Source organism: Cyrtonyx montezumae, unplaced genomic scaffold (assembly GCF_038088225.1).
Source record: "Cyrtonyx montezumae isolate F1298 unplaced genomic scaffold, pur_monq_1.0 scaffold_3, whole genome shotgun sequence".
In the NCBI taxonomy this organism is placed as follows: Eukaryota; Metazoa; Chordata; class Aves; order Galliformes; family Odontophoridae; genus Cyrtonyx; species Cyrtonyx montezumae.
The window spans coordinates 138,206,864-138,278,952 of record NW_027072034.1 but is presented as its reverse complement, the minus strand read 5'-3'; the positions used below and the strand labels follow the sequence as shown (position 1 = coordinate 138,278,952).

The 72,089-nt window shown below is 40.3% G+C and overlaps 1 protein-coding gene across 1 annotated transcript; it reads left to right on the top strand.

Annotated features, from left to right (window-relative positions):
- The first annotated feature begins 31,683 nt into the window (after positions 1 to 31,683).
- On the top strand, positions 31,684 to 65,281 carry LOC136051485 (ankyrin repeat domain-containing protein 26-like). Its single transcript, XM_065740924.1, is given in 32 exon segments — positions 31,684 to 31,886; positions 33,569 to 33,683; positions 33,924 to 34,097; positions 34,213 to 34,319; positions 34,736 to 34,873; positions 35,630 to 35,784; positions 38,226 to 38,276; positions 40,656 to 40,689; positions 40,770 to 40,842; positions 42,071 to 42,131; positions 42,506 to 42,633; positions 44,121 to 44,884; positions 45,391 to 45,400; positions 45,560 to 45,794; positions 46,509 to 46,644; positions 47,263 to 47,296; positions 47,504 to 47,642; positions 48,545 to 48,758; positions 50,846 to 50,895; positions 51,216 to 51,355; positions 51,955 to 52,911; positions 54,588 to 54,725; positions 54,727 to 54,741; positions 55,559 to 55,734; positions 55,928 to 56,021; positions 56,130 to 56,139; positions 58,259 to 58,356; positions 59,074 to 59,355; positions 59,998 to 60,233; positions 60,630 to 60,876; positions 63,466 to 63,511; positions 65,010 to 65,281. Coding segments are annotated over 32 exon segments (5,409 nt in total). The 3' UTR covers positions 65,159 to 65,281.
- The last annotated feature ends 6,808 nt before the right edge of the window (positions 65,282 to 72,089 follow it).

The window sequence follows — 72,089 nt, the reverse complement described above, 5'->3', positions numbered from 1 at the left end:
AATTGTTAATAAAAGTTGTGGGAGACCTGTGTGTGAAAAAACGTGAAGGTGTATAAGCACTTCCTTTGCATTCTTCTCAAGGAGACATTGGCACAGCTAATCTTACTGCTTTATATTTTTCAATTGCAGGAGTGAGAGTTCTGTAAATGGAAATGTTTCTCTTCAAAATCTATGCTAAAATTGTCTTCTCAGCACCTCCGTTGATACAGAGAGGTATTGCATTGAACCGAATGGAAATTAGCAAAAGTATCACTACAGGAAATAAATGATAGGAAAGGAAGTAGATAGCTACATTTTCTCTCATAGACATGCTGTGGCTATTGTTAACAATACATTTGCATACCACATGCTTTGATAATTTTGGAGGCTAAAATAGCCCATGGCTAGGAGGCCGTTCACTCACTTTGCACTGCTGAAACCATAACTCTACTTACACGGGTTACTCACTTAACACATGTTAAATCATGTCATTACTTCCTCACTGCTCATGAAGTTCAGGAAAGTGCTCCTTATTGTAGAATTGCAAAATCATTTGAGTTGGAAGGGAGCTGAAAGGTAATCTAGTCCAGCTTGCCTGCAATGAACAGGGACAACCACAGCTCGATCACCCAGCCTCACCTTGAATGTGTCCATATGTATACACGTTTTAATTATGCCAGCTATATCAAGCCATAAGGGGAAATTAGAAAGAAAGAAAGGACTGATGTGAAAAGAAAATACACAAAAATCACAAAAAAGCCAAAAGCAAATTAAGAAAAGGAATAAAGTCTTGACAGATCATGAAAAGAGAGAATGCATGTTGAGAAGTAGAAAAGGGAGAAGCAAGAGTGGGTAACATTAAATAAGCAGAAAACTGCAGTTCTGTTTATAAGTTTAAGCCACATATTCCACTAGCAAGGTACTAGCAGAACTTGAGTACACATATCAAGTTAAACTTCAAAAATATCCGTGTCCCACAAACCCCAGAGTTCAGTAGAGCTATTATTCTGCATTGTCCACTACACTCATCAGTGAATATATTGAATCAGTTTATAGAAGCACAGATGATGTGATTCTTTTACGTTCTTATATTAATTTATTTTATAGATTAAAAAGTAATCTTAAACCAGTCCACAGATGAAAAACACTGGACCTTCCTAACCAACTATAGTATGACTGTATCTTATAAGTGAGTACAGTTGGACCTCTATACTATGTAGGTTGTTCTAAAAGCAATTCCTCCTATTTATTTCCATGGAAACTACAACAGATATAAAGAGCACAATAACACTATTTGATTGAGCAAATTCTCAACTACAAAGCACTGTTTTTCAACAGTCACCACCAGAAGCCGTGCATTTTTGCAGGAACCTGCTAGTATAAATCTGCATGAACAGAGGCTGTTGAGGCTGTTGCTGTCTCAGTGTGCTCACATCCACTGTTTGATCTCCATCAACATTCAGTAAGTTTTGATGAAGGTCAATAGGTGATACTTTTTCTGCATGGAGTAATTCAATACTTCAGTGAAGTAGTTCAATTGCTTCATCTACACTACCACGTCAGACCGTCCTTCTGCTGCCATCTGTTGCACAGCAACAAAATGTAATGGCATATTGGTGGCAAGGTTCACTCTCTACTGTCACACCACCATCATGATATTGCAGGTCAACATAATAAAATAGGAGGCATTATTTTTGGAGTAGTCCTTGTATTACTGCCAAGCAACAGGCAAATTTTATTATACACACAATGCTAAAGAACATGGCACATTTCATATGTTTATATTCTTTTTTTTTTTTAATCCTATTTGTATCCATAGACCTTTCCTCATTGAAATTTTTATCTTGGCATTCCTTCAATATCATCTTAGCAAGGTTACATACGATTTAATAGATAATCTTTCACTCTTCCTTGGAAACAAGAAGAGAAGGAGATTCTAAAGGCTAATTTTCAGTGACCTCAAACCATCTATCCTAGTATTAACTCCATACTTTGTTAAAAGTGTATGATTTCCCAAGATAACTGAATTAATGTTAATTCCTCTAAATTACAGTGTATTTTAGCATTTGTATATTTTTTTAAAGGTCTTCCTTGAAACCAGAATATTAAAGGGGCAGTATTTCCATCAGCATGGCACTCTGTGTAGTACAATGGCTGAATATCTATGACAGAGAAGAACTGCCTAATTAGTCTACATTTTTCCAGGAATAATTGCCTGTCAACTAGTTAAACCATCTTTCTAGAAACACGTTTCCCAAGGCAGCAATTGAAATTACAAGTATGTTCATGTAGATACTTGATAATATAAATCTTGTTCAAAAGCTGTCCTATTACCTTTGTTTTACAAAAAAATGCATTTGCAGTGGTATTTTATGTTGGAAGTGTGGGCCATAAAATTAAGGAAAAAATGTATTCAAAGGGCTTTCAAGGCTCCACTGACAATGCTATGCTGCTAATGTACAGTGATTCTTTTCAAATAACAAGGCCAATGGCTTATTTTATGTGACATGGTAAATGTTCCTCATTTAGGATAGTTTAAAACATTGCTTTTAGTTTTTCAGAAGATGTGAAGCCCATACATTAACAATGGCATGAGTAGTGTGAAGAGAAAGGGATTAAATATTAATGCTGTCACTCCAGGTAAGGATGGAAGATATTTTTGGATATTTCTTTTCAACTGTGCTTAGAGAAATAATGTATTCATTATCAGATTCCATGGGGACCTCTGTTTACCAAACTTATTCTGTCTGCAATGGTACAAAGGTAAAAGTACCTTATGAAACACAAAACAGATTTCAATAAATATTTGTATCTTTAACAAAGCTCACAGGAGATATTTTACAATACCTCATTACATATCTTGCCTTCTTGTTCTAGCAGTAACTAGGCGCCAGGGAAGGAACAGATCTGAAACTGGGATAAACAACTGAATTAGAGGTGCCATTTATTTGTTTTGCTCTATTTACATCCCTAAAAATGAATGTGATATGATGTAATCAAGAAATTGCTAAGAACGTATCAGAGAACTCTCTGCTTACTTATTTATTGGATGTTGGTTTTTATAGGAATTAGATTTGCATGACTCAGATCTTCATGATCATAATTTGTTTGCTGTGAATTACAGATCAGTCACTGTGAATTTCTTCTTTTATTAAGGGCAGGGTTTTACAGCCTTCGAGTTTGCAAGCTGAGAAAACCTTCATTTCAAACTTATCACAACTGCAGTGTAGGTCTCTGCTAAATATTTATTCACTAGTTACCACATAGAGCATGATGACTGGCTATTAATGCTTGCTACAAAAAAAGTTTTGTTTTGTTTTACCTTAGCAGAGAAAGGCTAATGACAACATTTGGCTTAAAAAAAAACAAATTCTGCTAATTTTACAATGCTTCTGAAGCAATTAGAAATAACCACCATTCTCACAGTTACACATTAGAAGTAAAAACATTCTTCTTTTTGCCATCTGAAGTGACAGACACCATATGTGGGTTGGTTGCTTTTTATGTATGTGTGTTCACTTGCCATTCATTACAGAAAATCTCTTAATGTCTGCCTCCACAAATGTTTCTATCTTTGAAACAAGAATTCTGATTTTCTTTCAGATTTTCAATATACAAAAGATACTGCAAGTCCTTCCCATATAAGAGAGTACACATGGAAAAAAACTGCAGTGAGTTTAATTAGTGATTTTCATATTATCCAACATCTAGCGTGTCTGTTCATTATTTTTGATTAAATAACTATATGCTGTTGTTCATTACCAAAGTTTAAGCTTAGTTTTGTAAATTAAAAAAATATATATTCCTTTACATACATTGCAAATACACAGTATGTTTTTTTACATCCTTTTATTTGAAAACTATACCTAGCAAAGTTACCTGAGGAAACATTTTTTTTTCTGAAAGAGTGGTCAGGCACTGGAATGGCCTGCCTAGGGAGGTGGTTGAGGCACCGTCCCTAGCGCTGTTCAAGAAGCGTTTAGATGAGGTGCTAAGGGATTTGATTTAGTAGTTGGGTAGGGATAGTGATAGGAGGATGGTTGCACTAGATGATCTTGTAGGTCCTTTCCAACCTTATGAACCCATGAACCTATTAACCTATGAACCTATTATTAGTTGTTATATGTGCTTATCATGTTTAATCATTGCAAATGTAATTTAATAAGTGGTTTCTGAAAATGTGAGTGGACTCAGAAATAAAATGATTCCTAGTTAGCAACAGTCAAAAATACCTTATTTCCATTACCTCTAACATATTCACCACTGACTAATAAAATCGTTAGCTCATAATCTGAATTCTCTTTTCTGGGTTTCCAGAGAATGTTACAGTATTAATGAGTAAACATTAGTCTATTACAGACTTTTTATATCAGTGTTTTACAATTAGTTTAACTTACTTCATGGTAAATGGATGTGACATTCAGAAGCAAGCACTTTGCCCACACTTCTGATTTTCATTTTAGTTTCCAGGGCTGTATTTTGCCTTGCTTTTGCAATAAAAACTTTCAGAACAATGTGTACAGTAAAATGTATTTCATAGTGACCCACAGCAGATGATATTCAACATTAAGATCCTGGCTCTATAAAGACATTTCTCTCCTCTAACATGTGTGTCAGAAAGATGCACAAAGAAGATTCTTCCTCTACTTAGACTTGCTACAGTCATCACTAAAATTGATCCAGACATTAGTATATAATGTTTGGTTAAATTTGAGCGCTCTTCCAATAAAGATGCTTTTTATTCTATGGCAGTAGCACTTTTTACTCCCCAGATATAGGATTTGGTGAGGTTTTTTGATTGTTATGGATTAAACAAGTTTTCTACCATGGAGCAGCAAAAAAAAAAAAAAAAAAAAGAAAAAAAAAGATCAGCTTTGGCAACATTTTCATCTTTAGAAGGCAATTTGCTATGAAGAAGACATAAGCAATCCACGTCAAAGCTAACCAGATTAGACTGCCCAGGGACCCATAAAATGTGGACTTGAACTCCTCCAGGAATACTCTTTCCCTCTTTCCCTGCTGGCCACCCCTCTTTTGAAGCAGTCCTGGATTCAGTTGGCCTTCTGAGCTGCAAACACACATTGCTGGTTTGCATCAAGCTTTTCACTCACCAGAACTCCCAAGCCCTTCTCCGCAGGAATGCTCTCAATGATTTCTTCTCCCAGCCTGTAAATACATCTGGGATTGCCCTGACGTAAGTGCAACATGGCCTTGCTGAATATCACTATGTCCCTGTGAGCCCACTTTTCAAGCTTGTTGGTGTCCCTCCAGATGGCATCCCTTCCTTCTGTTCCATCAACTGCACCACTGACCACCATCATCTGGCTGTGACAATCCAACCAATTCTTATTCCACCAAATAGTCCACCCTTCAAATCTGTATCTTTCCAATTTAGAGATAAGATATTGCAGAACTCATCATCAGCTTTGTTGTACACTTACTGGTTAATCTGTTACTAGAGAGTTTGGCCTAACTTTTTTTTCTGTTTCTGTGCTCATTCTTTCCACCTGATGAAATGCCTTCCAAAACTTACCAGAACTTATCAGGACTATTGCTTTAGAGTCATTACAATTGGTAATTTCAGTGGTCTGTCAACACTGGCATTACAATTTCCAAAATTCATTTATGTCGAGCAATAATTCAGCACCTGTATTTCTACATTATTTGTTGGTTTAAATGCTGAGTTACAGTTTTGTGGATATCCCCTCATCAAGTTGTCAGCAAAAAAAAAGGAGTGAGGATTTTTCTTTTCTATGAAATGTACTATCAAAACAAAGAGTAAAATAGCATAGCTTTTGTTTTAAAATCTGTGCTACTCAATCAGAAGCTTATCAGCAAGATAATTCAGTTTTCTAACTGGAATATTAAAGCCTCTGAAAACTATATTGTTTTTCTCTCCATTGTGCATTTGATTTTTCTCTTTCTAATGTTCAACAGTTCTAGGAAGGAGTCTCTTTTTCTTTTTTCTCTGGTTATTTCTTTTAAGAAAATGACAAACCTAAACTTGATCTTTTCCCAGATGGAATTTTCCATCGGACTCCTCTGTTCTTCCTTGACTGAAATTTCAGGAGCATGTATGTCCCTCCAGTATTAATTTTATCAATACAACTCAGTATAGACCATACACACAGACCACAAGCTATAAGCAGTTTGTAAGTGCTGTGACTGAGAACAGATTTTCAGGATAGTGTGCTTACTCTGAAGTTTTCTTATCACACCAGAGAGATCATGATTAAAGTCCAGCTTTACAGTGCAAGAATGCAAGCCAGGTCAGAGGGGTACCCTACACCTGCTGCTAATCTGCTGCTCTAGTTTTGCAAGCTGACTTCATCTTGTGTGCCCAGCTACCCGCAGGAGATCTCCTGATGTTCTGGACTCCAGAACATGGTCACCGAGGTCTCCTGGCTGACCAACCTGATCACAAGGCAAGTCAGCTGGCAACAGCACTCAGATCAATACAATTCATAGTACTCAGATGATACTGAGCCAGGAATGTAGGCCAAATTTTAAGATATTTGAAACACCTAAAACAAGTCACTGCCTAGGCAGTAAGAACATCAGTGCAGGTATTTGGATGGCTCTATGTCCCTTCCAATCCTCCCCACACCTCCTCTCACAGATTTCTCATCATCATTCTTGGTATCAAGCAACCAGTGAGGTTTTTTACAGACGAGGTAGAAGTCACTAGGCCCTCCCTCAGTAGTGAGAAACTCTCTCCTCTATTTAGGTACCTGACGTAACCGGACTTATAGGAATAAACAGACACAAGAACTGAGTTCTTCTCTGAAACATTAACAATGCCCAAAAGTTTGAAAATTAGCTACAAAGGGAGAAAGGAATCATATAAAAAAAGGCAGCTGTATATACTTTTTTTCTTCAGGAAATCAAGCCATAAATATTTCAGATATTATACATATTTGGTATATTCTACCTGTTTTTAGAAGAAAAAGAGAAAGGAGGACTGGATTTATAAATATGAGTACGATACAATTTTCCACATCAGCTAGACGATTAAATTACTATTGCAAACACAACAGTGACATAAATGACATTTTGCTTTGCTTTCAAGATGATGGTGGACAAGTAGATCAAACAACAAGAATATTTTTGCAGCTTCAAACATGCAGATAGATTGTACTCTGCTTCTGTATAATTCTGAGAATAAGCTCTGGGCATATCTTCTACTCATTAATTCACTGTCTGCAATGCTCAGGATATCTGATAATAGCAAATAACCTCTGTAATGCAAGTGCACTGGAACCTACAAAAGCTGAGATCTACTTTATCAAAGCAAAGCGGTTATTACTAGTTTCAAGTTAAGATTACTGTCTTGTTTCTCAATGGAGACATTATATTCAGATAACACTGAATTTTGAAGGTCATACAGTGTACTTCTGAAGAAAAAATTCATAAGCTTGCAGTCCCCATCAGAGTCCAATTTCTAGCAACAATTGCTCAGGGAGGATGAGACAACAATAAAGTGTGTCATGCCATTCAAGGGATGTGAAAAGGAAAATGAACAGGGAAAAGCATGAGAAACATTGCCATCATCCATTTCATTTGGCAGATGTCATAGTTTAGCATTACATGTTCTATATAATAATAATAATAATGTTAATAAAAACATAAAAACAATGACAGAAGAAAAGTGTAAGTGAATATGAGGATGAGATTGACCATCAGTAAGAAGCAGTAAAAAGCAGTCGCAAAGGAGATACTAAACATGAAATCAAATAGGTGAAGAAATTGCTCTTTAGAGAAGCTTCCATACTCCTTTTATAGAATCACAATCAAGATTGTCCATAATCAACACTGTGTCTAGTTCTGGGCTCCCCAGTATGAAAAAAGACACAGATCTCCTTGAATGAGATCAGTGGAGGGCTTCAAAGATGATACAGGCCATGGAACACCTCCCGAATGAGGAAAGCCTGAGAGACCTGGGTCTGTTCAGCCTTGAAAAAAGAAGATCAGAGGGGATCTGATCCATGTCTACAAATATCTAAGGAGCAGGATGCAAAAGGATGAGGCTGGACTCTTCTCTGCAGTGTGTGGCAATAGGACAAGGGGTAATGGCCAAAACCTGAAGCATAGGAAGTTCCACACAAATTTGTTTGAGAACTCCTTCACAGTGCAGTGCCGGAGCGCTGGCACAGCTGCACAGAGGTGGTGGAGTCTCCTTCTCTGGAGACGTTCCAGACCCGCCTGGACGCCTACCTGTGCAACCTGGGCTAGGGAGCTGCTTTGGCAGGGGTGTTGGACTCGATGATATCTAGAGGTCCCTTCCAACCCCTACAGTTCTGTGATTCTGTTATTTAAATGTAAGTTTCTTCACATTTATTGCTCTGCAAATTGCAAATACTGCAATAGGGGGAAAAAAATAAAAGCCCTCTGTGCAGGTGAAGGTGAAGACAGAAAGAGCATTTCTTAAAATAGGAACTTCTCTATTGCACCAAGTTCTGAAGCAGTTATCTCACCACTGGGGCCCACATTAGACTCTTACAGCTCCCAGTATAATTGAAAAGGTTTAACTTCTTACAAAGAAGGCAACTTACACTGCAGTGCTTTAAAGAGCACTTCTCACCAAGTCCTCTGGGCTCCTCTTGGCTGCCATCCAGAAGTCCATAGATGGTTGATGGGCTGCAGCACTCCACAGAACCTTTTCTTCAGGGACTAGGGCCACTTCTGCATTGTATGCTTTGATGTACACTGTATTGGCATATTAAATAGGAAAATACTGTTTATTGCAGAAATGTTTTTATGATCTATTCATTCCCTCAGAGGAACACCTGCTATTAGCCTGACAATAATTGCATCACTTTCTGTTGTTGCTTCCAGAATACAGGCTGTATTCATGGTTGTAATATATTGTGCTCAATATCATACAGTACAAGTCTGCACTCAGGAATACATGCTTGCTCATACGGTGCTCAGGAGATACAAGCAATCAATACGGACAGAGAGAACTACCACCTAGTTTTGTACAAATTTCTGTTATTCCCCTTTGGCTTACTAACCCACACAAAACAATAACGAAAAACTGCCTCCATCTGTATTCAGATTAAAATACGCTTTACAGTCACAGAGTGTGGTAACGTTTAGATTTAGATGTGAGGTCAGTTTAAGCCTTATGATCAAGTTTAAAATCTGTCTCTGTAGAGAATTTAAACACAGATCTTACAATATTGAGATAATATACTGTGAAACAATGCTCCAAAGTAGCTGAAGTCTCCTGAGATCATTTTCACAGCCTATTCTCCCATGTAAATTTGAAATCCAGAGCATTTCTAGAGCCTTGTACCCAGAAGGTGGTAGTGGCTCAAGCACTTTCTCCCACTCCTGCCCTCACAGGGCCACCTCCTCCAGATGCACATAGCTGAGAAATTTGCAGGAGAATGGAAGCTTCTTTTTGTAAATCAGCACTAGATCACCATACACATATGAGCAAAAAATCTACTTAACTCTTTTGCTAGATGAGCATCCTGTCACAGGATGCACCTACTTAAGCACCAGAGCAATTAAAATAAAATAAACATGTCAGTTAAATCAGCTATTTATTCTCTGGGAAAGAAAGAAAGAAAATCCCTGTCATTTCTGTTTTTATATCCCTGGGAGGCACTCTGACACTGCAATAAGAGTACACAAAATCTGAAGCAGGCAAATTAATTTTGTAACTGCAATCTAAATTATTATCATCAGGTTCACTGGAATATTTATTGTTAGTCCTGACAGCAATATCGTGATGGAGAAGCATTGATTGGTGTTACAAACCCTATATAATCTTTTTATTTCTGTCCCTTTATCTCCCTTGTAACATGTGACCCTGACACATGCTGAGGAGTGAGATGAAAAGGACTGCTTACATGATTTGTGTCTGGAAGGAAAAAATCATTTGTTGTTCATCATGTCTGAAAAAAAAAAAAAAAGATGATATTTACATTTTCCCATACCAGTGACTAATTAGACATTACTGAATCCATACATTAAAACATAAAACATTAAAACATCAGTCTTTAAGCATTTATCATACATAGTTAATGTCTCATTGATGAAATGTCAATATATCAGCTTTTTTTTTTTTAATTCATATATAAAAAGCAAGATACACTCCATGCCTCTGAAATCTACAGGAGTTGCAAAAGGAAACTTATCTAGCTTATTTAAATTCTTTACTTTGTTATCATTAGATCCACATTTATCTCAAGGTAAATAATGAGATCTATTTCAGTCTTTTAGCTCCCAACTCTGTAGAAGTTTAGCTACGCAGTTTTTATAAAAGCAGATATTCACAGATACTTATATTTGCAGATATTTGCATAGTGCAAATCTGATAACTACAGAAACAAAATCAACATAACACATCCAGAAAGCGTAATGAAATTGTCAGAAAAAATTTTAATGCAACTTTCGACTGAAGGTCATGCCTGGGAAGAACTACTGAACTGAGCTAAGGTCTCAAAAATCTACAAGGAACTAATTATATCATTTTATAATGGAAAATATTGTTTTGTCTTTACTATGTATCCAATCCAGCATATAATTTCTACATAAGTTTTATCTTCATATAAAACCAGCAGAAGGTGCACAGAACAGGGGTAAACTTAATGATGCTTTAGAATATACGGACCAACAAATCACAACTGATATAGTCATTAGTACATTGTCTGCATATTGCTCTGAAAAACTAACATTAATTCACACTATTTTGTGATAAAGTATGCATGTGATTACAGAAAGGCTATTTTTCATAAGCCAGCAACATGGTGGAAAACACCAAACAAATAATTTCTTTTTTAAAGAGAACAGGTAGAAATAAACTGAATTCTAATATTTTCATTGGAAAATTAAGACATAAATCCATTAAATAAATTGTATATTGTAATTACATATTTTTTAATTTGCAGGCCTCTAGGCAGACCTACACTGAACATGCCTACAGTCAAATTCCTAAGTATTCTTCTTACGGCTTAGATACAAGCTAGCCACAAAACACACTGACATCCTAAAATACACTTTTTTTGGTAAAGAAAGTTATGATTGTAACAAACATTTGCCTTTAATCAAACCACTGCTGAGATGACACTATATGTCATTACCTAAAGAGTTGAGCGCAGGACCTCCCTGTTATAATTCATTAGTTCGAAGTATTAAACTAAATGTACTTGAAGTACAAACTATGACAGTCAGTAATGGAGTACATTTAAACTACAAACTGATCCAGGCAGTAACCTCTCTCTAGCTGTCAGGGAAGTATTGTATTTTTAGAAATCTTCAAGAATTGGTGAGACAGATCAACACAATCCTATAAATCTAGTGAAGGAGTCTTTCCCCATGTGACAGTGACAAATTTCAGGATGCAGCTATCATAAATTTAACTTTCAACAACTTTCACATCAAGAGTGCAGTAAAAAGGCTGGATAACATAAGTAATACAACCCAGAAAATATCTGCAAATGGCTTTAAATGTAAAAATATCCAATATAATCAAAGTTACTTGCATAGCCTGCCACTTAAAAGTTCAGAATGTTGTGACTCACAAAATGCAAGAGGAAAAAATAAATAGAATAGGGAAAAATAAACAGCAGCATTTGCATTTGTTCATTTAATAAATATTTAATCTTTTAATTTACAATAAACTCTGGTTTTATTCCTAGAAACATAGACATTTTGTAATACTTAAGTACTTCAGAAAGTGTTTACAAACCCCACTGCTGAGACAGGGCCTATGTACAGACAGAGCATATTTTCCTGCAGAGTTCTTAACCTGCAAATGAGCAAATCATTATAGTAAGAACATCTACATATAAGCTTTTCAGATTATCAAATACAAAATTTAACATGAATTATCTCAGTGGGCAATAGCGAGAAAAGCCTGGCTTTCATTAGGTGAAATTATTCACCTAATACATCATTCAGAAAGCATTCAGATGTATGCATTTCAGCAGTGAGTTTACAACTCAATAGCAATATTGACATGAGAAGGAAATACTCAGGCAGTGGAAGCAAGGGTGTGTGACCTGGGAAGAATAGAATCATAGAATCATAGATTCACCAAGGTTAGAAAAGCCCTACAAGATCATCCAGTCCAACTGTCCACCTATTACCAATAGTTCTCACTAAAATACAGGTATTCTCCCCAGATATGCAGAGATAGGACCAGGAAAGCCAAGGTACAGATGGAACTGAACTTGGTGAGGGATGTGAAGAAGGGATGCTACAGGACCATTCGTCAGAAAAGACAGGCTAGGGAGAATGTATTCCCTCTGATAAATGAGAGAATTGGCTTCAACAGGCATGGAGAACGCTGAAGTACTCAAGAGATTTCTTTGCATCAGTCTTCACTGCCAGTCAAGGTTCCCAACTCTCTCACATCCCTGAACCTTCAGACAGGGCTCAGGGGAGTAAAACCCCTCCCACTGTAAGAGAAGAGTAAGTCCAAGACCACCTCATGAGGCAGAATGTGTACAAGTCTATGGGCTGGACGAAAACGGCATTCCAGGGTTCTGAAGGAACTGACTGATGTGGTTATAAAGCCACTCTCCATCATTAAGTCTCTCCTGTAAAAAAAAAAAAAAAAATAAAGAATCTCAGTTTCCTGAAGGTCTCTTGGGACAACAAAAACTTTGGATAAATTAGGGTTCCTTGGGCAGAGCTGACTGGTTGCATTGATGTTGCATATAGCCATCCAGCTGCTAAGTGCACACTATGCACATAGCCACATGCTAAAACATTCTGCTCCCACAAATAAGAGACGGCGGAAGAGTTGGGACAGCTCAATTTCACAAGAAGTGTATTTGATTACAAATGGGACTTGAAGCTTATTTTTTCTGAGACATCCTGGCAGAAGAATGCAAACCTATATGGCATGGGTTTGAGATTGAGATATCTTGTATTCTAAGTGTGTCCACAAATAAGATGTAATAAAGGCAGCTTTTCTTACGAACAAAAACTCTTTATTTCCCTTTCTTTGCCCCCGAAACTGTGTGAATTCCCTGTCTGTACTGCAGACTTCCCCTATGCTGCCTAGCAGAAAGCCTGCCAGAAAGCTTGCAGGAGTGTGGGAGCATGAATTTAAACAGGCTTCAGACAACTGAAATTTCTGTGTTCCTGATTTTTAGTTATTTTTATTTCATACTGCTCATTTACCCAATCCCACCCTCAATGGCTGCACATGACAAACACCCTAAGAACCTGTTAAAAACATAGGGCTTAGAGTTACTGAAGATGTAGCAAAGGCAAATGCCTTAAGCTGACAAAAAGAGGCTCGGAGATACCCACTTACGGAGATGTGGGTTTTATGTTTTAAAAATAAACATTGCTTTTACATACTTTTCAGTTTAGAAAAAGGAGGTGGAGAACATCAGCTGACAGCCACAGGCAACATTAGTGGACCATTTCAGCAGTGCAGAGCCCACAGGCTGAGTCCTACAGAGCTGTTTTCAGCAGTGCCTGCAGACATTAACTGGGGGAAACAAAAATAAAACAAGATAGAAAGTATCTCAAAAGTTCATAAGTTCATAAGTTCATAAGGTTGGAAAGGACCTATAAGATCATCTAGTCCAACCATCCTCCTATCACTATCTCTACCCAACTACTAAATTAAGTCCTTACTTAATTTAGTAGTTGGGTAGAGATAGTGATAGGAGTTACTCCCTCCGCTATTCCCTCCTTCCAGAGACACTGTGGTTCAAAAGAAAGAAAAGCAGTCAGCAATTCCTGAGCTGGCCATTTGACTATCAGAGCATAGCACAGAAATTACTACAAACTATGGGCATGTATTTTTCCACGTTCCCTCCATAAATATATGATTGATTTTGTAATAATGCTAATATTTCAATTAAAATGTTAGATTTATTTTTTCTCTTTTATTACAGGTTTTGTAAGAACATCAAGAAATGCAGGTCTTCCATTGGGCTGAAATCACTCAGGGTTGTTCTGATCATCATGGGGGTTGATCAAAATTCCACATCCCTCAATAAGCTCATCCCAAATAATGGACCATAGCAGATTCATATCAATAAGATAACAGTGTTTGCTTTGCTAACTGCTATATCAGGAATAGCCATCCTGAGGCCCAGCACAGCTCACAATCCATCCTGCCCTCCCTCTCCAGGCCCTCATGGTGGTGGTTCTCCTCTGCCAAGTAGCCTGGCCCAGCCCCTCAGCACCAACCGCACTTTGCTGTAAGTCACGTTTAGGCTGAAACCAGCCCAGTTCAAGTGATGGCAAAAAAGTTCATGAACTGTGATATATTAGCTAAACACAGTCCTGTAAACAGCAAAAAAGATGCAGCTGTGTGTTTGTTGTGGTTTTGTGGTTTTGATGCCGGTACTCCACACCAGAACATCAAGCAGGCAGTTAAGGAGTTAATGCTGTTGGGAGCAGTAGAGGGGAGGAGCTCCGCACCGGATACCAGGCCGCTCTCTGCCTGGGCGCGCTCTCTCGGTTGCTGTGGAGGTTTCAGCGCGTGTGCTTCCCTAAGGTAAGCTCACAGCTTTTGGTATGGAAGCTTCATTTCTCTCTCAGTTGTTCAATTTTATTAGATTTAGTAAAGTTACCGTTCCTTCTCAGATCGTGCTGTTGTTTTTTGTAGACCCATCTGTTCCCTCCGTTTCCCCCTCCCCCACCCTCCCCGGCACGCACAGCTCTGCTCTGGCGGCCGTGTGGCCACTGCAGTTTCGGTTTTTTTTTCTCTTTCTTTTCTTTCTCCCTACTCGGTTACCCTTGGGTTACTGTCACGAATAACACCGTGACAGTTTTCCATTTTGATAATGGAATTTGAGAATAGGTTTCAAGACTGCTGAAAAAAACATCAATAACTTCATTTCTTTGAAACTCCATTTGCAGTTGACATAAATATATTACTTGTGAATTTTCAAATGGAATGTATAGAGTTGCAACTAAAACCATGATCGTGTCTCTCTAGCAGACTTTGATAAGCCCCATCTTACCAGTGAGAAATACCCCTGCCTTACTCATGTCACTGCTCTTGGCAGTACGTACACTTGTGAACAAGGGTGAAGCACGGGAAGAGTAACACTTCATCACAACTCTCTGTTGAACACCTTGAGTGCTCACTGAGAACGGCAGTCGCTGCCATCAAACCAGCCTGATGCAGTCCTTTCACAGAAACAAGGTCATGTATCCCACTGGTTTTGTGGTTTTGTTGCTCTTTTTTTGGTGTGTTTTAAAAGCAAACATTAAAAATGCAGTTTTGTGATTTTATATACATTACCTGTATTATATATTTAATGAGTGTTGCTCCTGAAGTAATGCTTCCGATGTTATTCTTTTGGCCCATGATGTCAGAGGTGGGTGTTGATGGTATAGCAGTAGGTGTTGAACCTCCTCACCAATATTCCACTGCATTTTATTGCTGTGTGACAGATGGCAGCAGAGGGACAGTCTGACAAAATGGCATTTGTCATGGAAGTGCATATGAAGAAAAGGTGTGCAATCAAATCCTTCCAAGTGGAAAAAATGACACCCACTGACATGTGTTGATATTTGCTGGACGTTTGTGGAGACCAAACAGTGGATGTGAGCACAGTGAAGTGGTGAGTGGTGTGTTTCAGCAGTGATAGCAGCAACAGTGGATCCCCTCTGCTGCTACAGATTTTTACAACAATGGCATGGAGACTTTTGTTCATCACCGGCAAAGAAAGCATAGCTAGTGCTAACTATGTAGAATAACTGTTTTGTAGCTGAGAATTTCCTCAATCAAACTGTTTTACTGTGTTCTTTGTATCAGTTATCATTTCCATGGAAATATTTAGGAGGCATTACTTTCAGAGCAACGTTCAGCTCAAGATGATTTCTTTTCACTCAGTGTGGCCCAGGCAAGCCAAAAGGTTGAACACCTATGTCTTCATAGAATCACAGAATGGCTTGGGTTGGAAGGGACTCCAAGGACCCTCAAGTTCCAACCCCCCTGCCACTGGCAGGCCCACCAATCCCCAGATATGGTGCAACACCAAGTTGCCCAGGGTCCCATCCACCCTGGTCTTGAACATCTCCAGGGATGAGGTGTTCTGCAACCTGTCTGTACAGCTTGTTCCAGCACCTCACCACTCTCTCTGTAAAGAACTTTCCCCCAATAACCAACCTAAACCTTTCCTCCTTGAGCTTAAAACTATTACACCTTGTCCTAACACTGTCTACTGTGGTAAAAAAGTTGATTCCCCTCCTATTTATATTCCCCTTTTAAATACTGCAAGGCTGCAATGAGGTCTCCTCGCAGCCTTATCTTCTCCAGGCTAAACAAGCCCAGCTCCCTCAGCCTGTCTTCATAGGGGAGGTGCTCCAGCCCTCTGATCATCTTTATTGCCCTCCTTTGGACCACCATGAATTCATACTGTCTCCCGTAGCAATTAAATGGAAAAAAAATCTGCCTTTGTGTAAAGCTAATTTTTCATGCATATATTCAAGCAGGAGTGAAGAAGGAACAGAGTATTAGAAAAAAAAAATTGACCATTCCAGAGTGTTTTACATGTAAAGAAAGAAACATTGCTCACTAGAGGGTAAAAGTAGCATTCACATTATTAGAATAGTAGAAATTATTTAATATGTGTTACAGAACATCTCGACTTAATTACACTGTTTTTGAAAGATATGTAGTACAGCCTTGTTCTGTTCTAAGGAATTGTCTTGGTTTATTTACTCACTCTAGTAGATGCATGTTCCACATTACGCTCCTGCAGCTTCCAATAAAATGGATGGCTAACACTGCTTAAAGCTATTTAACAAGTTTCAAAACACTTAGCAGCATTTAAGAAGCAGTTTGAATATAAAAAATGATTGTGAATATTATGAAGCACTGCCAATATTGGCAAGTCTTAAAGAGTCTCTGTTCTCAATTAAAGTACTCTATCACCTAGAAAAAAAAATCACTCTCTGTAGAGAATACTTCCTGAAATCTCAGATGTCAGTATCTCTTTACTCCCACTGTCTTCCCATGTGGACTTTGCTGACCTCTGCTAAAGCCTGCCTTGTGCCCTGTACCCATCAGTTACAATGACAACTGTCCCAGTTTTACTCCATATCTGGCGATCAGATTGAATGCTTTCCTGGAGTGATTAACATCACTAAGAGTTCAATGTGCATGTCCTCAAGGTCTTAGGGTCTGTGAAGGAAATTTTCATGTATGATACAAAGGAAGTTCTCATTCATATCCACATTATTTTTTGAAAGTATCATAAATACTTTTTTGAATGGGACAGGGTCCCTCAGATCTACATACTAACATATTTAATGTGTTAATATATTTGGTATTGCCTATACACTCAACTTGCAGCATGAGAAATACTAGTACAAAAATCTTCCTTTTTATCTTAGTTGCTTTTTAACACCCAAGAATTAAGATCTTCAGAAACTATAATGGTCTGTTCCAGAAAAAGGGGTAAGGAAGCAAAGGATATTGCTTGAGATCAGTAGCTAATATCCATGTGGACTGATAAGATCTTGTAAAAGAGAGAGACGGAGAGATGTCATACTTGTTTCTCTTCTGTGTCTCAAAACCCATCTGTCACCAGTGATGAAGTGATAAAACCATTTTTCTTAATAACTCAACAGCCAGAAAGTACTCCACTCCCACCAGTCATAAAAAGCTTATTTAATTTGTCATTGTATTTTGACACACAAATAATAAACAATATCCTATCTATTATGAATGCTGAATTCTCTGATATTCTGCTGCTATTTTTCCCTATAAGTAGATTTTCAGTATTGCTGAAACTGTCCTGAAGCACTGAGCCAATAATGAATACTGAAAATCTCCCACTGACATTCTGGAATTCCCAAACATCATTAATCTACTCAAATGATCAGGGGGATCGATTTGTTGAATAACTGAATGAATATACCAACAAAGCAAGGTAATGTATAACCAGAAGTTATTTGTGAATGTATTTGTTGAGAATGTTTGAGAATCATTCTTATGCAATGACTTGTGATTTAAAAGAGTCAAGTAGAATTATTCTGATTTATTTGGTGAAATATAGTTTCACAGTGTCAAATACTGATTTGTTAAAACTGAAACACTCTGCAGAATCATCTGAAGTAGAGAAAAACATATATGGAGAAAAAATGTTTTCACTTCCATAGCTCTTTGGCATCCTATATATTCATCTATCAAAACTGCAGTCAGGTAGAAATACTGTGTCTATCTCCAGATAAAGTGGCATTTCTATATAGTAGGATTCAGTGTTTTCCAAAACCAAGCACAGTACAGCTGTGTTTGTCCAAACTCAGCCCAGGTAACAAGTGTCATACCTGAAGTCATTCAAGTTCTAAGCTAAAAACTCTAGTTCAGAATTATTTTTTCCAAGTAACTTCTTTAAAATATACGTTTTAAGAATCTTGAAATTATAGAAAGCCTGAACTTCTTTAATGTGCTAGTAGTATAATCTTGCCCTCCTAGGAGGCACCATTAGTTAATACTGTCTCCAGTAATGCTGTCTCTCCCTGATTTCCCTCACTAAATAATGAGGGATCTATTGGAGTATACCACAGCTTCCATCTGATATCAGGCCTCCATTACTTTTCAAAAGGTGAATGAATGCAAAGACACACAACCAAAAAAGTGAAATTGCTTGCAGAAGTTTTACCTATGAAAACTGAACAAGAAGATATTTGGGAGTGCCTACATAGACGGACTGGGTCTGACCATGCAGCTGTGACTCTAGAAGGCAGTGCTGTGGGGAGTGGGATCGGATACAGCTGTGCTGCTCCAGGCAGGAGCAGAGTTCCTTGCACACATGTAGCACAAAAAGTAACGCAAAACATCTCTGTCTGCATCCATGTATAAGGGCCTGATTATTTCTTCACCTAAAGAGGCATAGGGAAAGCTCACTACATCCTTAGAAACACAGTGCCAGCCTGGCTCATGCCAGCAGCTCATGCCATTGGGGCTTTTTCTGCTGGGTGATGGTGCAACAACAGCCAAAGCTGCCAACTCGCAGCCAGTACAGCAGGGCTTCAAAGCCCAAGAGCTCCTGTGCACAGCAGCACTTCACAGCACTCCGGCATAGAGGAATTAGCACGCTTTAGCCTCAGCCCCTTCTTCTCTATTAAATGGGACATATGTATGAACTGTAAATAAAATAATTCACCAGGGAAATTACTTTCCATGTCACTGTTTTCTACAGTCTCTCTATCCAGTGGCGTGAAAAGGTTCATACTGAGCAAACAGACAAAAACAATTAACCTCTGTGCCCTTCTGGTTGATCGGCTGTGACCATACTCCCTTTTCTCCAGCTAGGAGAAAGAGGTTTGTGAAATGACTTTCTTCTACTTTCCTGCTGGTTGCTGCACGGGAAATGGTGAGAACTACTGATGCAGAAAGAGATTAAAATTAATGATCTGAGATCTTCAAGAAGCTAAGCCAAAGGGTCAGAGATGTAATATGAGCCCGTAGCACATGTCCAGTGAAAAAGAGCATCTCAGGGACAGAGCTCAGCATCCCACTGCTACCAACCTGTTCCGGCAGGATTTAACCCTTAGTCACAAAAGTACGAAGGAAATCAGTTGCATTACTAAAATGACTTTCATTTCTAGTAATGTGGCTGCATTAATGCTTTTTTTCATGATGGTAATGTGCTGTGCCCTCGGCTGATATGCTGCTGTATCTTGTCTTAACTATTAAAACCAACAATAATGATAGCTCCATTATTCCAATAGAATATCCAATAGCTTTGGTAGATCACGTAAATCTTCTTCACCAGGTTTTAGTGACTAGAATTGCTACACAGTAATTTTTTTTAGCTTTTTTGTTTAACTTTTTTTTTCTTTTCTGTAGAAAACAGATATTTCCTAAGGAGTCTACAGCTACGATTCCTCTTAAAACAAGCAAAGTTTGTATTCTAAAACTAGTTAGGTATTCTAAATACCCTAAAAATAAATGTATACATACTTGCTCAATTATATATGGGCATACATATGGATGTGTATAAACAGAGCCATAAATACTGCAAGGCATTTAGAAAAGACCACTATAATTTGAAGTATACACCAGTGTACAAAGAAATTCAAGTCTTTGTAACTAAGAAGAAAACGACTGATTTGTGATTACTCCCTTAAAAACCTGGCTAGTAGAAAGTACCCCGACAAAAACTAAATACATAGCACAACAGAGGTACCCAGAGATGGAACAAAGAGAGAAACAAAATTTTTTCACATAATTGAAAAAGTAGTCTTCTTAGACTACTATCACTATCATTACTAAAATAAATTCTTTCATTAGTTCATGTAAAATTCACACCATATATTTCTTTCCTTTCTCTATAATAAAATTATTCTGAGTTATCTGCAGACAAATCAGTACTTTTAAAAACACAATGCTACAAAACAAATTTAACATATACTTTCCAATTTTTACATTGTATCGATGAATATTTGCTTATATGCCTTTTAACTATGTTAAAAATGTAATAGCCAGTTGCAATCCTGCATTTTAGGGAGATGCTGGATTATCCTTCAAGACATCTTAGTATATATTGCATATTTACCTGTTAGTTTAATTACTGCAGCCAGTCAAGCACCTGCCACAGAGGAAGAGTTAGCCTCCTGTAAAACCTCTATAAACCTAACCTCTATAAAAATTAGTTATTAAAAATGCCTCACTTCAGGAGTTTGCCACTTCTTTAGGTCACCCTTACAGCTACCTGGCAGTATCTTAGCTTCTCTCAGATGCATAAAGGACCATTTTCACAGTCAGCTGCAATAAATGAAGAATGAGGATTAAACCACTACACTGCTTAATTATTAAATGAACCTTATATTTTTATTTGAAGAAATTAAAATTTTATACTAAGCACTCTTAAAGTTATTTGTAAGGGAGGATCATCTTAAAAGCATTGGAAACCATGATTCTGGCACAGAAGATGAAAGTGAAGCTGAATTGCATGCGTCTCCTCCACCAAAAGCAAAAATAAATACATTTTAAGTACAGGGGCATTGATACAACAGAACATAAGCACTTTGTTAGGATGGTAAAACTGCCAAACATATGGAGGTGAAAGACCATCATTTCTTAATCACGTTACACCACTTAAAGATAAAGAGCTCTGTCCTAAGCTTGGCATAGCGTATAACTAAGTTCTGCAGTATAAAGCAGATAAATTAGGGAGCAGGCAAGTTTGCTTACTTACTGAGACTACTTATGTGCATTGGCATGCAGCATTAATATTTTGCAGGCACATTAGCTTTTCAACTTATTATTTTATATACACTATACTAGATACAATACAGCTATGATAAAATATACATAATTTGCTCCACAAGTAATGCCTCCTCTTTATTCTCACAGAAAATACAACAGATCCGAAGACCACAATAACACTATTTGATAGAGCAAATTCTCCGCTACAAAACACTATTTTTCAATATAGTCAACACCATTGGCTATGCATTTTTGTCAGTGATGAACAAGGGCTTTCATGTTCACAGTTATCTGGGAGAAGAGGCCAACCTCTACCTTGCCACAGTCTCTTTTCAGGTTGTTATAGTGAGCAACAGGGTCTCCCCCTGAGCATCCTCCTCTCCAGACTAAACAATTCCAGTTGCCTCAGCCACTTCTCATAAGATTTGTGCTCCAGACCCCTCACCAACTTCATTGTCCTTCTCTGGACACACTTTGGTGTCTCAATGTCTTTCTTGTAGGAAGGGGCCTAAAACTGAACATGGTACTTGAGGTGCAGCCTCACCAGAGCAGAGTACAGGGGAATGGTCAACTCCTTGGTCCTTCTGGCAACACTATTTCTGATTAAAGTCAAGATGCCATTGGCCCTCTTGGCCACCTGGGCGCACTGCTGGCTCATGTTCAGACAACTGTCAACCAACAGCCACGGATCCTTTTCTTCCATGCAGCTTTCCAGTCACTGCCCCAAGCCTGTAGTGCCACCTGTAGTTGTGACCAGCATGCCAGACCCAGCACTTGGTCTTGTTGAACTTAATCTCACTGGCCTCAGCCCATCAATCCAACCTGGCCAGATCCCTCTATAGGGCCTTCCTACCCTCAGGCAGATCAATACTTCTCTCCAGCTTGATGTTTTCTGCATATGTACTCAATTTTCTCATCAAAATAATCAGTAAAGATACTAAACAAGACAGGTCCCAGCACTGATCCCAGGGGAACAACACTCATGACTGGACACAAGATGGTTTTAATTCTATTCACCACCACTCTCTGGGCCCAGACCTCCAGCCAGTTTATTAACCAGCAAAGAGTACCTGTCCAAGCCATGAGCTGTAAGCTTTTCTAGGAGAATTCTGGGGAGACAGTGTCAAAGGCTTTGCTGAAGTCTAGGTAGACCATGTCAACAGCCTTTCCCTCATCCACCAATCTGGTCACTTGGTCATAGAAGGACATGAGGTTGATCAGGCAGGACCTGCCTTTTATGAACTCATCCTGCCTGGGTCTGATGGATCCCTTTGCCCTTCAAGACTGACTCCCAAGAGACCCTCCCTGCCATTGTCCTGAACAGTTCAAAGTCTGCCCTCTGGAAGTTCAAGGTAGCAGTTTTGCTGACACTCTCCTGACTTCACCAAAGACTAAGAACTACCATTTTGTAGTCACTCTGCCCTAGATAGTTTCTGACCACCACATTTCCCACCAGTCCTCTGTTCACCAACTGCAGATCTAGCAGAGTATCTAGAAGTTTCTAGAAGTCTCACTTACCAGCTGTGACTGTAAGTTATTTTCCACACACTCCAAGAACTTCTGAGACTGCTTCCTCTGGGTTTAATTGTATTTCCAGTATATATCAGGGAAGCTGAAGTCTCTCATAAGAACAAGGACTGGCAATTGTGTGATTTCCACCAGCTGCTCATAGAATGCCTCATTTGTCTCTTCATTCTGGTGTGTTAAGACTATAATAGACGCCACCAGGACATCTACCTTGTTGGCCTTCTGCCTGATCTTTATCCATAGGAACGTGACGTTACCATTCTCAGCCCTAAGCTCTACGATATCAAAACTCTCTAACGTAAAGAGCCACACCACCACTCCTCCTTCCTTGATTAACCCTTTTGAAGCTCCTATAGCCATCCATTACTGCACTCCAGTTGTGGGAGTGATCCCACCACGTTTCAGTAATGGCAACTAAATCACAGTTTGCCAGCCATAGTATGGCTTACAGCTCTTCCTGTTTGTTGTCCATGCTGCATGTACTGGTGTAGATGCACTTCAGCTGAGCCACTGTCCTCGGCATTATTCCCCCACACTCATCTCTAGCGAACCTTATTTCACCTCCTTCCACTTTCATACCTAGCATAAAGCCCTCTCAGTGAGCCCTGTCAGCTCCTGGGCTACGATCTGTTTCTCCCTTTGAGAGAGGAGCTGAGTAAACCTCCTGATGGTAAAATAAAGAAAGAAAGAAATTTCAGCTGCAACATTAAGGCTGATGCTGTGTATTCATTGGATGTGTTTTCCTGAACCTCTCAGTATCCCTCACTGCCACTGAAGGGATAGAAAAGAACACCACCTGTACTTCCACTCCACCCACCAATTGCCCTAATTCCCTAAAGTCCCTTTTGACAGCCCTAAGTATTCTCTCAGCAACTTCAGCCTGCCAGCCTGACCTTTCAGAAGGAATAATAGGTGATGGCTGGAAACGATGATACTAAGTATTTTCCAGCCATTCCAGAAAAAAATAGTTTCCTGGCCCTTAGTAGTACAGTTTGTAGCCTAAATTGATAGTTGCACCATGATACTTGGTGAAGGTTTCCTACAGCAAGGACTGACTACTTTATATTATGTCTAAAAAGTGTAATTTTTACAGGAAATGTTAAACAATTAGCTTGCTGCCACTAGATGGCAAAAAGCACTCAGAGAAAGCAGCAACACTGCTCTCAGCACTGTTCATTCCTTCCTGGGACAGGAAGGAAATAAGGCAGTGTAAAGGTCCTGTCCAAACATGCACTGCTTGTTTGAAAGCTCTGCCTGATTATGCCTATCTCTCTGCACGGAGTTGGGCTTCCTTTGACAGAGGGCCTTATTATAATCTTGATAGAAGCACAGAAAATGTTAAGTAAAAAACAACTTGTAAAGCCAGCTACCACAAATTTTTAACAAACCTTGCAGCTGCACTTCCCCACAGAGAACATGGCAAAACTTTGATGACAGGGCTCAACAAATTTAGGCAAACTTGCTGTAAAAGACTGAAGTGTCTCACTTTGTCCATTCTTTTTAGGTGGTCTTCCTGCAATAGCAGGAGAGCAAGAGGAAGAGTCTGAATCTCCTCAGTATTCTAAGGCACTTTCTGTGAAGGATGCACATGGTTCCCCATTGGCTTGCTTACATCTTGGCTTGCTTACTTTTGGGCTTCTTTCCCTGTGGGCTGGCTGCCCTCTTCTGCTGCCTGTGCCTTATACTTCTGAATAAGGCAACCTTGAACTACTTATGCTCTAGGCCAGCTGTTCAAGGTATGTCATACTGCTAGTAGGCCTTGGTGCTCTCCACAAGCTGGAGGAGCAAAGCAGTGTGTTAGAAGCAGCCTTCTTGTGGGGACATACAAACACTTTGCTGTCCCTCCAAGTTTCTGCTCTGAAGCTGACATGAACCTAACGGCGGATGAGCCATGGATACTTCTGAATTGACCTTATCCCTGATTCTAGGAGGAGCTCAAGCTCCTGCCTTGGATACCTGTAAGAGACTGTGAATCGACCCTCCTGCTAAGCTTGGTCCACATGAAAGACTGCAAGCATACTGGGGATTAATTCATGTAAACAGGCACCAAATTACACAACACAACTCAAGTACATCAAAGCTATGGACTCTGAGGTTTCTCTGCATCTGCCCTAAGTTTCCACCTAATTCCCAGAGGGTGGTGCTCAGTCCTCTGCTGCAGAAAACCAGTGTGGGGAATTGATCCTCTCTATGGGGCTTTTCTATAGCTCAGGATGCTTCAGCGTGCACTGAGCTGTGATGGTCGGGCTGGCAAGGAACGGGACTGCTGCTTTCAGTTTCTGCCCCTGTGAGCAGCTTAAGGTAACGGTGGAGACCTAAGCTCAGGTTGTTGCAGTACCCCGGGCATCATTTTGGCAGGGTAGATTGAGTAACATGGAAGTGGGTTTCCTTATTTTATTAACCAGGCACCTGTGATTAGGAGGGCTACTCATAAGTTCATAAGTTCATAAGGTTGGAAAGGACCTACAAGATCATCTAGTGCAACCATCCTCCTATCACTATCCCTACCCAACTACTAAATCAAATCCTTTAGCACCTCATCTAAACGCTTCTTGAACAGCGCTAGGGATGGTGCCTCAACCACCTCCCTAGGCAGGCCATTCCAGTGCCTGACCACTCTGCCATTCCCTCTCGTCCTGTCATTATTTATCAGGGAGAAGAGGCCCACCCCCTCCTCACCACAACCTCCCTTCAGGAAGTGGTAGAGTGCAATAAGGTCTCCTCTGAGCCTCCTCTTCTCCAGACTAAACAATCCCAGCTCCCTCAGCCGCTCCTCATAAGACTTGTGCTCCAGACCCCTCACCAGTTTTGTTGCCCTTCTCTGAACATGCTCCAGGGCCTCAATGTCCTTCTTGTAGTGAGGGGCCCAAAACTGAACACAGTACTCGAGGTGCGGCCGTACCAGAGCTGAGTACAGGGGGATGATCACCTCCCTGCTCCTGCTACACTATTTCTAATACAGGCCAGGATGCTGTTGGCCTTCTTGGCCACCTGGGCACACTGCCGGCTCATGTTGAGCCGAGCATCAACGAACACCCCCAGGTCCTTTTCCTCTCTACATTCTTCAAGCCATTCTGCCCCAAGCCTATAGCATTGCATGGGGTTATTGCGGCCAAAGTGCAGGACCCAGCACTTGGTCTTATTGAACCTCATCCCATTGAGCTCAGCCCAGCTGTTCAGCCTATTATAGAACTATGATCAATGGGAAACAGTTGACTTTTGATGATCTTAAGTAATTAGGGTTCTTTCTCGGTACTAATGAACCGCACAAATGGCTGTATTTTTAATTCTGTTGTTGAGCAGTGATGTTCCTGAGCTACCCATTGTAAGCTTGACGGTAACAAAAAGTCTAGGGGAAGATTTAAGAGAGACTGCGATGTGGAGAGTTTTGGTTAAAATGGGCCAAGATAGCAAGCCTTACTTTTTGCTGTATTGCTAATCGTTCTCTCTTGTCTCAGTTGAAAACTTTTGGAGCCCGTTGGTGTTTTAGTTATGTAGTATTCTTATTTTGGAGATTTGCAATTTTTAGTGTTTGTTTTGACAGTTTTCAGAGTAGGAAGCAGTATTCTAATGAAATCCCCTTGGATAAACGGGGAAACAGCTAAAACACTTTTCCAAGCAGTCTAAAGTATATGATGGATATATTTCATATGCTATGCAGAACTGCGTAAATTCCATTGGTTGTCAATCTAGGAATGATATAAGGAATGTTAAGATGTTAAAGACAGTAGCATGTGAGTACTAGGTTGTGTCATGGCGTTTGTTTTGCTGCTGTCTCCTTTCTTTTTATTGATTATTTTAAAAGACACTTCTTCCTTGTGTTGACTGTGATATGTGCATAGGTCAGGTTAAAAATGTGACAAAAGTTGCTGAATATCTTCTTGAAATGTGGTAGAGATGCTGAGGGGCATGGCTATCTGTTAGTCTTCTTATCTCAGCACTTCCTAAATCTGTCCTTGGGAATAAGTGTGAGAAAGTAATCTTTTTGTTCGCTGTAAGAAGGAAGGGACCTGTAAATAAGTAACCGTGATTTGTGATTTAGCATGTAATGCAGATGAACGTTCTGCTTAAGCAATCAAGAAAGCCACAAAAGATAGCCATTACTATAAGAAAGCTTAGCTTGCGAAAACACAAAACTTGCGCAAACCGGGAGCTAGCCTAAACACGTTCAAGGACTAGTGATTGTGCAGTGAGATTTGTTCATATGAATAACATACCATAAAAGGAAAAACCACCAGAAAGGGTCAAGAAGGAGATATGGAGGAGGACTACTTACTGGCAGAAGAAGACCCCCTAGCAACAACTGGATCATGCGCAGAGTACACCGCAATGAGGAAGCGAAAAGGACACGTATACGGAAGACGGACTGTATAAAAGGATCGGGTATTGGTTCAACTGTTGCAACAGTTGGTGGAACGCAGAGTCCCCTGTCGCCCAGCGCTGCATTGCCTCTTTGCTCTTTGCTCAATTTGATTAATAAAATTCAATAGTTGAATTTTTGATTCCTAGTCCGCTGAATCTATTTATAACATAAGTGTTTTATTCCACAGCTGAAGTTACTATTAAGATCATCAGGGTGAGTATAACTCAATACATAACATAATACATGCAACTTTACCTAAAAACAGACCTTCTCAGGCAGTACAAAGCAAATTTGTTACTGATAGTATTACTGATGACTTGATCACATTGCACTGAGTGTTTGCCTAATGGTAGAGCAGCGCATACATCTCCTTAACTTGAAATGTACGTCCCAGAACTTCAGACCTACTGCATGGCAGGAGGAAGCCGCAATGAAGCATTGCCCTCAAAAGTTTGCAGTTAATATAGTAAGGAAATGAGGGTTTTTTTGGTGCTGAATGAGATATCACTATTTACATGTTATCTTTTCAGATGTTTGCAATGGAACTGTGACCTTTCTGCCTTTAGAGGAAAACAGTGAGGGAAAGTACCAAATTAAAAAGTGCAATGTTTATCAAATTCAACTTATGCACATAAAAGATGAGGAATGGTAAGCGCTACAAGTGAGAGAGAAAGGAAATTCTGATTTATTGCAAGTATCACATCATGTTTAAAATTGTTTTCTAGGTGATTTGGCTTTCATAATTTGTCTGATTACCAAATGACTGGTGGTGTCATCCTATGGTGTTCTTTTAAAAAGAAATGCATGAAATACTAAAATAAGTGTAGAACAAGTATTTCTCAGCTTTGAATTTATACACAGACTGTGGTGTTTTCTTGTTGGGAGGAGCTGGCTATATCTGTGATGGATGTCAAGTTCTGTAGGTGTTAGTAAGGTTACTGTTAGGTGTTACTCATTAAGAAGCTGCTTTGTTCATACTGGGAGAAATGCGCACGCGTTCCTCTCAAAAGGCTGCTTATGAATTCTAATAGATCAAAATGCAATGAAGAAACGTGAGGTTTTGAAAGTGGATGTTTTCAATTTCCCTTCATGTATTTCTGTTTCAGGCTCCAGGCTGAAAGTGACAGATTGGAAGCCACAGTTCAGCAATAAAGCAAAATGACTGAAGCTGCTTTGAGCAACCTGCAAGCCTTTGCCTCAGTAAGTTAGTTAAGAACCTCTGGTTTTTGCAAGCTCCTGAGCCTAGTTAAGTAATTCTGTGGGGAAAATACAGGATGAGATTTTCCTGGAGAACCTAGGAAAGCTGAGCTCCCGAGCTGTGCTGCCCATAGGCTGCTCTGAAAATCCTGCCGGCCCATTCCCCAGCTTTGTGATTTTAAGAGTTTTCCCATGATCCTATGGCAAATCACTGTTAAAAATAGAAGGTAAGGGTTTACATTAACATGCTGGTTTTAGACCAGTAGTGTTATTGAAGAACTCAGACTGCACTTCAGACTTTCCTCCTCATTAGTGGTATTTATCAAGTTTGTAGAACTCTGCACAGCACGGACTTAAAGTGCCTCATTCTCCCTAATACAGTGGTTACAACTGGTATAAAGGTATGCTTTAATCTGAGCCCTATGTGAAGGAAATCGTTCTTGTTTTTTGTCTAGGGATGTAAGAGATGACTGCAAGCCCTGTTCTGAACTGATACTGGCAAGAGCAGCAGTGAGGTGTGAACTGTGGGAAGAAAAATTGCAGCATGATGTTATCCTTCCTTTTGTGCTTATACAAATTCATGGTTGCCTGGAGGACTTGGTAGCTGCCTTACAGTCAGCATGGATGACTGAAGAGGGGCATCAACACATGGGACTGTTTCCTGGACAGGAAACAGATGAAAACACCTTTTCTTCATACGCACTTCCATGACAAATGCCATTTTGTCAGACTGTCCCTCTGCTGCCATCTGTCACACAGCAATAAAATGCAGTGGAATATTGGTGAGGAGGTTCAACACCTACTGCTATACCATCAACACCCACCTCTGACATCATGGGCCAAAAGAATAACATCGGAAGCATTACTTCAGGAGCAACACTCATTAAATATATAATACAGGTAATGTATATAAAATCACAAAACTGCATTTTTAATGTTTGCTTTTAAAACACACCAAAAAAAGAGCAACAAAACCACAAAACCAGTGGGATACATGACCTTGTTTCTGTGAAAGGACTGCATCAGGCTGGTTTGATGGCAGCGACTGCCGTTCTCAGTGAGCACTCAAGGTGTTCAACAGAGAGTTGTGATGAAGTGTTACTCTTCCCGTGCTTCACCCTTGTTCACAAGTGTACGTACCGCCAAGAGCAGTGACATGAGTAAGGCAGAGGTATTTCTCACTGGTAAGATGGGACTTATCAAAGTCTGCTAGAGAGACACGATCATGGTTTTAGTTGCAACTCTATACATTCCATTTGAAAATTCACAAGTAATATATTTATGTCAACTGCAAATGGAGTTTCAAAGAAATGAAGTTATTGATGTTTTTTTCAGCAGTCTTGAAACCTATTCTCAAATTCCATTATCAAAACGGAAAGCACAGCTGCATCTTTTTTGCTGTTTACTGGATTGTGTTTAGCCAATGTACTAAAGTCCATGCTATTTGCCATCAACTGAGTTAGCACCACACTTCCCCTCGTGCCCTGGTTGCAACCCAGATGGGGAAAACATTGCACTAACGTTTGGTTGTTGCTGAGGGGCTGGGTTTTTTCAGCCGACATTCCTCACTTTCTCACAGTTTATAATTAGTAAATAGTTGAAAGTTTTATTTCATTTTGTTATCAATTAAAATGTATATAAGCAAAATAATAATAATAATAATAATCCAATTATGATGTACCTACATTCACAACAACACATAAGTCTGTTTGAAACTGCAGCATAATCTCATGAATCTATGTGGTTCTGAGTATACGAGGGTAGTGTGTTACATATCCCTGTTTCTGTTGTGAAAATATCATTCCTTGCTTCTCACTTAGAGGAAACCTAAAGAAATCCTTTCAGCCTTTTCAGTAGAAAGCTAGTTGTTAATCCACCGGAGGATTAACAGACTGTGTGCATGAAATACAGTGTGAGAGCTTCAGACTGGACAGGGAAAAGCTAAACTACATCTAAGCATACACATTGGCTGCACAGGGGAGTAGAAGTGTAATACCAAAAGCAGCACTGCAACTCCAGCTCTCCACTCAGGCAGAGCTGAAGCTGCTACAGTCTCTACCTGAAAGATGCATGCAACCACCCAGCTCTCTTCATAGCCCTGGAGCTAGCAATGCAGAAACATACACTGTGCCTGGGAAGCTTTCCCAGCTTCTAAGCACATCAGCTGCAAAGCAGGTGTAGTAAGTCACCAGACAATGTGCAGCACACTGGTATCAGTCCAACAGGTCTATAGTGCTATTGCTACTCTTTGGTAAACAAAATACACACGATGATTTAATAAGGGGAAAATAAAAACAGGAGAGCTTTAGACTGCCATTTTGTACCTCAGAGCGCAAGGACTGCGAGCTAAATTATCCAACTGTGTTGAGTTATGTCAAATGAAAGGTGAGTCTTTAGCAGACTAACCCAAATGCCAATGCTTATGCAACACTTGTACCGGATATCAGAACAGAATCACCTCATGCAGACAAAAATAGAAATAGCCATTACTTGATGGTACCCAGAGAAAGCTCCAGATTACCTAAGGAGAACATGCTGAGAGAATGAAGAGCCACTACAAGAAATACCAACATCTGAAAAAAAAAAATTCCAAATGACCTATTTATTTGTTTTTAACTACAACAAATTAAAAATGCTCCTTAAAAGTGGTATGTTTAATATCATCCATGAGGGAGAAAAAAGATGGAAAAACGGAAGACAGAAAGCTGACATTTTGCAGCTGAGCACGCATCCAGCTTACAGAGCACCTGACATAACTACTTTCTCCTGGGAAGAGCACATAGATGGCACTCTGATAAGCAATATCCTGCAACTCTTCTAATGCACGTGGAAGAAGGTAAATACACCTAGCTAAAAACATATCTTGCTTGTCACTTCTCCATTAAATGACTGCGCTGATGAAGGAGATGCTCTCAAAATAGCTACTCACACCGCATAGGTTTTGCAAACCGGATTTGTGTGGCTTTTCAGCAAATGGCAGTTTCAGCAAAAAGTTTTTTGTTTTTGTTTTTCCTTTTTCTAAATTATTATATTTTAGCTCTTCTAAAGAGACTTGTTTGCCAGCTCTCCCTTTTTTCAGGAGCTGAGATGCAAGCAGGAGTTCCAAAACACAGGAAAAACTCGTGCTCTGAGGCCCCTATTAAATAACACCCACAGGGAGACCAAGAATGAGCCCTGCCGATGCTTCAGCAGCACCAAGCAGCAAAACCAGGACGGAAACGTCCACTCAGCTCCTGACGCGACTGAGTCTGCGCATGCGCATACTCTCCTGCTGTCTGCGGGCGCGCGCCCACTGGCACCGCGTAGCTCCGCTTCCCGCCTCTTTTTCGTGGTCGCGGCGTTGCCATGGGGATCAACGGTCGCCCGGACGCCCAACCGCTCATTTGGCTGCGGGTTGCTGTTCGTGCAGCAGGGTTTCGCGTTGTGCTCTGGGCTCCTCGTCCCGGTAGCCTCCTGAGACGACATGAAGAAGATATTCACATTCGGAAAGAAGAAACGGGAGCCGCCGCCGTCCTGCAGCGCCGCTTCTCCGTGCCCCGCCGGTGCGTACGAGCTCCGGCCGAAGAAGCTGAGCAAGCTGCACCGAGCGGCCGCTGCAGGAGTGCTGGTCCAGGTGCCGCTGGCGCTGAAGAAGTACAGCATCGATGGACGCGACAAGGAGCAGCGGTGAGGGCGGCGGGCTGTAGCAAGGAGCTTGTGGGTGATCTGCCTTGGAGGAACTGATCTTGTGGAGGAGGCTCATCAGCCTACCCGTGATGGGATCTGTTAGGGCGGGAGGGAACGGCCTCAGATTGTGCCAGGGGAGGTTCAGGTTGGATGTTGAAGTCAACTTTTTGTTCAGAAGAGTGGTTGTGCACTGGCACGTGCTGACCAGGGGGGCGGTGAAGTCACCATCCCTAAGAAATGTGTAGGAGTGATACTAAGGGACACGGTTTAATGCGCAGCGTTGGTGATAGGTGGACAGGTGGACTGGGTATCTTGGAGGCCTTTTCCAACCTTTAATGATTGTGTGAAAAAGAAAAACACTCCCTATAAATTCTTGACGAGTTGCAGGATTTTACGTGACCTTGGAGGGAGAAAGATGCTGACTGCTTTCTAGCTCATCTGCTGCTCTGCTGGAGCAGGTGTCCCATGCAGGAGGAACTGTGCCTTCTGTTTGTGCTGCCTTGCCCTGTGTTTTTAGGGGGGAAAATGCATCTGTTCAGCCTTCAGAAAAGAAGCTTCAGGGGGGATCTGAGCCATGTCTATAAGTATCTAAGGAATGGGAGGCAAAGGGATGAGGCTGTACTCTTCTCTGCAGTGTGTGGTGATAGAAATAGGGGTAATGGCCACAAACTGAAGCATAGGAAGTTCTGCGCAAATGTGTGTGGGATATTCTTCGCAGTGCAGTGCCGGAGCACTGGCACAGGCTGCACAGAGAGGCGGTGGAGTCTCCTTCTCTGGAGACGTTCAAAACCCACCTGGACACCCACGTGTGCAACCTAGGCTAGGGAGCTGCTTTGGCAGGGGGTTGGACTCAAAGAGGTCTCTTCCAGCCCCTACAGTTCTGTGATTCGGTGAAACTCCTGCAGGTACTGTTCGGATGACTGCAGCTTTGGATACAAGCACACTGAGTAGTTGTCGTCAGACCCTTAGCAGTTTGAAAAAGCCCCTTTCTTTCTGTCTTTAACCTGAAGAAAAGAAGTTTAATTTTCTCATGCGTATTGGAAACACAGCTTTCCCCCTCAGAAGGGGACTTCCTCTGTGATATCCCCTTTATATCATAGCTGTAAGCACCAGGAAGGTCAGGTATTATTTGTTTTAGTCAGAATACCAGTGTTCTGCCATCTGCTCTGCCAGACGTTGTCAGATGTAGAACACTTTTGCACCAAACTGGTTGCAGTAATAACCAAGCTAGTGCATGAATATTTTTCCTATAAAACCCATCTCCTGCATCTATGATATGAGTCTGGTGTGTGAATGATCCTGGGAGAACCTAGAATTTTACATGCCACCACAGCTCTCAGATTCCCAAGCTTTAGTCTCCCTTACTGTACCACAAGCAACTTTCTGTCAAAGGCAGCAGCCAGTGCCTTGACACAGGAATCTTTGTGAAAGTTCAGTTTTCCAGTGGAGAAAATGTTGTCTCATTCAGCAGATGCTATGGAAGGTTGTTCCTAGCCCTCCTCAGGCTTTGGGTGTACAACTTCTGTTACTCGTAATGGAACGAGCTTGGGATTTTTAATTTTATTGTGTTTAACATTTTGGGAGGTGATTGGGATGGAGAAATTAAATTTGCCCTATTTGTGTACCACAGACTGAAATGATTTATTTAGCTACCAGTTTCAATTTACACATTTAATTTTCAGGACAGCACTGCATCTTGCTTGTGCAAATGGACATGCGGATGTCGTTACGTTTCTAGTAGAAAACAACTGTAAGCTCAGTCTTCCTGACACAGATAACAGATCACCGCTGATGAAGGTAGGTAGAACATGTTATGCTCCGTATGCAAGTAGGAATTATTGATTGTGTTTTAAAAGATGGATGTCTTACCAGATTCTTTATGTAAGTCTGTTTAGAAACATGCAAGCTGTAATTGGCGTGGGCTAGCTCATCTTGGAAAATGATTTTATATTCCAGGATTGAGAAGTTGTAGTAGTCGTGACACGGTGAAATATGACTGCTGGAAATTTTGCCTTTTTTTGTGTGTGTTGTTTCCAGGCAGTACAGTGCCAGCAAGAAAAATGTGCGACAGTCCTGCTGGAGCACGGTGCTGATCCAAACCTGGCCGATGCTAGCGGCAACACTGCCCTTCACATGGCTGCTGTAGCTCCTAACACATCTCTAGCAAGGATGTTAATTGAGCACAGTGCCCATATTGATGCTAAGAATAAGGTACATTTTGAGATTCGGTAGGGAAGATCTTCCAAAAAGTTGCATCAGGATTTTTATTGAAGCTTCTTCGTTTGTTTCTTTTGATTTTTAACTTGAGTTATTTCTGTCCTCTCAGGAGGGATGTACTCCCCTTATTCTCGCTGTCTCTGAACATCATGAAGAGATGGTAGAGCTCCTCCTTAAAAAAGGAGCTGATGTTCACGCTCGAGATAAAGGTGAAAGGTGAGGAGGTGATCTAAACTCTGTGGGTCACCTAAATTGTCTTCAAGTTGGACTGATGAGAAGTATGGGATTGAGTGTTGAAGCAGAAAGGCACACAGAGAAGAAGTTCCCTGAGTGACTGGTGAAAGCAGGTCTGAAAGCTGGTGTCATGCATTACTGCATGTTTTCTGCATTGAGAACTGCAAGAAAAGTTGCAGTAGCCACTGTGGCAGGAAAGTGCTGTCGTGCCAGCAGCATTGCATTTATGCCCTAGAGGGTTTTTCAGATTGTCACATAGCTTGTACTCAAGCGTTGTCAATGTAGAAGCTCTTCTGTTCATAAAGTGATTTTATTTTCCTTTGAAGGTGAGCAAATGGGGATTAAAATAATTACAATGTCTGAGTAAAGTTATATATTTTGTCTTTTTGATGCTTCAGAACCCCTCTTATGACTGCTGCGGCTGGTGGGGAGCTTAAGTTGATAAAACTTCTTCTTTGCTATGGTGCTGATCTTTCCCATAAAGACACTAATGGATGGACAGCTGAGGATTATGCTATTATTCACGGACATTCTAGGTAAGCTTTAAATTTATTGCTAAGTTTTCAGTTATCGGTGTTGGATTTGGACCTATGTAATAACAGGACCAAGGTTTAATTGTGTGTTGAGACCCCTCTTGAAGATGTATTCAGGGACATCTTCTGACATGTACTGTTCATGTGTCTGGTGTTGATTTGAAAGTTGAAGAGGGCTTCTGCTCAAAATTCTCTAGAAGATTTCATGTGTTTGTTGCTAAGCTCATATCTGCCTAGTATTCACTCTTTATTAAAGTGTCTGTAGCCCACAGTTATTGAGGTGGAACTTGAAAAACTGAAATGTTTTGAGAAGAGTTTACAAACAGAACCATTGCTATCACTGTCTCCACTTCCCCTGCCCAGTAACCATCTACCTTCTGTTTCAGAAAAGATCTAGCTGTTATTTCTTTTGTTAAATTACTGAGCAGTTTTACTTACTCTTATGCGTGAGCGTTTAACACATGGCATTTGTTCCTAAGTGTGTGGTTGTATTTGTAAAAACTGGACTGCAAAAATGTGCCAAGCAGAAGTAAATAACTTCATAGATATGGATGTGCATGTATAGAATGGTCATGTCTGGAATACTTTAGCATGTTACAGTCAGGCAATAAGTAGACTGTGTTACCCTGACTGAATATATCAATCATTTTGGCTATGGATGTGTCTAGAGTGGATAGTAGGAGGCTCTTACTATTCCATTAAGTGTTGTGTGCAGGTATGGGATTATTTTTCTCAAATGCATTTCCTCTCTTTCTATAGTCTTAGTAAACAACTGGCAGACGGGGAGAACACAGGGGAAGCTTCTGCACGTGATAGCCAAGACATCGCAGTACCTATGACTCCTGACAAGTCTAGTGCTACTGGCTTTACCTTGGGTGCACCTGCTATGGACCGAGGTAGGATTTTTAACTGTGGTAGAGCTAATGAGAAAATCATGATGGTTTCTTCCTTAGGTTGGTTTGTATCTTTTTAGTTTACGGCGCTTAGTATTGATTTTGGTGGAAGCATCAGTTCGACTGTTGCAAGAAGTTTTATGAATGTGCTTGCTTGCGGCTACTTTGAAATGCATCTCAACAGATTGTGAGGACAGTTGTGACTTGCAAGAAGATGCATGTTTTGTTGAGTTCCACAGGATTTCTGTCACTTTGTTTTAATTGTGATAGTCTCACCCGTACTAAGCTCCTTGTAGAAAGTCACATAACTTTTCACCTTCAATTACAGTTGTTTTTGTGCTGTGGAGACATTAACAAAAATTGTCTTGGACAGGTAACTTCATCAGCAACAATGGTACAGTGTTTGTGTATACTGCATCTTTTTGGACATGGTTTGGTTTATGATAAAAGTGATGCTTTTCTTCAGCTCCAATCGGTTTTATTTAAGGAAGACCACAGGACTTTGTGATCCAGAAATACTATAGCCTTGCCTCGTTGCTTTGTAATTAAAGGAAGGGAACTCCTTTAAAATCCAGGCAGCGTTTATATGCTCATATTGCCCCAAAGGAATCTTAGAAAACCACTGTTTTAGTATAAAGGAAATGTTTACCTTGCCATTTACATTTCAGGCCCCGCTAACATAGGAGATTTTATTTATTCCTTATTTTTAAGGGCTTTGTGTCAGAATTATGTCAAACACAATTCATTATCTATTACACTTGCTCATCATTTATTATTATTATTGTAAAGTGTTGGGAAGTATAAACAAAGAATACACGGCATATTTTTTCTTCCCAGACTCTTCACAGATATAATAGATTTTAGACCCAAGTGATGTTGTCTTTGACTTAGGAGCAGTTGCTTTGAAATCAACATTGGTTGGAAAAGTTTCTCGTAGGTTGGTTTTGCAGATTTGTTTGCTTGCTCTTCGGTGGGGCTTGATACAGTTGGTTTAATCATCAAAATCCTGTTTTCATCCCAAACCCACTCAGTTGCTACCTTCTGTGCATGTAGATAGTTTCTCTTTTTCTCCACAGTAAGGGCTGACAGGCCTGGATCACTTTAAAATATGAAGGATTCTTATTCTGAGTAGAAGGTAGACTAAATATTAGGATGGAATTGTTTACTGTGAGGGTGGTGAGACGCTGGTCCAGGTTGCCCAGTGAGGCTGTGGATGCCTTGAACCTTGAATGCCCCAGAGGCATTCAAGGCCAGGCTGGATGGAGCAGCCTGGTCTAGAGGGAGGTGCCTGTGCCTAAAGCAGGGGGGTTGGAACTCAGTTTAAATCTTAACGGTCTTTTCCAACAGACTCTTAGAGGTGACCCAGCAGGTGAACTGGAGGGCACAGAGGGAAACTTCAATAGCATAGTAGGAACAATATTGGAATTAATTTTGCAGTCTCTGGCTTGCATCCACACTCTGCATCATGCGATTCCTTTCAATATGCCACAGTAACAGTCCTCAAAGTGTTCGTTAGAGGAGAAGCTGGGATTCCAAGGCAGAGACCAGAGAAACGCCCACTTTGGAATTATTTTCTTTTTTTTTTTTTTGCTTTTCTCTGTTATTTTTCTGCCATTTAAAACGTTGACCTTATTCTTTCTGCTACATTTGTACTTTCTAGTTAGACGACTGTGAAGAATGTTGAACAGGTCAGCATCTTTAAGAAGTTCGCTCATGATTATTTGAATATCAGAACATGAACCTTTTTATTAATCACAGGCAAATTGATTTCCAGAACTAACGTATTGAGTGGCCGACCTCTTGGATTTTAAGTAGGAGTTTATTTTTAAGAAAAATAATAATGGTGAAGTTCTTATTTTGAGTTATGTCTTCAGTGACTGTTTTTAGCCACTGTAGCACGTACTAGTGTGCCATTCCTTCACTGTTTCCCCAAGTTGTTAGAGAATTAGTCTCGGCATTGTAAAGCTCTTCGAAAAGTACATCAGCACTCCTGTGTGATTTATATCTCCTGAGGTCAGATAAAACTTTTCCTATATTCCCCCGTTGAGGAAACAGAGGAAAACAGAAAGGATGAGAAACCATCTTGAGATCTTTTCAACCCAAGCCCATTCTGTGATCCTTTTTATCTGTTTCATAAATGTATGTTTCTGATAATAGCTGTTTTTCCACATTATTGCATGTATTGTGATAAAATCAATATAAACAGGATGACCTTCTGCTCCAGAGAAAAGTGACAGCTTTGTTGTGAAAGAATTTGATGAAGGGATACGGTTCCATTACTTCTGTTTTGAAACACGGATGTATATATGCACACAAATGCACATCATAGTCACAGTGCTTTCTCCCAGTGCTGTAGCTTTGTCTGTGTGCTTTTTGTGTTTTCCAGTCTTCTAAGATTTTAAATTTATTCTGATGTCACTGTTTCGTCTGTGCTTTCCATGCCTTTCCCTTAGTGGATATAGGAATGCAACAATCTCCTAAGCAGACATCAAGAAAAGGAGAATGAAGGAAAGGTATTATGCACAGCAGTATTTTAAATATGAAACATGTCTTGTGATGCACAAACACATCATAGGTTTATTATCTTGCAGATCCATATCTTGGTGGTTTAAGATCTATAAGTTAGAGTGAATTTGGGGCAGATTTATTTGTTTGCATGTTTTGCATGAGTTCATTATTACTGAATTCAGCGTTTGCTTTTGTCGCTTGTGATAGCGTTTTGTTTTTTGGGTTGTATGTTTGTTTGCTTGGTAGTCTGTTCTTCTGTTGCTCAGAAATGGGGACGGGATTCAAATAAAGTGGAAACAGGCAATCCCTAGGGACTAGATCTCATTTCTGTGTCAATGCATCATGGCTGTGACTTTGGTCTAGCTGAAAGCTATCTCGTGAAATTCTTGTCCTGCCTTGAAAAGGATAGTGTGACCTGGTTTTGATCATTGGTTCTATGTATTATATGTTGAAAGCAAAAGTTCAGATAAGTTAATGAGCTGTTTTGATTAATTCTAGCGATACTTACTGAAGTTGTAACTGAAGTCACCTGTCCAGTGTTTAACTGTTCTACACAGCAGCAATTTTCTGTTGTGTGTGTAAAGTTAGCAGATAGAGTCTTAGTACTGAGTTAGTTAGTTATATGTACTGCAGTATTCTGTTAGCGTTTAAGAATGTTCTGTGTTTGTCTGTAGAGGAAAACATCAAAAATCAGACTGTACGCATTTAACCCATTTAACGTTAGAACATTAACATTGGAAGTTTCAGCCTCTTGGTGAATCTCTCTACATGAGATTTCACTGATTGTGTATACTGTATTGCATCTTCAGAAAGCTGTGTTCAGATCAGGGAATATTCTCAGCTAATCTCTGTGTTTAGGAAATACAGAATTTGTACTCTCATTTGCCCTTCATTTTGTTAATGATCGTTAACAATTAGTTCAAGAACTTTGGGAATGCTGACTTCTATGTGGAGGTCAGATACGTTTGTTTTTCCTTGTTTGCTGGGAATCAAAGTCCTTCTATTTTGTCTTGGTTGTTAAGAGGACAAAAGTTGTTTTCCTACCGTGCAGTTTTCATCAGTACATCAATGACCCGAAGGATATATCTACTTAAAGGCACTTTCATAAAGTTTGCAAATGATCTGATATTAGGGAGATGGTTGGATATGCTTCAGCACAGAGCTGGCATTCAGAGGGACTTTGGCCAATTGGTGAAGTGGATTTGGCAGACACTGTAAGAAATCCATCAAAGGCAAATACCAAGACCCTCATGGTGAGGAACAATCCCTTCCTACAAAACATGGTGGGACTGTGTGACAGGGTGGCAGAAAGGACAGAGACCTGGCAGAGGGCGAGCTGAGCATGAGCCAGCAGGGTGCTGTGGCAGCTAAGAGCTGCAGCCTGGGCTGTTTTAAGAGCAGGAAATCCAGGAGACGAGAAACGTGATTGTCTGCCCCTATTTGGCACTCACTAGACTGTGCCTTGATCCTTGGTTGTAGTTCTGAGTTCCTGCTACAGGAGAGGTTGATGGTTCAGCAGTGAGCTAATTCTCTAGGGAGCCATCATTTTTGTGAAGGAGTATTTGCCCCGTGAGAGGGGGCTGAGAAAGTGGGCTTACTCAGCCTGAAGAAGAGGGAGCTTTGAAAGGTCCTAACAGTGGCTTCTAATGCGGATCAAAAGACAAAGCCAGGTGCTTCCCTGTGATACCTGGCAGGAGGTAGAAGTGCAAGAGCCACGTGGAAATGGAAGCAAGAAAGTTTCTAACTGGAAATGAAAAGTGTTGCCATGATAAGGATGGCAAAAGAGAGAGGTTGGACCGTTTCCCTTCTTCTGGAGGTGTTCAAGACTACACTGAATAAAGCCCTAACCAACTTTTCCTGACCTGAAAGCTGAGCTGGCTTTAAGTAGTTGGCTGATAGACTTCTGGAGATCCCTTCTGACGCGACTTACCGTATGATCTTAGGTGTGAATTACTACCTCCACTGGACTGATGAAAACCTGCAGTGTAGTATAGCATGCCCGGGTAATGCTCCTTTTGTCTCTTGTATATCCTTTGATGATTCACTGTGGAGAACTGCTGGTGATTCTTCTATCTAAGGACAGCCTTTAGCTCTCAAGTATGCTTTTTGATTTTCTTTACGTTTTTCAGAATAATCCATAGCTTGGAAGAGCAGCAAATAAAATGCAAATATCTCTCATTTTATCTCTGTTTTTATCATTTTATTTTTACAATATAGTTTGAAAAAGCACTGTTTTGTAGATGCTTTCCTTCGTGGTGTTTTTATTGAATTGGCCACTCCAGCTTCCATACTATTATGAACCGTTTTTCCATGTTCAGTGTTGGTACTGATTAATTTTTACTATGCAAAATCTAATTTCCACTTTTCCATTTATATTTGAACAGCAATAGATGACATTTCCGGAGGAGGTTCAATAAGGTGAGACTTCTAAAAATACCAAACACTTACTTGAGAAATGATTTGAGAGAACCAGTATTTATTTTGCTTTGTTTTCTAAGAAGTTCTGAAAAAGAGGACGATAATGACCGTCGGCATACTTCTGACGAAGAAGAACTGGATTTTACCCCCAAGGTACAGTGCCTTTGTAGGAAAATGGCTATGTCAAGTAAGTTATTTTAAGGCAGTTCTCTATTAGATTGCAGTAAACTGCTTTTCCAGACAATTCATTTTTTTCTCCTTAAAAGGAGTCTCTGGTCTGTCAACCTTTCTTCAGCTCTGAGTTTTTCCAAAAAGAGATGTACCTTTGGCAGAACATGCAGTAGATTTATGGTCTGGGGCAAAAACGCAGTAGATACCAAGATAAAAAAACAGATTTTTGTAGCTGTTCCTTGAGTCAGATTTGCAGACTTTAGGGGTTGGTAAGTTAATAACCTATTTTGTTCTCTTTCAAACTTTGCTATGGTTTCCCCTAGTTTACATGGTAGAATGCTAACTGATAATCAAAAAGAATATTTATTTATCAAAATCTAGTCAAACTGTTCATCACCTGGTTCTCTTTTCTTTCTCACTAGGTTCCTTGAGTGCTTAATGCTTGAGCTGCTCAAATAAGGATCTTTTTCTTTTTTCCTTTCTCTGTGGGATGACATTCCGTGCTTGTACATAATCTCACGCTGCATTATTTTCTTTGGTTTTGGATACTTTGATTTTACTCTTTTTATAAGCTACATCTGCTCACTCCTACTGTTCTTATTGATGTTCTGAAGGATTGACGTTTTTTTCAGTGATGTCTGGAGTATGTAGTCAGTTGCACTGGGATTCTGCAATGATTAGGATTTGGTAGTTCAACACACTCTGCAATGCTGGAGATGGAAGCATGTGTACTTTAAACATCATTCCATTTGCTTACATTGATTTAAATTGAAGTGATGCCTATTTCAAGCGTTGTTTTGAAATTTACAGATCTGTCACTGAGTGGAGTTTAAATATAACCTATTTATGCTTCAAGCTTAAGGAACACTTAAGTTACGTGAGTTGTGTTCACATACAAGTAAGCAACCAGACTGCAATCCCAAGTGTAGATGTATTTTACTTATGTGTAAAAAAAAAAACAAAACATTTTTCTTGGGATTGTTATGCACCTACAGATAGTTTTGAAGTAAAATAGTCACTGACTTGTATACATGAAGAATGTTTGTGTAATTAAAATTGAAGGATCTAGAAAGCATATAAGTACTTTCAAAAGGAGTCAGCCTTTTATTTACTGTTCAAGATTTGATGTAGGTAAAAGATTTGTTTAAAAACAAACAAGCTAATAAAAAATAGATCAAATAATTATTTTAAAATGTATTTTCATTTGCAGAAGCCACAGAAGCCAAACTTGGCAGTGTTAATGAATGTTTCCCCAAAGTTCCAGAATAATAGTAAGTTATTTGGAAAAGACTTCATGATAGAATGACATACAAATGAAAGCTTGCTAAGTAATTTCATTTTGTGTGGTTGTTTTTTGTTGGGTTTTTTTTCCACTTGGCTATAGTAAACGAAGAAGGTAGTATTATGAGAACAGAACAAATAGTCATTTCAGGGTAAAATAAGTCAGATAATGAAAATGAAGATACTGAGTCCCCTCCTAATCTTTTGTCTGTGATAAGTATTTCCCCCACCCTGCCCTTACCTGGCTTCTTGTCCATACTGTCCCAGAGGAGTCCTCTCCTGTGTTTTAAATGGGTAAAATGCCTGTTGCTATTTGTATAACTCATTTGATTCATACTCCTTTTTCCTGTCATGGATGATGAAGATGCTGAAGAAGAGCAGTGTAAACAAGTAGATAATAAATTCCATGAAGTGCTGAAACAAGGAAGTGAAAACTTGTGTCTAAATAGATGTGAAGAAAATCCAAGGGCAGCATTTACCTCGAGCACAAAAGTAAGTGTACTGCGATGATTCAAGTGCAAGGGTTTATTAAGGGCAATACAGATAAGCAACAGTAAACAGTGTTCCTGTTAATACTTTGCCATGTCTGCATACTTCAGTCATACTTCATACTTCATACTTCAGACTGTCAGGTTTTTTAAAAAAAAAAAAAAACATTTTTCTTGGGATTGTTATGCACCTACAGATAGTTTTGAAGTAAAATAGTCACTGACTTGTATACATGAAGAATGTTTGTGTAATTAAAATTGAAGGCTCTAGAAAGCATATAAGTACTTTCAAAAGGAGTCAGCCCTTTATTTACTGTTCAAGATTTGATGTAGGTAAAATATTTGTTTAAAAACAAACAAGCTAATAAAAATAGATCAAATAATTCTTTTAAAATGTATTTTCATTTGTAGAAGCCACAGAAGCCAAACTTGGCAGTGTGCATTATTTTCTTTGTTTTTGAATACTTTGATTTTACTCTTTTTATAAACTACATCTGCTCACTCCTACTGTTCTTATTAATGTTCTTATTACCAGAAGTTAAGTACTGAAAGAAGGTAGTAGACATGGAAAAAGAGTGGAGCCTGGGAGCAGAATGGCTGGTACAAGCGTTGGCTGACTGAGATGCTCCTCTCCATTGTGAAAGATTTTTGCAGAGTTAGGATGTGGAGGGAGAAAAGGGCCTGTATAACCAGTGTGAGAAGATCAATGGTCTTGGCCTCTTGGGACACCAAGGCTGCAGGCCTAATTCTGAAGGGAACACAAACCAAGGAGCATGTTGCAGGGACTGTGACACGTGATATGAGCAGTCAGCACCATTGAGGAATAGAGTGTGAAGTCAGAGCTACGAGGAGACTGCAGAGAGGATGCAGTTGGTGGGTTTGAGGCGTGGTACAGCTTTGGTAGATGTTTTGCTTTTTGATTTTTGAGCTGAGGGCAGGAACCAACAGGTTTTCCTAGTAAATATTTTTCTTGGAAGCTTGGAATGGAATTTAATAATTCTGACTCCGGGGAGCACAAATGATTGTAATGTAGCCAGTTCTCCTTGTGGTGGGTAGTAAAAAGCTTGTTAATCACTCACACTGTGTTAACACAGCTCGCAGGGTGTTGTAGAGTGCCAGATAGTAGAAAGTGATGGAGGATGGGGAGTTTAAGGCAGTTGTGTTCTACATTGTTGTTGATAGTTTTGTTGGTTTCTGTTTGGTCGGGTTTTTTTGTTGTTATTTTGTGTAGTGTACTAAAACATAAAGTCCTTTTAGCCTGCCTTCTCTCTATAACTGGTAAAAGCAATGCTCGTGATCAGAGAAATCTAAAGGAAGAAAAACCATTGTTTCTAAACTACATCCTTCTATTTCCTTCTTAAAATAAATAAATAAATAAGGTGGTGTTTTTATTTTTGTGGCATGATCGGATAAGTCTGCAACATCATCACTTGGCTTAACCGTAATTTCCTTTTTCTTGGTAATTTGTCTGTCTCTATCTGCTTATTTAAGGTTAAATGTATTTTAGAAACTACCAACTTGGTAGAAAGGACAGCACATGAAAAGCAGACTGACAGAGCAGAAATTTCTCCTCAGGAAGCCCTAGCAAAAAACAAGGAATCCCACAGTGCTGACAAGCAGTTAAATCTAAAGTCGTGGGAAGGAAGATATGAAAGAATGTGGCTTGAAAATGAGAAAATGGAATTGAAAGCAATTTTTAAAAAGGTTACAGCAAAGCTGAAGCAGCTGTTTGGTGAAATTGATGAATCTGAAAAAACTACGTCCCTTGCGGCAGAAGTGGCAGAAGATGACTTCAAGGAAGAACTGGAGAATTTTTGTGTTTCATCTTGGGTGACAGAATCAAGTAATAAGTTAGAAAGTAAAGGTGAATTTGGAGATACGAAACTTAACGCAGACCTAGAAGAACCCAAATTGGAAATTGTCATTTCAAATTGTGCCGTCCTTCCTGATCACAGTAATTTAAATGCAAACATGCACAATATCTGGAGTGCAGATGAAAAAGACTGTGCTAAGTGCACAGATAATACAGAAGTACCGCTAGCAAAAGGAGAGGAAATGGAAGAGAATGAGAATGGGATTAGTAGGAATGTAGAGGTAAGTCCTGAATATTCCCTGAGACATTGTCTAGAAACAAATATTTTGGATGGCATTTCTAATATTCCTCCTAAAATAAGACGGATTTTCACAAATGATGAAAGTACACTTGGTTTGATAAGAGAGAGGAAATTTGACAAGGATTTCCAGAGACTGCCTTAGTGAAATCAAGGAAATGGGAGGAATGGAAATAAAAAACTAGAGACTAGAGTGGTACTTTTCTCAAAACCTTCTAATTACGTTGTGGGGAAAACAAAATGTAGTGTTTCAGTTTAACAATAGGTGGCAGTCAGTTCCAGTGTAAGTAGTGATCACCTCATTGCTGTTAAAAAGAAATGCATACAAGTACACCAATTTTGATTCTCAGTCAAGGAATGAAAATAGCTTCTGAACAGGGTCTTGACTAATCTCTTCGTTTGCTGTGATTTGTGCATGGTGTGCCTTCATTGCCTTTCACTAAAACTCCTGATTGCTGTGAAACTTTCTGCTTGTGAGTTTGGGGTTTCTTTTTCCTCGTCATTAAGGAAGTGCTCCGTCATACATGCGCTCTTTATTTTGTGTTTCTACAACTAATGGTGTGTAGTCCATCTAATTCCTTATCCATCAGTCATGACTTATTGTTTCTGTCCTAAGGGCTGTGTTTTTTTGTGATACTTTAAATCATGAGTGAAATCAGAGTATTTTCAATGACTTCATACATTTTGTGGAGCAATTTTTTGTTTTTTCTTTTATTTTTCATTATTTCAGAAGTCAGCCTTAGATTCTTTGGTCTTACATACAGTTTTTATCGCCTTTAGGAACAAAAAAATACATGAAGCTTAACTTTCTCTTCGTAGGTTGAGAAGGAAGAAGGGAAGCAGAAACATTTCAAAATGCAAACAATGGAGAAACAAGATCTTGATAAATTCAGTACACCAGCAGGCGATATTACCAGTCAACCAGTGAAAGAAAAGCTTGCTCTAAGGAAGAATGAAGAAAAAACTGAGAGTGAAAAAACGATAGAAGAAGAAACGCACACAGAGAATTTTTCATATGAAGAGAGATTAAAATTAACAGAAATGCCACTAAAAAGGTAAACTAATAAAATAATCTGTAATTTTTATTTGTAATATTTAGGGGTTTTAGCTTCAGGGTTTTTCTGGTCTTGTGTTTGAAGCACTTTCCTCAGTGAAAGCTATGCCGAGTTGTCCCATGATTCTCAAGCTTTTAAAAATATGTTTTTCTAAGAACTGAGTGCACATTGGACGTTCAATTTTATTTCACTGGAGGAGATAGAGATCTTGTGAATTTCTTCCTTAAAACGGACACTAATGGGGTCTTCAGAATCTTAGCTGGAGATTGAGAAGAAGCTATTTTCCTAATAAATAGCCACTCAGAACAGAAAAGCAGAAACTTAATTTATTTTCTCCCTTTTCTAGGAGATGCTAGTGTTCCTCGTGTACTTGTTTTCATTAAACTCAGATCCCCTTTGTCAGGAAAAAGGGAAAGATAATATTACCAAACAGGTCTAAAAAGTTTGAAGAAGACACAGATGCTTTTGCATAACTCTAGGCAGGATTTTTTTATCTGTGTCTTCTTGAGGAAAATCTGTGCTCTATGTGCATCCCCTGATTGGGACAGAGAAGCGTTACAGCTTGAATGTTTTCCAAGATCTTGGGAATCAAGTCTGTGTTTTATCGCAGACATCTTTGGTCTTGTTTTTGTTGTGTTGTTTTTTTTCCTAGAGTGTTTCTTTTTTTATATAATGTACGCAATTGGTGATTTTTTTTCTTTCTGTTCAATGCTGTAAATCTGTTCTGAATGCAAAAAGGAAGAAGAAAAAGAAGAAGAAAAGGCAGTCTTCAAAGAAGAAGGCTAAGCAGAAGATTCAAGGATTAATGGATGATAGCACTGTCAGTGATAAATCTCAAGATGAAGAAAGGTACTAAATATAAGGAATATTATAAATAATTTAATAATTACAAAAATTGGCCTGAAAACGAAAGGTAAGATTTATAAACTGAATGCATAGGGATTGTTCTATGCCAAACAAGACCTGGGGGTACAGGTGGTTGGCGAGCTGGATGTGAGCCATGTGGAGAAAACAAGGTACAGTGGGTACAGGCTGCACTGGGAGAAGTATCATCTTGGTATAAAAGATGTTTTTGAAGGAGAACAGTCAATTCCTGGAACAGTCTTCCCAGTGACATGATAGAATTTCCTGTGATTGGAGATCTTCAGGACACAGTTGGACTGGGTGCAAGATAGTCTTCTTTAGGCTCCCTTTCCCCACGTGGACCTAATGACCCTTTAAGGTCCCTTTCAACCTGAACTGTTCTATAATTCCTAATACCATGTAGAAAACATAGCCATTCAGTACACATAAAGAGGTGTTTTTGTTGTTTCTTTTTTTTTTTTTGCCTTCGACTACATGTAAAAAAGTTTTGTTATTAAACTGTAGTTTAATTTTCTTCTGAAACTAAGTTTTCAGAGCAATTTCAGTTATTGTTTGTAATGCAGTATAAGCATTCCAGTACTGAAGTGTCTTTCTGTTTTCCAGACGTGCAACAAGAACAGGGAGCAAGAAGAAAAAGGTACTGTAAAATTACGTTTTTATCAGCTTTTAATCACTTAAAGGGTAATAGCTTTTACATCAAGTTCAAGATGCAAACGATTTCTGCTAGTATGCAACTTTGTACTGTTTTAGCCAAATCTCTGAGTGAGAGGATGAATTGTTCTTGCATTTATAATGATCTGCAATAATATAGTGTTGTATACTTACCACACTGTATTGTCCATAGGTCAGCACACAGATGGCTGTTACTGATGACCTTGATTTAACACAGTCCTCTGGCACAACTACATGGGATGCTGAGTGGACAACTTCAAACTGCAAAAAAGCTATGTTGCTGTTAGAACAGCTTAGTGCGGTTTATGCAGGTAAACTTCTAAATCACTTTGTTTTCTGTTACAAGTTCCTCTCTTTTTTCCTGCTGGTACCTCTTAGTAAGTCATGACAAATTGCTCCCCAAAATATCTTTGCCAAAAAAAATATATATATAATCAAATATGCTTGCATGTATACACATAGCTTGATATAAATATAAGCAGCACTAATATTCTTAATCTTTTCTAATAATTCAAAATGCACATATGGATTACCTGCCCTCTCACTTCTATTCTTCAGCAGGACAGGAGGTGAAAATAGAATTTAAAAAGTTCAAGAACTGACACAAAGGCAGGGCCATCACTAATTGCTGTCATGGGCAAAACAGGCTCCACTTGGGGAAAATTGATTTCATTGTTTGCCAATTAAATTTGGTAGTGGGAAAGATAAAAAGAAATAAATGAAACACCTTCCACCCACCACTTTCACACACTTAATTTTGCTCCTTCAGCCTCTTCATGCTTTTCCCCTGCTCTAGCATAAGTCCCTCTACAGGCTGTAGTGCGGGCTGCAGGAAAACACCTGCTCCATTATGGTCCTCTCCACAGGTTGATTAGGAATCTGCTTCCACACCTGGAGTGCATCCTCCTTCCTCTCTCTCCTTCATCTTACCTTTACGTTACCACTGCTGTTATTTACGCTTTTTTTTTCCTCCTTCTCTGTCTATGTGGTATTTTTTGCCCTTTCCAATACATGCTTACTTGGAGGTACCATGAGCTTGGCTGATAGGCTAAACTGTGTCCTGCAGTGGGTCTGTTGGACTCGTCTGTATTTGGCACGGTCTTCTCTGTCTGTCTTACAGAGACTTCCTGAAAACCTTGCCACCTAGCCCCAGTACAGCAATGAATTAAATAGATTGTACGTGCAATCTCGTGTATTTTTTTCCTCCATATAGGTTCTGCTGTGCCGCTGAAAATTCAAAACATACTCCTTGAATATGAACAGATGATAGGTCGTGAAAAAAACCACCATACAGCTGTCCAGAGCAAAGCCTGGAAATTGGAAAATGAAAAAGAGGAGTTGCAATTAATAGCAGAAGAGACTAAAGATTTGAAATCCATGTTGGCTCACCAAGAAGTTGAATTCAAAAGTGACATCCAAAGCCTTAAGTATGCAATCTTGTATTTGATCATGTGTGTTATCCTGATCACGTTTTAGAAGATGCTGACGGTCTAGCCACCAACAACGTGCCATGTCCCCTAGTGCTACATCCATGTATCTCTGAAGTACCTCTATGGATAGGGAAGTACAAGTATTTTTAAGAGTCGCGCTTCACAGATTTTGTCTTTGTACCTTCCGTTTTTAAATAAAATTAGGAACTGTGGCAACTCCACAGACTGCCAATTGAAGCAGTTCAGTGGGTGTGTTTGACTGAAGGTCAAATTTGAGATCATTCCCTTGTCCTCATCTGCTAGATGCAGATGGTTTATAATTACTGTTTACACTATTTCAGGGGAGTGGCCAGCAGGCATTATACAAAATACATCAAGAACGAATTCCAAGCCCTGCACATGGGATGGAGGGATCCCTTGTGAGGATAGCCAGGGAAATGCTCAGGTTTGTGAACTGCTTTGCTGAGAAGGCCCTGGGGGCTTTGGCAGATTTAAGTGCCACAAAAGCCAGAATGATCTCACAGCCCTGTAGGCCGAGAGTATCCTGGCTTCTGTTAAGAGGAGCAGAGCGTCAAGAAGCTGAGGGGAGTGATAGCTCTTGTTGGTCTTTTTTGCTGCACCGAGTCCAACTTTTGGACTCTCCATACATGAGATCATAATCAGCACGTGTGAGTGCAGCGGAGGCATTCTAGGCTGATCACAGAGCACGGAGCACTTCTCTCTGTGAGAAGAAGTCGACGAGGAGGTGTGTCAGAAGTCTCCCAGTGTCTGGAAGGGGATTATGAGTAAGACAGAGCAGTTCCTAATTTGGCCTGGATTTGATTCTGAATGTTTTTCAAAATTCCCAAACATCTATAAATTGCAAGGAATTAATTTTTTTTCTATATGAAATCTCAAAACTATTAGCTATACATTTGTAAAAGCTGTACTTTTTGAGAAATTAAAGCAATAATTATAAGCCATTTAAATCCTAATGTTACAGCCAATCTTTTGAGCTATTTATTAGCGGTCACTACTAATGAAGCAGATTCATTTTCCAGACTTAGTAAAGCGGATTTTTTGGGGCACCTCTTTATGTTCATAGTTGCTTTCTTATTTGTTGACAAAGATATTGGAAAAATATTCAAAATAACTACCAAATACAAACATACTTTCTTGTTTACTTACTGTGGACACGCAGTGAACAGTTTTAACTTCTTCTTAACAGTTTTAAAGTCTTATGAGGAGCGACTGAAGGAGCTGGGATTGTTTAGTCTGGAGAAGTGGAGGCTCAGAGGAGACCTTATTGCACTCTACCATTTCCTGAAGGGAGGTTGTGGTGAGGAGAAGGTGGGCCTCTTCTCCCTGATAAATAACGACAGGACGAGAGGGAATGGCCACAAGTTGCGCGAGGGAAGATGTAGATTAGACAGACCTCAGGAAACATTTTTTCTCTGAAAGAGTGTTCAGGCACTGGAATGGCCTGCCTAGGGAGGTGGTTGAGGCACCATCCCTAGTGCTGTTCAAGAAGCATTTAGATGAGGTGCTAAGGGATTTGATTTAGTAGTTGGGTAGGGATAGTGATAGGAGGATGGTTGGACTAGATGATCTTGTAGGTCCTTTCCAACCTTATGAACCTATGAACCTCTGAACCTATCGTCTGTTTGTTCAGTTGGTCAGTCCTCTTCTGGGTCTCACCTCATTAGTAGTCTTCATAAATCTCATACAGCTCAATTTGTACAGCAGTATTGCTAGCTTTTGGTAAACTGAAAATATAATGACATGTTCTGAAGCATTTCTAAATGTTAGCACTGAGTTACAGATGTAGGCTTAAGTCCTTGCAGTAGCATATAGTTAATGGAATTAGTGTGCTTTTGGAAATGTTACTTGTTGGCTTTGTGCTGTTCTTACAGGCAGATCTTTGCCTGTAAGCATATAAGTGTACATCTCTATTTTCAGTGTGTATATATAGTATGTTAGAAAGATAACTTGGGTTTCTGCTTAAACTCTGTACATTTCCAAGAAAGGTAGTTTTACCTTTTTCTTTTGTTATAGAGAGTGATTCGTTAAGTATAAAACTTAAGAGCGCTAATTTTTTGCAACAGGTTGGAAAAGACCTCCAAGATCATCAAGTCCAACAGCAACCAAACCATACTACCCTAACTCTAACAACCCACTGCTAAATCATGTCCCTGAGCACCACATCCAGATGGGTTTTAAACACATTCCGGGATGGTGACTCAACCACCTCCTGGAGGAGCCTATTCCAGTGCTTAACCAGTTAACATGCAGTGCTTAAACATGTTTATTTGCAAACATGGAAGATTGATGTTCAGGCCGTTCTATGATTTTATGATAAACAGCTCTTATTAGAATTAATAGAACGTAAGAATGCAAAGAATGAAACAGGAAGGTATTGCTAGTTGTGATTTTGCTCAGGATTCACAAGTTTCATTATATTGCTGTAGACTGAAGAAGAGCGTGATGAAATACAGATGCAGCTCACTCAGGAAAAGAGTGCTAGAGCCCTACAAGAAGGAATTTTGAACAGCCACCTGCAGAGGCAGAAGGATCTGGAAGTACAGTCAAGGAAGACTATGGAAAAAAATTCAGAGGTAAGCAGTTCCATTTCTAATGCATGTGATTATATTTCACTGTGCTCATTCTAAAGTCATAAGAAAAATAACTCTTTGTGCCTGTTGGTGGATTATCTACAGTTTATCACTATGACCTGGTTTTGTTACTGCTTTCTTTAAAAAACTCTGGATAGCAGCATCAATCCCATATATACCTGAATTGCATGTGGAAGTAGGAAGCCACTGGAAAATAAGATGCTGTTTACCCAGTTTCTTAAGCTATCTGCTGTTCTTCATTGTGTAGTTGTTACCATCATTTTTAAGGTTTTTAGTTGTGAAACACCCAGATATTTTGGGATTAACTAGGAAAGAACTTGGTTGAGGCTGTTTGTGATCCCATTGCTTGGGTTTTGAATTTATTATTATACTACCACCACATTTTTGTTTCCATTTTTTTTCATCATTTGCCTGTATCGATTATTTTTATCTCAACCCATGAGTTCAATTTTGTTTCCAGATCTCTCCCTCATCCCACTTAGTGGTGAGGAGTGAGCAAATGACTGTGTGGTGCCTGGCTGCCTGCCAGGTTAAACCACAATTTCCCAAGTGACTATTTATTCATGTCCTTTATCACTCAGGAATCTGACACTAGTGAAAGAGAAAAGGATCTGTTGTACAAAAATCAGTTACTGCAAGAAGAGATTGCTATGCTAAGACTAGAGTTTGATCAAGTAAAACTAAGGCACCAGGAGGATGAAGGAAAATATGTAGTGGACAATGAGACTATGAAAGAAAAAAATGAAGATCTTAAGAAGGAACTTAAACTGAATGAGGAAGCCTTAACACAGACAGTACTTCAGTACAGCGGTCAGCTGAATTTCCTCAGAACAGAATCTGCAGTGCTAACTTCCAAGCTTGAACAGACAAAAGAAATCAAAGGCAGACTGGCAATAGAGATTGAATCATTCCATTCTCGCTTGAACGCTGCTGTCCAGGATCTTGAACGTCATCAGTCATTGAAAAGTGATGTCGAACGAACATTTCAGAGAGAACGTGAAGAGTGGCTTCGTTTACAAGACAAGCTCCATCATGAGCTCTGTGATATGCGAGAAGCCACCAAGGGCTTGACTCAGCAGCTGAGTAAAATGGAAAGCAAAGCTAGTAGCCTAGAAAATGAGCTTCACCGTTTGAAACAGACACTTCAAGAAGAAACACTGCTTCTAGAATTGACACAAAAAGAATTAAATCAAGCCCAGTGGCAGGCAAAGGAAAGTCATCATGCTTGGCAACTTGAGAAAGATCAAGTCAGCAAATTTATGATAAAGCAGAAATCTATGCAGGAGCGATTGGCTCAGTTCCAAAGTGAAAATATTTTACTCCATCAGCAGCTGGAAGATTTGCAGAACAAGGGGATTATGAAAGAAAAGGCTGTGAACGATGTCCAGGACAGATGTAATGATACTTTCAACAAACTCAGGGCTGATACTGAAAAGCAAGTTTACCTCGTGGAAGAGAGAAACAAGGAATTAAATACCGAGTGTACTGATTTAAGGGAACAAGTCTTTAAACACGAGACTGACAAAGTAGAAAGAGAGGTAAGCTATACAACTAGAATAAATTAAAATGCTTCAGTTCATAAAATGATTTTGTATTTCTAAAACGCATCAGGTATGTTATATGCATAGGACTGAATTTTGTAGTTTTGTTCTGGTTCATTGTTTTTCTCTGGGAGTTAAGGAAGACTTTGGTAAATGGTCACTGCTCAGATTTGAGCAGAAATTAGAGAAATACAGGGCTTGGTCAAGAAGATGATCCTTCAGAATTTTTTCATCCTTTCTCCTTAGTCCCCTGTAGAGTGCTGCTTTTCTACACATATTGCACTGTCAACACAAAAAAAAAATAGTATTAGAAGAACCATCCAATATTCAAGGGTAGAGAGGTGAACATGCAGATAAGTGAAGTGATGAGGGATGGATTTATAGTATGTTCATGCAGAAGAAAGAGAAGAAAAAACCACTTCTTCTTAAGATGATAGAAAATTGAAGTGTTAGTGTTATGCCGTTATTAATTTATGTGTGTGTTTTAGGAGTTCTGAGGCATGTGCCAATCCTCCAAGAAGTTGATTTTAGACACTGATCAAAGTCTTACGTATTTTCTGATGTGTAGGCTTATGTAAATGTGTTCATTCTTTATGATTCTGCAAAAATCTGTTTAGCCAGACGGAAGAAAGACTAATTAGGAAATAAGTAAATCTCCTCTCGAAAATTGATAGAGTGCATGAATATGAAATGTGCTGCCATGCAGATTACTAGCATACTGGGTGTCTTGAATGTGCAAGGAACAAGTATTGCTCCCATATCTGCATGTAGATTACAGAAAATGAGAAAGACTGGAACATAACAGGGATGGTAGGAGCAAGGAATTCCTTGTACCTTCTTCAGCAAAGGGGTTGGACTCAGATGATCTCTTGAAGTCCCTTCCAATGCCTGCAATTCTGTGATTGTGAGCAGTTATACAGCTGTAGGTAATGGGAGAATACATTATGAATGTTCTTAGAAGTAAAGTATTCTCGATTCCAGGTAGGGTAATGATTAAGAAGTTGGCTTAACCATTTTGGTTAATCTTTCTTTCCTTTCTAGAGAAAAGGAAATGATCACATTCAGTTTTTAGATACCTTGATAATAAAGTTTGTGTCCCCCAACGATATGAGTAGTGAGCTGAAATTACTCTTCTGTCAGATAGACGCCTTATTTTTGTTTATTTTTAAAGGTAACATAGGGAAATAACTCTTAGAGAGTTGTCAGTTGTCTTAACTTGTGAATTGCTTTATATTCTTCCTCCCTCCTTTTGAAGTTCCTAGATACAGAACATATTAATCCACAGTGAACTCAGTAAGAAGGCTCTAAGAGGATGTGATTCAGCATCTTCTTAAAGCTTCAGAGGAGATTCAGGAACACATGTGGATTTAATTATGCCTGCATAGTGAAAGAAAAGCACAATGAATGGTCTAATATAAGGTCACACCTTTGATCATTGGAGTTACATCTGCAGTCAAACATTGCAGCAGAGTTCTTTGTGTTTTCTTAGGGGAAAAAAAATACGTGATGGCAGTGTGCTTGTGTGATAAAGGTTACTGTGTGCAAGTGCCTGCTGGTGGAGACAAAATTTCTTACCTTTCAATTCACTCTGAAGACTGAATTATATAATCTAGACAGTTTAAAGAAGTAAAGTGATACGTCATGCATTTCCTCCTGTTCTTCTGTTTCTTCAGTGTACGGTCAGACAGCTGCAGCAGGAGCTTGCTGAAGCTCTTAAAAAGCAGTCTATGTCAGAAGCAACACTTGAAGTTACTACACGGTGCCGAAGTGATCTTGAGGAAGACAATTTGCGCTTGCAAAAGGAATTGGACAAGGGTGAAAAACAAGGTACAGATAAACTGTAACTCATACCTATAAATCCGAGGGTGTTTTTCCCTGTTTCTGGTGTAGAAGAGAAAAATTATGTTCTGAATGTGAGTAGCAGAGAGGTTAAGAGGTTAGCAGTGATACCCTGTCATAATTCATGAAGCCATTGAAATCTTTGCCAGCTGGCCTCCTTCCTTTGTAGTGCAAGAAAAGAGTTATTGGAATCATGAAAAAAAAACCAACTATTTTCTTTTGCAAGTAGGGGACATTCTTCAGCCCCAAAGCTGAAGCTCTTCTTCAGGCTGCAGGGTATTGCAGCAGCGTTCTTTCTTCTCCCTACTTGCTCCCCCCTCCTGGTGTCAAACACAACTTAACAATTTGTTTGTGGGTGGGATGTTCCCACTATTTCAAGCAACATCTCACACAGCTGCTCTAAATTTACAAATTATTGCTCTGTATCTTATAAGGTTGGTTGTAAACACTGTAAGCAGGTCCTTAGAAATTAATATTTTCTACGGAATAGCAGGCAAGTAGCTACAGAGTGTCACATGTCACTGAGAAGACAGGATTGACAGTGTCAGCGCTCATAACGGTGTCACAGAAGATCCTTTGGATGGATGGTAGAGGCCAGTGTAACAGATGATGAAATATCTCTACAACCATCTGTTGTTGATTGTTTGCTAAGAGAAATGAAAGTTTGACTGACTTGTAAATGATTACAGTACTTTGGGTAGGGGGTGTATGTAGGTATGTGCAATATTCAAATTCTGCAGCACCCTCTGAGTTCTCTGTAGAGAAACTAACCTGGCTGCTGCAGATTCTCAGTGTTACTTTACAGTTACAGGAGTCCGAAGAACAGCGTATTCAATCTGAGCATTGTGTTCATGACTTGAAGGCTGTCTTAGACTATCAGGAAAGAGAAATATCAGCTTCTTCCCAGAAACTGCAAGACCTTCTGTTAGCAAATTCTGGAACTAATATTACTATAAAGCAACTGGAAGAACATGTGCAGAGGTAAGAAAATAACCTAGCAAAGCAAGGTTTTGCTTTCTGGGAGTCTGAAAACATCAGGATTGCCTTGTTGCATTGCCATGGTAATACATGCTTTTGAAGGAAGCTCTTGCTTTAGATTGCATTCTTTCACATTGTTCTTTCACAATTTGTGCTATTATGGATCTCTCTAATATGATCTCTATTTCTCTTTAAGACTTGAAATTGAAAATGCCAGACTGGAAGCCACAACCAAACAACAAACCAATAGAACTGAAGCTCTTCAGAAGGATCTGCAAGCCTCAGCCTCAGTAAGCCAGTCATAAAGTTGCTTTTTTTTTTTTTTTAGGGGGTGGTGGGGAGCCTCTGAGCCTAGCTGGATATTTTTCATGGGAAAGTTATATGATTTTCCTGGACAGTGCAGAGGAGGTGAGTCACCTGAGCTCTGCTGACTGTAGGGTACTCTGAAAATCCTGCTGGTCCATTCCCCAGCTTTCTGGTTTTAAGAGTTTTCCTGTAATAATATATCAAGTCTACTGAACGCTGAGGTTTTGACATTAATTTGCTGGTTTAAATATTTTATTCTTTATACCATTCATGACATTACATGACAGACACGTATTGGAATGTGCATCTTGAAAGGAATTCTGCCGGTTTCTTTAGGGAAATTTCACGTGTGTGTTGGTTCCAAGAGCTTCATGCTCGAGGCCTGACTGACATCATCAAGCTGGGACAAGGATTTTGCTGTGTGGAATTGCTTTTCCATTGGCTGCTTGATGTGTATTTGTTTTCACGAAGCAGTAGAGAGAAATCCCTGTGGAATTATTTTCTGAACTTGGTGAAAGGTTTGGAATTTCCCCCTGTTCAGTGGCAGCAGCATAAATAAGGTGATTGATATTAGCATAAATAAGGTGATGTCACCTGTGGTTTATATAAAGCAAATTATTTATGTATTCTAAGCAGTGAACTGTAGGCCTTGTTATACCCGTGGTTGTTAATTAATGTTGAAGTGGTTCTGAAAATAACTATGTGTGGAAGTTGAACTTTGTGCTGCTGACTCAAGAAGACACGTGTGCCTGCTCTTTCCCCCTTGGTTAAGACGGCATTGTTTTCAAATGTATGGTGGATGAGAGAAGCTCTTTTGCGTGTTCATTGTTAAGAGTTAGAGTAGTATGGTTAGGTTGTGGTTGGATTTGATGATCTTGAAGGTCTTTTCCAACCTGAGCAATACTATGATTCTGTATTTGAAGTTTCTTTGTATTCTTCATAGTTTTCTTCCAGAAGCCAAATGGCAGAGGTGATAATTGCTAACAATTTTATATGTTTTTTTAAACAATTTTTTCAAAAACAGATGATCTCTAACACCTAGCCAATACCCAGACTTATGCTGCTATTTTCTTGAGTTCTCACATACTCAGCTTTTTGTATCCCTGCCACTCAGGCCCTGAGTACTTTTGTGATTTGGGAATCGTGAAGGAATTGAATAGAAGCCAACAGGGTACATCTCTGTAAATGCTAGAGTTGTCCTGTCAGGAAGATGGTGTGGTTTGATACCAGTAGAGCACACGGAGCAAGGCTGCAGTTCCTCAGTTCTTTATTTGGTTTCCTTCTGGTTGTTGTCTGACCCCTTGATTTCTGGGCAGGGTTAAAACCCCTTATTTTCAGTGCAGCTTTTGGAGGAACTGCTGCAAGTTTTCAGAACAGCAGGAGCTTAAAACCCTTGCAGAATAAATAAGGTGCGAGTGCAAAGTACTAAACTAGTTGCCACCTCTCCTCTGGTTTGTCTGAGAAAACACCACGAGGAACAAAACCAGAATTAGTAAACAGCCACACACAAGATGTGGAGGTCGTGACAGAGGAGACACTGATGAATTTCAGAAGAGCTGACTCTTCCACAAGAGCCTGCTGGTCGTTGGAAAATCCATGAATGCTCTAGACTGCGAGGTGTTCTCCTGGGCTGTGGCTACCTATGTGAGCTGACCTATTAGCAGAGGGACTGCAGAAGCTGTTCTTCTACATCTTTTTCCAGCTTTCTGGGATGAAACCCATTAAGAGGAGGGCATTTGCTTCAGTGGGGGCATCTGTTAGTATCCACAGGTATCATCCTGTTTGTGTGGCATCTGAACTGATTAAATGTTCACAAGAATCATGTGCCCCAGTGTTGTGCTGAACTTGGCAGAGGGACAGATATGTGCTGTCTGCACTTGCAACATGTACTGGCCTGTGCTGAGGCTCCCCATGAGCCAGCAGTATGCTCTGGTGGCGATGAAGGCCAATGAGATCCTGGGGTGCATTAAAGAGTGTGGCCAGCAGGTCAAGGGAGGTGATCCTCCCACTCTACTCTGCCCTGGTGAGGCCTCACCTGCAGTACTGTGTCCAGTTCTGGGCTCCTTGGTACAAAAGGACAGGGATCACCTCAAAAGGGTCCAGTGGAGGGCTACAAAGATGATAAAGTGCACGGAACACCTCCCTTATGAGGAGAGGCTGAGAGACCTAGGTCTGTTCAGCCTTGAAAAGAGTCAGAGGGGATCTCATCCCTGTCTATAAGTATCTAAGGAGCGGGAGGCAAAGGGACGTAATTTCCAAGAACAAATGAAGCAAAGGTATTCTGAAATGGTGAATGAAGTTGACAGATTAAGAACAAAGGCAAGTTCTGGTTGTTTCTTTGTTTTGTTATTTTGTTTGTTTGTTTGCTTGTTTGAGTTGTGTTAATTTCTGGAAACTTGTAATATGCTTTTCAGGAGGTACAGAAAAGTTATATTTCTGGGGGAGGAGGGGAAATTGGCTTCACAGTTGACCTTGGAAACTTTTGGAACTTCTCATATTTCCTAACGTATTCTAGCAACCAGACAGCGGATTTGACCTAGAGAGGAAGTAACCTCCTTTACCACTGCTGTGGAAGCTGCTTTCTGAAGCTCTGTTTACAAAGCTTTCAAGAGCAATGGCAGGAGGAGCACTTGTTTCCCGTGCCCACTTAGCTCTGTACTGAAACGCTTCCCTGAAGCACAATGGACATTCTTTCTGATATCTGGGTTGAGTTTGATTTCCATTGAGCAGAAGAGCAGCCCTAGCACCTTTCAGCCTATTCCCACAAGTTAAATTCTGCTAGTTTGGTATTTGTATTTGGAATTTGGTGCAGAATTTGGAATACTTGCTGCAGAAGAGCTGAGGAAGGCTGGAACTCGAGGAATCCTATTGGCAACAGTTTAAAAGCTGTTCTTCCTTTAAAAGATGAGCTTGACTTTCCTTTGGCTTTGATACTGAGTCAGCAGATGACAGTTCCAGTCCTGAAGGTATTCCCCTTTATGAATTTTTAAAGAATAATTTTACACCCCTCTGAGTTCATTTTATTACTGTCTGTAGGTTACTGAACTTTCTCAGAAGCTGGAGTTAGAGTCTAAAAAATGCATCCATCTGGAAGCACAAAACCAGGATTTGAAAGAAGCGCTGTATACTCTGCATGAGAGCCATGAAAAACTGGAGAAGAACAAACGCCAGCTTAAGGAAGAAGTGGCAAAACTCAGACATCACTTGGAGACTAATACAGTGAATCACATCCAAATAGAACAGTATAAGAAAGAGATAGATGAACGAGCCGCACAAGAAGTCAGACAAAAACTACAAGAAGTCAATGTTTTTTTGCAGGTAAATGAATTTCTTGAGTCTGTCTGTCATTTTTATTAAGCATATATATATTTTTCATTTTTTTATTTGATGCTTAGTGCTGTGCGTGTGTCTTTCCTGTACAGGAGAATGAAAAATTGTTGGGTGAACGTGCTTTTGTGTGTGCAGTGTGCCTGTAGGTTTCCAACATAATAGCATTCCTGTGACAGACTTCTGTTTTGCAGTTCTTAAAGGGTATTGCAGACTGGTGATCTTGATATTGCTGCTCATCAGCACGGGAATATTGCAACCTAGAGATGGTTTGGCCATAGATACAGGTCACTGTACAGGATAAAATGCTCAGGGAATGAGTCACTGAAGTTGCCATGGGGCAGGAAGAGAGGGGAGGGCAATTCTCATCATTTCTTTGTAGAATCCTTTTTGTGTGCCCCGTCCTACAGAGATATCAGAGCAGCTTCTAAAAGAAGGCTAAGTAATATTGCTAAGAGCAGATCTCTGTTTAGATGAAAACAGTTATGTAATGTGTTGGTTCTGGGCTTCTGCCTTGATTTCCTGATGGTAGTGAGTAGGTACAGTTGCCTCAGCTGTGTAAAACTGTGCCCTGGGGGGGAAAGATAGTTCACTTTTTCTCTGCAGTGCTTGAAATTGTGTTATCTGCTTCAGGCCCAGGCAGCCTCCCAGGACCGTTTAGAACCAATTAGAGCCAGTCATCGTGCCTCACTGACAAACCAACTAAAGCACAGAATTGAAAGTCTCGAATATGAGTTGGACAGAATAAAGAACACTCAACAAGACAATGTTTTTCAACAAGAATCCACAAAGGCAGAAGCAGAAAGATACAAAGAAAGGTACCTGGAAGAAATGAAAGCTAGAAAATGCCTAGGAAATAAGCTGGAAAGGTAAGTCCGTGCCTTTTTGTAGTGGTAATGAAATGTGAATTAGTAGTAGCTTGCATGAAAAACCTTGTTCAGTTTCCTCGTAAAATCCCTCTTCTATGTCTTGTCAGTATTACAGACATAAACCTAAGATGATGTCTTTATGAATGAGCCCTCTGAAACCTTCCCCTTTATTTTTGCAACTGCTGTGATGTCACTTCAGTGTTCTAGCAGTAACACCACTAGCTGTGGCATCACTAGAGTGTGTTTGAAGTTGATAGGCTGCCTTTTGGCCCCTCTCATTTTGGACTCTTAATGCTTTCTGTTTTCTGAAGATGGATAACAGTCAAGGACCTGGAAAAAGTGACATTGCAAAAACATTACCAAAGATGATTCTTTATGTGTTTTTGAATGTTTCAGGGCTAATGAGAAACTATCAGATGCCAACACTAAGCTCCTTCAGGCGCGCCAGAGAAGCAAATCTTTAATTGCAAGCAGCTTTGTCGGTGGAGGTCTGCCCACAAGCCCAGTTCTGTATTCGGCTGAACTGGGACATCTTGACAACCACGTGGCCCTGAACAGAAGTCTTGGCCTAGGAGGAAGCTTCCTAGGCACAGCTGGGAATGTGCTATCACCGCAAAGAAAGGTTGAAGCCTACATGGCTAAGGTAAGCATTGTGAAATACTCTTAAGTGGTGAAGAGTTTTGGGCATCAAGATTGTAAAAAATTCCAGGAGTGCTCAGACACCAGAAATACTGGCATCTAACTAATGAACTATATAACTATACACATACAGAACTATATACATATAAGGTTTTCATGTTTTTTCTTTTAACAAGAGAAAATTTAATAAGCAGTGCTGTGGCATCGGAAGTTCTCAGCTATTTACTAAACTGATGTATAGTATGAAGATAAGTGTCTGACATACTTAAAATGGGCAACTTGATATCTTAGCGATGCCTATCAGACATCCCTGGTCAAGCCACTTCTTCTTTCCTTGCTGATCTGCATCTTGATACTTTCTTTTTGTACGTTAATACTAACGAAGACATGCTTCAAAACTAGGACGGTATAAGTATGATTGCTTTGCTTCTTCCTACACTACTGTGGGATGCATGCTGTGCCTAGGCAACACTGCTTTTTGTGCTTCCTGCCGTAGGGTGGATAACCCAAAAGAATAGTATCCACAGAAAATAACAGAGGTGGATGGTATATTTTGTGTGACTTATCTGGATAGCATACAGACAAGCAGTAAATAAAGAAAAGCTGATGGTCAAGACGCGCCCAGGACTCCACATGGGAGGGATCTCCAGCAAGAGATCCTTCCCCAGTGGTGGTCAGCCCTTAAATGGGGTCTGGGAGAGGTGGAGCCAGACTCCACCCCTTCTGGTCACACAGATACATTGCCTTCCCCTGTGGTCCTGTGGCTGACTCAGTGCTCTCCTCAGGTGATCAATCAGTGGTTCAGGCCCTAATTCGACAGTTCCCATGCATCTGCTATGTACTGTTACCTGAAGAAAGAGTGGCCTACTCTTCAGGAAGTCTTCACAGCTTTCTAGAATTTTGCAGCAATTTATATATGATTGCAACACAGCAGTAACTCTGAAGTACTCTACCAGTTGTGCTACTTAGTACTTGGCCTGTTCACCAGACTACTTAGAAAGACAGGAGTTTATACGACACTCAGCCTTTTCTTTCCTTCAGTATTAGCTTCAGTTAATACCTCAGATTTTTCCAGTAATCTGTTCCCTTCCATTGAAAAAAAAAAAAAAAAAAAAAAAAAACCAGCAGCAAACAACACCTCTGTATTGCCATTAAATTCAAGCTAAGTGCTGCCTTCTTGGCCGAAGGAGATCACAAGTACTCCTGACAGTAAAGCTCATAATGACAGGGAGTTAAGGAGCTTAAATTGCATCGTGCCTTATGTAGTCGTCTTGCACGTGGGTTTTTATTTAAAGCTCTCTGTGCGCATTTGGAGTTTTTCAAAGTAAGGGAGGTTATCTGAAGAAGAGTGTATGCATCTCCTGGGAGAAGGAAGCTTGTTTAGATTTTGACTTTGATTTGTGCAAAAGCTTTGAAATAGCTTCAAGGACAAGAGGTTGAAAATATTTCACACTGCCATCCTCCAAATTGCTGGTATTGATTCCTCTGTCCATGCAGCTATTAGAAAAAACAAACTGTGCTGATTACAAACAAAAGGAAGAAAGGAGCACAGGAAACAAAGGTGAACTCTACTAGCTGCAACCAGTGTGAGTGCATGGATTCATGCTACCAGTTTTCCTACTGGTAGCGTAAGAGGGAACACCTTCTTCCCATTCCATCTCTGTTTCTGTTCCCCTTCTGATTTTATTCCGTCTGCACTCTGCTTTTGTAGCAGTCTTAAGAATTTCCTCTCTTTTGACTTCTGCCTATTCCTCTTGTTCTTTCTCTGGGCACCAAAAAGAGCCTAGCTTTGTTATTCTTTACACTCCATCCCACAGTCAGATGGTTGCACCCATGGGTGAAACCCCCTGAGCCTTCTCTTCCCCAGGCTGACCAGGCCTGGTGCTCTCAGCCCCTCTGCGTAGGCCACGTGCTCCAAGCACGTCGTGTATTTGCAGAGGACATAAGCCAGGAAGCTGTATGCTGACGATCACTTCTGTGTGTTACAGACCTGGTGGAAAATAATGCAAGAGTCACAAATACCATCAAATGCTAATAATAGCATAGAGTGTTTGGACTGTGGCCCTTGAAAAGGTCTGATTTCTCCTTATGAAGACTTTTCATTCAGAATAAATCACAATAAATAACCAGCTCTGGGGGGACAAGGGGTAAATGCTCTTTTCTAGTGATCCAAGCTGGTTTCTGTTACATAATAAAATCTGCAGTACTTGCTTTGTAAGGAAGCTAACAAGAAAGTTAACAAAGGAGTAATGTGTTTTATATGTGTTTGAAGATAGATATTAACCATATCTACATTTTTATAAATCCACTGTGCTTTCTTCCTGTATTTTTATGCCCTGTTATGGTCCAGCTGGTGAATTCTGTATTGTTTTGTGCCAAAGTTAACATTGCTCAGCAGTGAGAAAGCTACAGCCTCACTCACCAAGAGACTGTCTTTGTGAAAACTCAAACTCCAAACCAAGATGTCCCCATTTGGGACGATATTTTTGGTTTCTAATAGGCCATTTATGTGTGGGTTTTAAAATTGTTTTGTAAGTTTTATGATACAAAAATGTAACTTGAAAATTCAATTATGTGTTATGTATAATTCTAGATACGGAAAGAACTGGATGAAAAAATCACTAAAGAACTTGAACGAGGTAATGTAGTACTCTGCTATCAGTGTTTTTAAGGAAGATTATGACTGTTTGTAACTTTTGTGTAAAAAAGAGAAAAAACACAGAGACCAAACCACCTCCCCCACACAGACACACTTGGCTTAAGCTGAAGTCACCTTTCATCCTCAGGCACAAACATCAAACGTATAAAACACCCTGAAGTAAGATTTTTATGGACTTCAGTCATCACTTCTCTTTCTGCATACATTCATTGCACTCAGTGTTGTTTGTGGATTCTCTGAAGAGGAGAGTTGCAGTCAGAGACTCGGTGTCCCAAGTGGGGACCAGTGACAAGTGGTGTTCCTCAGGGATCTCTGCTGGCACTGGTGCTGTTTTAACATCTTTTTAAGTGACACGGACAGTGGGATCGAGTGCCCTCTCAGCAAGTTTGCAGATGACACCAAGCTGGGTGGTGCAGTTGAGGTGCTAGAGGAAAGGGATGTCATGCAGAGGGACCTGGACAGGCTCGAGAGGTGGGCCTTTGCCAAACCCGTGAAGTTCACCAAGGCTGAGTGCAGGGTTCTGCTCCTGGCTCGGGGCAATCCCAAGCACAGATGCAGGCTGGGCAGAGAATGGCTTGAGGTCAGCCCTGAGGAGAAAGATCTGGGAGTGTTTGTTGATTAAAGACTCAACGTGAGCCAGCAGCGTGTGCTTGCAGCACAGAAGGATAACCGCATCCTGGGCTGCGTCAAGAGAATTGTGACCAGCAGGTCAAGGGAGGCGATTCTGCCCTTCTACTCTGCTCTCATGAGACCCTACTTGGAGAGCTGCATCCAGTTCTGGATCCCCCAGCACAAGAGGAGGGCCACAAAAATAATTAGTGCTGGAGCACCTCCCCTGTGGGATCAGGCTGAGAGAGCTAGAGCTCTTAAGTCTGAAGAAGAGAAGGCTCCAGCGGGACCTTATAGCAACATTCCAGTAGCTGACGGGGCCAGGAAAGCTGGGCAGGGGCTTTTTGTAAGGGCATGAAACAGCAGGATGAGGAGAAATGGCTTTAAACTGGAAGAGGGTAGATTTAAACTAGGTTTTAGGAAGAAATTCTCTACTCCTAAAGTCAGGGTGCTGAAACGCTGGCACAGGTTGCTTGGAGAGGTTGTGCGTGCTCCCACCCTGCAGGCGTTCAAGGCCAGGCTGGGATGGGGTTTGAGCAGCCTGGTCTAGAGGGAGGTGTCCCTGCCTATAGCAGGGGGGTTGGTACTAGGTGATCTTGAAAGGTCCCTTCCAGCCCAAACCATTCTATGATTCTAAGACCTCTGGAATTTCTTTCTGTAGTTTTAGAAGTTGTGTTGATTGATTACTGAATGTGAAAAAATGTTTCTTCCTTTGTGCCTGTCCCTTTTGCTTTTTGTTTCTCTTGGAAGTTGTTAAATCTGTCTCCAGAGCGTAGTCTGTTCAGCTACCAGTAATGTTTTTACAGTGACTTATTTCACTCAGTCTACTGTAAAAGTAACATCATGAATCTTGCTTCTTTTCTCTCCAGCCACTGCTGATCTTGGAACTAGATCTCCTCAAGGTTCTCCAATGGTCTCTATTAATGGATCTTCCAAAAATCTCAGTGTTGACCAGGATCCCCATTGCAGAGCAATACAGGAGTACCGTGATGTCTTAACCAAAAATTACCTGATCTAAATAAAAATGCAAAGGGAAAAGTACTGGGAATTATTTTGTTTACACGGCATGTCTGTGGTTTCCCATCCTGTAGCTTAGATATGGAAACATCTTTATTGCGTTTTGAGTATAAGTTCTAAATGTACTAAAAAAAATAGCACTCTGCACTTCCCTGTTGGTTACTGAGGTACAGCTGATATGTTTTGCACTCAGGAAAAGAACCATATCTATTTTTTCTTACTATCAGATTGAGTAATGTTGGTTCTTGAACTTGACAGAACTGTCTTAAGTGCCTTTGATTACAATAGATGTGTTATTTTGTTCCACTTGTGTTCCTTGTTTTAACAAAAGCATTCCCTTTTCTCTGTTTAAATCCTTTCATTGTTCGTGTTAATGTTTCTAGTGTTATTGTAATGCACAGGAGGTTATTGTTTGGCTTTCTGCCAGCTGTTTCAGTTCTGATACTGTGAATATTTGTGCTGATTAAGTGATAAAGTTTTACCGACGTTTAAGCTGGAAAACACTGCACTTTACATTGTTGTGTCACTTTTACACACCTTGGGTCTAAAATTACTGTGAGCGTGTAGCCGTGCCAAGAAAGCTTTAATGTGATCTCTTTGACATGTTTGATTTGGTATCCATGTTGGACTTTGTATTAGAATTCGATTCAACTGTAGGCATTCACAGCTGCTAGATCAACTGATGAACCTGAAGCAGTTAATGCTGGGAAGATGGAAAAACAGTATTTCAACCTTAAGTCCTGTCGGTACTTAATACTGCTGTGTGACAGGATGACTTTTTGTTGCTGCCAACAGCTGGCAATGCAGTAACTGCAGCTCAGGTGGAAGGTAATGCCATGGGACTTTGTGTCTATAAGACTGGTTAGAGGGATGCTGAGAAGGTGGAGATACTGAATGCCTTCTTTGCTTCCAAGTGTAGTGTCTTGCAGCTCGAGAGGAATAACCACATGCACCAGTACAGGTTGGGGGACGACCTGCTGGAAAGGAGCTCTGCAGAGAAGGAAAAGGAGTTTCTGGAAGACAACAGGCTGGCCATGAGCCAGCAGTGTGCCCTGGTAGACAAGAAGGCCAGTGGCACCTTGGGATGCCCCCTCTCCTCTGCTCTGCTGTGGCCACGCTTAGAATTCTGTGTCCAGTTCTGGGCTTCCCAGTTCAAAAAAGACAGGGATCTCCTAGGAGTCCAGCGGAGGGCCGTGAAGATGATAAAGGGCCTGGAGCATCTCCAGTGTGAGAAAAGGCTGAGTAACCGAAGTCTGTTCAGCCTCGGGAAAAGAGGACTGAGGAGGAATCAGATTAATGTTTATAAATATCTAAAGGGAGATGGAAGGCAAACGGATGAGGCCAGGCTCACCCTTTTGTGTGCAGTGAGGAGATTGTAGACAAAGAGCAATGGTCTAAAACTTGAACACAGAAAGCTCCGTAAAAACATGTGGAAGATCTTTGTGGTAAGGGTGACAAGAGTCCTGGAACAGGTTGCCCAGAGAGGTTGTAGAATCTCCTTCTATGGAAGCATTCAAGACCCTAAGTACACCTACCCATGTGATCCATTGTAGGGTACCTGCTTTAGCAATGGGCTTGGACTCAGGGATCTCTTGAGGTCCCTTCCAAATCCTGTAGTGCTGCGATTGGCTCTTGCACCTTTTCTGTACTTTATGCCCAGATTATCTTCACTGAACAAGTCTTTCTTGGTACTGCAGAAGAGTCATCTTAGAACTTCCTGGCTTCCTCAGTTACTAAGGGTCAGGAGGCCCATGGCAGAACGCAACAGAGACTTTTATAAATGTTGGAAGTTGGAGCATAAAATTCAAATGACTTGACCAATGTTGTGAACTATGTGGGATGTTAAACAGTCTCTGGACAAAACAGGAAGCTGTCCCCTGTAGCCACACGACAAACAACACTTAAATCATAACAGTAGTGGACTCCTTCAACCATTTTATTTCATTTCACATGGAAGACTGTTTCCACTCTCATCCTAACAATTTGAATCGAAAGAATCATATAGCTGCCTTTTCTAAGCCCTTGAGCATTTCCAGCTCCTGAGCTTAATCATGGAATCATAGAATCACCAAGGTTGGAAAAGACCTACAAGATCATCTAGTCCAACCGTCCACCTATCACCGATAGTTCTCACTAAACCATGTTCCTCAACACAATGTCTACATGTTCTTTAAATACCTCCAGGGTAGGTGACTCCACCACCTCACCGAGTGCCCATTCCAGTGCCTGACCACTCTTTCAGAGAAGTATTTCCTGACATCCAGTCTGAATTTCCCCTGGAGCAACTTGAGGCCATTCCCTCTCGTCCTATCACTAATTACAAGAGTGAAGTGAAAAGTGAAGAGTGCATGTGTACCTGACATGCATGCAGGATGAGGAGGAACAAGCTGTAGAAGAAACATGGTGAGAAGCAAGAAGGCAGTTTCTGTGTATTTGATGAGTGCATGCTTTGCACTTGCGGTTTAATCATGGGAATCATTCGCTGTGCTTCTGGCACTAATGAGCTGATTGTTAGCAGCAAGGCAGGACCCGCTCCTATTGACTGTTCATATCTTCGTGTGCCCGTGTATTTGAAATCCAGTTCCAAACTAAATGAGGTTCCATCGTGCGACATTTCCTCCGTAGCATCACACGTTTTCAATCAGCATCAGCTCCTCAGCCATAATCACTTCCTCCTTGGCTTCTGCTCAGCGCCGCAGTGTGCCTGGCTGCAGAACAGTGCTCCCATGGGCTGTGTGTCAGAGCAGCAGGATAGATAAAATGGTGTTTGTGTTGCAGTGGGTTAGAAGAGATTTTAATTACAAGAAACAGAAATGGGAACTACATGTAGGTGCGCGTTTTTGCTGGTCTTTCGCCCTCATATTGCTTTTAAAGCAATTCTGGGCACCTGTTGCTGAGGACATTACGTCATCCACACGTTGCATCAGTGCAGAAGCTCACCATAACCCCGCAGAATCTCTGGTTGGTTTGTTAGCAGAAACGTTGCAGTGTTTATCTGCATGCACGTTTCTATCCGCATCATAAGCTGAGCTGAAGTTTGAAATTATACAGAACTTCTGTTTCTGTTTTTCCCACCTGTACAATTTCCATTGCAGTTTCCACGTCATGCACTGCAATCATCACTACTGGCAAAATGTACACTGATGTCAGGAAAAGATAAATCAAGAGTAGAAAACAAAATGACAATGAGGAGGAGGTGGGGGAAGTAACAAACAGGGTTTATGTCAAAGTGCAAGCGGCGGGCGAGGAGTTCAGTGTGGAGTGACACTTCTTGGCAGCCATTCAGGAGCAGCATTACTGATGTCAGAGTAACAGCAGCCACACGTTGTTCAACACAAGTCCCTGAGTTCCTGGAACGTGCTGCGAGCTCCAGGAAGGAAGATATCACCGCCTGGATAAGGTCAGGCTCGCAGTGCAGGCAAGTGGCTGTTGGCAGAAGTCTGAATGCTATTGTTTTCACCTTTGCTCACTACCTTCGTCAACAGAGCTTTGATTTTCTTCAGGGAAGATGCTACTACTGGAAGGAATATCACCATTTATAGGTTCATAGGTCCATAAGGTTGGAAAGGACCTACAAGATCATCTAGTGCAACCATCCTCCTATCACTATCCCTACCCAACTACTACGAAATCAAATCCCTTAGCACCTCATCTAAACGCTTCTTGAACAGCGCTAGGGACGGTGCCTCAACCACCTCCCTAGGCAGGCCATTCCAGTGCCTGACCACTCTTTCAGAAAAAAAATGTTTCCTCAGGTCTAATCTAAATCTTCCCCGGCGCAACTTGTGGCCATTCCCTCTCGTCCTGTCATTATTTATCAGGGAGAAGAGGCCCACCCCCTCCTCACCACAACCTCCCTTCAGGAAGTGGTAGAGTGCAATAAGGTCTCCTCTGAGCCTCCTCTTCTCCAGACTAAACAATCCCAGCTCCCTCAGCCGCTCCTCATAAGACTTGTGCTCCAGACCCCTCACCAGTTTTGTTGCCCTTCTCTGAACACGCTCCAGGGCCTCAATGTCCTTCTTGTAGTGAGGGGCCCAAAACTGAACACAGTACTTGAGGTGCGGCCGTACCAGAGCTGAGTACCGGGGGATGATCACCTCCCTGCTCCTGCTGGCTACACTATTTCTAATACAGGCCAGGATGCTGTTGGCCTTTAATTTTTGTCATTACTTTAAAAATTACTGAAAAAAAATTGTATCTCATGCAGGTACGGGATTTTCAAGGCAAACACCTGACTTACTACTGCCTCCTGACACATGGAGTTAAACTAAACCCGGTGTAAGTTCCCCCTACCTCAGCTCTTGGTCCGTACAGATACCGCCTTCTGACACATACAGCTCTCATGGATGCTTTGCCTGTGAATACCCAGTACACAAAGTGTGCCTTTAAGCAAGGGACAGCTGAGGCTGATGGATGTGACAGCAACTGAAACTGAGGAACCCTCTTCCACTCAAAATAAGCTCATGCATTTTTATTTTCCCATGGTTGTATGCACACAACTGGAAAGCAGGAATGAAAACGATGCAAACAGGTTGCACACACTGCTGTCTGACACGGAGGCAGAGCTACTGCTGTGTGGCTCCTCGGCTCACGCTTCCTTTGGTTGGCACTGTGGCTCCTTAAACCCACAGCCTGAACGATGCACAACAGGCAAATGTTTCCAGGAATAGGCATTACTCATATCCGGAGTTTCCCAGTCTCTTCTGAAAGGCTTTTCCCGTGCTGAGAAGCACCTTCACGGTCACTGCCATTTAATTCCTAAAGGAACACGACAAACACCAACTGTCAGCTGTGCAATTGCCTAAGCCCTCTTTCTGCAAGGCACTGAGAATGCCCACCGGGTATTTAGGATCATTTCCACGTGAACATGCAAAGTAAAGCTCTCAGTGGAGCACAGCTTCACCCAGCAGAGGCTTTTCACACCTACAGAACTGGTATGTTCACTGGGAAAGCAGCACGCTGATGGAATTGTACCAGGTACATCACACAACCCGTCCTATCTCCAGATCTAGCTCAGTGTGTCTGATACACGTCTTAGTTACTTTATTTACAGAACGCACAAAGTCCAAGGCCTAAGGATAACGGGCCATAGTTGATAGCAAGGAGCTGGACAGAAAGCCTCCCTCAGCAGTGAGGCCTCAAAACAGAATCCATGCTCTTTGAACCCAGGAATCTGCCAATACACCATGGAATGTTTGAAGAATGTTGCAGGTACGTGGACATGGAGGCACCACACACGGATTGCAAGTAGGGAAGGTGCTCCTTGACCACAAAGACAGCTACTGTTTTGCTCCATACACACCAAATGAATTCAACACACCTTTTTATAAGCCAGCTCAGTCACTTCACGGGAGACATCCTTTCCCAGATTTGTCCTTTAACTCCAAGATGTCTTTTAAATAAACAAAAGGAGGAAGTGACCAACGTCAGGCAACGCAGGAAACCTAATGGATTATGACAATTACCTCCAATTCAGTGTTACTTCCTTTTATCCTCAGCATCACCTTTCTCTGCCCTGCTCATTTTTGTAAAATCAGTTTGCTAATCTGCAAGGACACACTGATTTTTACTCAAGTACTTGGTATTTATCATTCTGATTTCAGCTCTTGGCAGGAAAAGCCAGCTTTCAAGAACACCGTGAACTGACACCTTTGTATTTCGGTAGGGCTCTCCACGTACCCTGAGGAACCACGTGACACCCTAAGACCAGCACTCAGTACTCACTGAGAGCACCTTCAAGCCTGAGAAGGGAATTGTTCTTCTTTGCTGAGGACTTTTCCCTCCAGCAAGAAAGAGACTTCTGGGAAACATCTCTTGTAACCAGTCATCAACTGGATTTATATCCAATAGCAGTGACCATTTGGGACTAACCATCCAGCCAGTTTTTTATCCAGCACTATTTTCGCTCTGTACTTTATGGCTGAGATTTTATAATAGAGTTGTACCATTTAATAGTGTCTCTTATGAAGCCTGCTCACAAACTCACCATGTGAAACTATTAACTTATTTCCGTAAACAAATTACCTTAATCTCAAATTTTACATCCTCTGGTCTCTTGGTATGTGGATGGCATAGGCAATGGAAGCTTTTGTCATACTTAAGTCATTTTAATTGGAAACCTTCCTGAGTCATGAAACTACAACGTTCTTCTCATGTTTGCATTGGCCCCGGTAGCTGATATGAGCCATAAACTTAGAAGAGCTAACTCTAGGGGAACAAACTAAATCTGTCAGATTTAGCAGGCACATGTGATTATACAATAATTTAAAACCTTATTTATTTTTTTCTCCTCTAAATCCTAGGTCTTATGGTATGGTAGCAACAGGAACACGCTAAAAAGACTAAAAAACTTTCCAAAATAATATGCATTTATTATATTTAATATAATAAAATATTTATTTTTTGGAATTTCAATTATGTTTGTTTTCTATATAGTATTAGAAGTATTAAACTCATTTAAAATAATCGGAAGCTTAATAGTGCATAGATTTTCTTTAACAAGAACAGTTCCAGGATCAAAGTACATACAGAGTACATTATCCTTTAATAAATAAATGCCTGAGCAGTCAGAACTCTCATTTGCTCATAAGGATGTATAGGGCAAGAAAAAAATCTCGGCTTTCTAAATTCACCATTCATTGTTAATTCAAGAACAATAGCTTACTAGCCCCCCAAAACATATTTTCTTTTCTACTCTCTATTGATTAGTTTCTGCTACCTTTTGCTAAATACGTCAGGATTTACCTTATAGAGTAGTCAATAGTTTTTCAACTTCATTCTTTGCCTAGAAGAATGGGGAAGACCAAAATATCGGATGAGAACTGTAATTTGGGCAAGAGAATGCAAATTTAAAGAAACATTATCAAACTTCGTAGGAACACTTAATTAAAAAGATGTTAAGCTTACATGTGAATTCCAGGTTTTGCTGTTTC